Below are 72,089 nucleotides of genomic sequence, written 5' to 3' on the forward strand. Positions count from 1 at the left end.
GTCAGAGTCCAGGTGACATCCAGACCTAAATGCAAATGTTGATTGTGTGGTTGCTCATGTTCCTGGAGTCAGTTACTCACTACCAGAGTCATGGGTCAGAAGCAAACATCTCTTGGGGCATCCTAGCCATTAGCTTTGCCAACAGAGCAGGTACGAAATTTATCCAAAGGCTTTCTATGTGCTATTGCTTGATACATGCTAGGCTGCTTGGTCACTACATTTTATAATGTTCACAGTGGCCATTAGATATGCAAACTTTGTGTGTGTGTGTGTGTTTGTGACAGTCTTGCACTGTCGCCCGGGCTGGAGTGCAATGGCACGATCTCGGCTCATTGCAACCTCCGCCTCCCAGATTAACACGATTTTCCTGCCTCAGCCTCCCGAATAGTTGGGATTATAGGCGCACACCACTATACCCGGCTAATTATTTGTATTTTTAGTAGAGACAGGGTTTCACTATGTTGGCCAGACTGGTCTCAACCTCCTGACCTTGTGATCTGCCGGCCTTGGCCTCCCACAGTGTTGGGATTACAGGCGTTAGCCACCGCACCCAGCCCAGATATGCAAACTTAAATGCTGTTCTGAACTTATAAAGATGAGTTTCTAATAGGAATCTCCAGAGCAGCCTTCTAGTGTGAGTAGCTACAGATATATGTTGGCTATTTTATGGCTACTTTGGAGGAGGAAATCTGTGTTTGAGGCCAGAATGGGTGCACTATGCCTATTAAGAATCTGGAGAAATGAGAGATGATACAAGCATGATATTTATTGGAACGCTGCTTGACTGGAAACACTATTGATGCAAGTCAATTAAATAGATGTTATTTGGAGCAAAACCCATTCCAAAAATGAAAGTTGCATTGGCCTAGGAACTGGAGAGGGTCACATAAGTTTTGAGAGCCATGGGAACCTGAGCAGCCAGGTCTCTGGTGTTTTTTGGCAAGGGCAGAATTGCTCCAAAGCTCAATCACTTCTTTTCACAATATCATTTACACTTTTCTTTTTTTCTTTTTTTGTTTTGCCCTTATTATTTTTTGTTTTGCTCTTATTTCCAATTCATCCTTCTCTAGGTACAGAAGCAAGCTAAAATTATGGTTAATGACAAAAGGTAAATTCCAACAAGAACTGGAAGAACAAGAATAGACAGATCTTTTCAACTTGTTTCTTAGTTCTACATCTTGAAAAAGTATTTTTTTATTTATATTTTTTTAAGGGAAGGTTTTAGTGAGTCATGAATCTCAAAATTAAGAATAAACATAGTGACTGGGCGCGGTGGCTCACCCCTGTAATCCCAACACTTTGGGAAGACGAGGGCAGATCACCTGAGGTCAGGAGTTCTTCCAGACCAGCCTGACCAATATGGAGAAACTCCGTCTTTACTAAAAATACAAAATTAGCCAGGCATGGTGATGCATGCCTGTGATCCCAGCTACTCAAGAGGCTAAGGCGGGAGAATCACTTGAACCCAGGAGGTGGAGGTTGCGGTAAGCTGAGATCATGCCCCTACACTCCAGCCTAGCCAACAAGAGCGAAACTCCATCTCAAAAAAAAAAAAAAAAGAATGAACATAGCAACATACAGTTGTTCACATATTCATTAAACACCTCTACAATTCATTTTAGTAAGTAGTTATGAGGATGGTGAGCATAGTTTTATTTAATGAGTGATGCTAATTCTGTTGTAACTGTCTTAGCAAAAATTCTTGGGATATTTAAGATTAATCTGAAACCATTGCAAAGACATGGTGATCAAATCAACTAATGAGACTGCATCAATGTTTCCCTCAATTTCTGTACTTACAGCATTTTGCTTGTACTTCTGTTGTAAGTCCTATCTTGCATTAGAGTTGCTGCCACTTTCCTTTTGCATTAGATCAACTAGCCCTGTAATTTGTAAGCAGTAGGCATCCAAAAACTAAGTTGAAATGCCAAATTTATAGTTCGGTACCCAAATTTTCTTCCAAGACTTAATTTGACTTAATAATAATTAAGAATATTAGAATAAACATAGTGACTGGGTGCGGTGGTTCATAAAGTCAAATTATTTATTCTTCTCTGTGTATTAGCAACTGTTTTGAGAAGTAAATTCGTAAGTGATGCTGAAGCCTTACATGTCTCATCTAGCCAAGCCACAGGCCAAGGCTTCTTTCTAATCTCCTCTAATAGTTTATTTTAAAAAAAAAAAAAAAAAGTATGAGTTGCCAAATAAGATTGACTTTTAAAAATTATTTAAGTCACTCAAAATGCACTAATAAAAATGTAAAACATTTGCTAGGCATGGAAAAAAGTTTACATGTTAATTTGTTCCTCTTTTGCTATATTTCTATCTCCATTTTTTCTTTGATTGTAAATTAAATGAAAGTGTTAAGTTAAATTTTGACCAGAGATGCAGTATCATCAGTGGTATTCACATTTTGCCTCTCATTATTCACAGTTGTCTCTTGTGGTGAAAGGGGAATGGCAGTGTGGCATACAAATAAAATCTACAGTATAAGACATATACAATCTGACTCTTATCCTCTTGTGAATGGCCAAACCCATGATGAAATACTCCAGATGTATAGCTTGACTCTGATGATCAGTTTTAGGTCAAATCGGACAGGCCTTGTTAAAATTCTAATCTGGACTTCACTCAATGGAGACCCACCCTTAGTATGTCATAAAGAAGTGAAGCATTAGACCAAATTAAAATAGAAATTAACATGACTTTTGTCTTAACGGATATTGCAAACCAGAGACTGGATACTGATACAATAACAATAATGATGTGACTAGTTAATAACCTATTGTATGTTTTCTTTGTGAAAATAATGTAAAATATTCTCCATAAGTTGACAGACCTGTTTTTGATCTGTACAATTAAGCCCATTTTCAAAGTTGAAACTTCTGTGTTTTTACCTTGGTCCTTGTGCACATTTAGGAGAGGAAGACAAATGGCCAATTGTGGGTATGACTTCAAGTGAAACTCTAAAACCATTAAACCTTTGAAAATTTTGACCTAAATGCTTAAAAGTTAATAAATTACATCAAACCCATCAACTGCGTATCAAATACCTTGCAGCACTGTGCAAGAGCAAATTCATTTATCTGACATCATCAGTACCTTAACTTACATATCCTGGAGTCAAGTAGTCCTTGAGACAGAAGTATACCGAAGAAAGAAGTTATGCAAAAAGTTTGGTTGGGATTACTTGCCTGGGTTTTGGCTTTCTTCTCTCACAGACAATCCCCAGAGCAAGCTACAACATAGCAGAAGTTTGGCAGGGCCTTAAAATCTCCTCCTCAAAACACATAAATGAATGTTTTAAGTAACAACAATCAAGTTGTCATTCTTAAATGAATCTCAAATATAGAGCATCTACAGGTTTAAAAAAAAATTAAAAAGCAAGAAACCACAAAAATGTATTAAAATTCCCCTAAATGCTTAGCAGTTATGTTTGCATTATCATCATACTTCTACTCTATCACATCAAAATAATGGCCATTGGATTACAAATTTATCATGTTATAATTTTTCATGAACTTAAAATAGAGATTAAGAAATTGAGGTTATTCCTCCATATTTTTTCCCAAGTGAGATAATTTGCAACATTAAAAAAATTATTTTTGGCCAAATGTGATGGATCACCTGAGGTCAGGAGTTCGAGACCAGCTTGGTCAACGTGGCGAAACACAACCTCTAATAAACATACAAAAATTAGCTAGGTGTGGTGGCGCGTCCCTGTAGTCCCACTTACTTGGGAGGCTGAGGCAGAATGGCTTGAACTTGGGAGGCAGAGGTTGCAGTGAGCCAAGATCCCACCACTGCACTCCAGTCTGGGCGACACAGCGAAATTCCACCTCAAAAAATTATAATAACATAAAAAATAAAATTGCCGGGTGCGGTGGCTCACACCTGTAATCCCAGCACTTTGGGAGGCTGACGTGGGCAGATCACCTGAGGTCGGGTGTTCGAGACCAGCCTGACCAACATAGTGAAACCCTGTCTCTACAGAAAATACAAAAATTAGCGGGGCCTGGTGGTGCATGCCCGAATCCCAGCTACTCAGGAAGCTGAAATGAAGCAGGGGACTCTCTTGAACCCAGGACGCAGAGGTTGCAGTGAGTTGAGATTGCACCACTGCACTCCAGCCTGGGTGACAGAGCAAGACTTTGTCTCAAAAAATGAAAATAAAAAAAAGAGATTATTTTTAATGCAGTGAATGAGTGCGTGCCAGTTGTTTTTAATCTATTTAGATGTAAGTATTTAATCTTCCAAATTTTGAAAGTTAATTCTATGCTGGTATATAGATAAAGCCAACATTTAACAGGTTAGTTGGAAGCTTCTTGAGAAATCCAATTTCCTTTTTTTTTTTTTGGGAGACAGTCTTACTCTGTCCTCCAGGCTGGAGTACAGTGACACGATCTTGGCTCACTTCAACCTCCACCTCCCAAGTTCAAACAATTCTCCTGCCTCAGCCTCTCAAGTAGCTAGGATTATAGGTGCCTGCCACCACGCCCACTAATTTTTGTATTTTTAGAGACGGGGTTTCACCATGTTGGCCAGACTGGTCTCAAACTCCTGACTATTGGGGGCGGGTCCCACCGATATCCGTTCGGGGTCCCTGACTTCCCGCAACACCTGACCTCAAGTGATCCACTTGCCTCAGTCTCCCAAAGTGTTGGGATTACAGGCGTGAGCCACCATGCCTGGCCTCCCATTTTCTTATATATCTTTAAACAAATTATTTCATAGGACTTAATATACTTAATTCAAATCCTCTTCCAATTTCAGTTGACTATCACTTTATGCTCTATATTCGAACCAATGAGTTATACTTAAGATCAGAGCCCATTAAAAAACTGAATTAGAAAGCAATTGCTAGGTCAGTAGTTGCCATACTGCACATAATCACTTGTAGAATGATTAAAAATGCTAACTCCTAGGCCACACCATCAGATTCTGCCTCAGTAACTATGGGAAGAGGTTCTTACTTTTTCAATAAACACTCAATGGCATCTGATGCAATTTGCGTAAGAATACTTTCAAAGCCACTTATGCGGTGAAAAATATATATATATATTTAACTCACAATTTCTATACCAAAAAGAGCTCTGTCAATGCACATGGCAGTTTTTGATGAACAAAGCTAATCAGTCAAACTTTTTGTGCTTTACAAATCTTGAAAACTATATAATGAATAAGAAACCCTACCCTATTTTCCAGCAATCGAATTCTTCCTTAGATCACCAGGGTGAAGTTTTAAAAGTGTTAGAATCGAAACATTCAGTAACTCAAAGTTGAAGCTCAGATCATTTCTAAATTAACTTAATCCTATGTTTCTTAGAGGAAGTCAGAGGAAACTGAAGGTCCTTAGAGCAATGTCTTAGTGTAGGAGGCTATATAGTTCCTTGAAAGCCAATTTTAAAAAACAAAACAGAAGACAACCTGTACTAAGACTTAACCTAATAAGAAGGAGCCTCAGAACAGGAAACAAGAGATTAAACAATAATGACAGGTAAATTATTTTCTAGACTTCCGGTGACTCTTGGCAGAAAAAGTTTGCACTTTTGGGAAAAAAAAATCATCAGCCACAAAGTGACTAATCAAGTGACTTAAAACCTAGTATTTGTCAAGATGGGCTTGCAGCAGCTTGCTGTACCTTTGCTTCTAAAAGACAACTCCAAGTACACTGACTCTCATGCTGCATCTTTTTCCCAGAGCAAAATTTAACAATTTTCTGAATAATCTGATTGAATAAGTCAGGGCCCTAAACTGGCTTTCTTTGGCTTGAGTAAGACCAATATTAGATCAAATTTTATGATACCAAATACCAGAATCAAAGCAAGTTCTTTTTTTCATGTCTTTTCTAACATAAGGAATTTGGTAAAATGGTGATGTTTCAGAGTCAAAAATTACATAGACTGGAAAAAACACTGCCACGATCAGCTAAGTCAAGAAAATATTTTTGACCTTAATTGTAAGAACTGATCTGTGGATACTGCATGTCTGAGACACAGGTGACATTCAATAAATGTTTGTTGAGCTAAACTCATTTCACTAGTCTTGAATTATCCTCATGGAATTAATCCTTGATACTGTATATAAAGAAAACACCTAACTGTTAATTTTTAAGGAAAGTCTCCTGAATAAATCAGTTCAAAGATTAAAAAAAAAAAAAAAAAAAAAAAAACCTCTGCAAAATAAACACAAGTCAGATAATCTGCAAATATAAAAATAAAAAAAAGGGCGGGGGAGAGAAGAACAAGAACAATTACATAGCTAAAATAAGCTCTCTTATAAGTATAGATATTAAGTCAAATGTTGTTAGTTCTGTTGATTGCTACAATTGTCTCTGAAAGTCATCAAATCCAGCTTACTTTAAAGCAGCAATCACAAAATAATTCTACAGAAAAGTGGTTAACTATTTCATTAAAACGTTACCCTTAACATAAAATGCAGTTTCTCACACTTGAAAGAAACAAAAGATAAAAGAAGACAAAACAGCTCAGTTTAATTTCAAACGTTAATATATTTTCTATTTTATATTGGACATATGCATCTGTAACCCCTCATTTGCAGCAACTATCACATCCTCATAAAAGGGGCAAAATTTGTAAGATGCCTCTTAAAATAAATATTCTTTTTTATAAAATAATAAAACTTCAAATAAATATTCTTTACACTAAACAATATGTTGAAAAAATTAGAAAATAAAGGTTGAATTTTACTGTAACTGTACAATATACATGAAGTCCAAAGGGAAATCAGAGTCTTACAATAAAGGCTTTCTGTAAGGCAAAATACAATCTAAAAACATACTGATTGATTCACATTCTTCCGAATGTACAACATATTAGTATAATATTTTGTGACTGTGCCATGTAGTATAGCACAACTTGTTTTTCACAGTTGCAAATATTATTGTATATACAAAAATATAGCACATTCTCTCTGGAGAAAACAATGGAAAAAAGTCATCTGCTAATTTACAAGTTTTGCAAGTACTATTCACAAACAAAAACTTTGCCTAGGAGTGTCTGTGTTGCTTTAGCTTATGCAATACATGGGTCACCAAGTTCTGTATCTCATACTTTGAGCTCCATTAGCTGAGTTCTAACAAGCATATCAGTTAAAATGGCACATGGACAAAAAGCATTTCACTGCAAACAGCAAAGACTATCCCAACTCTCTATTAACAGTGCCAAGGTTATAACTGTTTAGTTGGTTGCATATGTGTGTTAAAAAAAGAAAGAAAAAATCCTCATTACTGTAATATTCCTGATTAATGATGCTATGTTGGTTTTTCAAAGTTCCTGGGGGGGACAGTGGGAACTTTGCAGCAAACTGTGTTTGAGTTTTTACAACGGCATCCAGGCCTGTTAACCCGGTCATAACACCCCTGGCACAATTTAAGGCAACCCTTGGCTGGAAGGTAACACCATAAACAAGGCAAAAAGAGGGACATGACACCCATGGCCGACCATCGTGTACAACAGTGAGACTGGCTGCAAGAACATGGGTTGTCAGCACAGTTGTCCTCATCATCATTAGAACAGTGATAGAAGAGACCTTTCACACAGCATACACAAGTCCCATAGTCAATCACGTTCTGGGCCGAGCAAAGGCACTGCTTGTCGCAGATCCAGTCTGATGGCAGAGGCCTTGGGTAGGTGCACTCCTTACATTTGCACTTGCCACAGTCCTCACACCTGTAGGCATGCAGGCCCAAATCTTCCTTGCTCAGTGGCTTAAGCTCACCTGGCTTGAGCTCAGATTTGGGTTGCACCCGGATTATCCCATCAGCAACAGGCCCGGAGGAAAAGGATGATCCTAGCAGTCTCTGTTCAGAGGAGCTGCTGCTGGTACTTGTCCTCGTACTGCTCCGCGACCCTGAGCTGACCGTGCTTATGGATCTGGACAGAGGGGCTCGTGCAGAAGAATGGACCTGCGAGTGCTGGAGCCTAGGAGGCTGGCGGTGCTCGGGCAGCCCGTGGAGTCTCTCGTGTTTGTGCTGAGTGGAGGGGCGAGGAGCAGGCTTGAGCCCAGGTCTTGGGACGACAGTAGGCCCCTCTGTGTACTCATTGGTGTTTCGGATGGCTCTGATCTGATCCAGAGACAAGACATGTACCTGCTGGGTGAGGGCGTCTCTGGGGTCGGGCTCCCCACGCTGTCTGCCACCGTCACGGGGCGTCTGCAGCAAGGGCTGTGACCCGTTGCCACTCTGAGCTCTGGCCTCCATCAGGTCTTGGAAGTGTGGTCACTCCAGCAGGCTTAGAACACATCTGAACTCCTGAGGAAGCCAAGAGGAAAGAACGGTTGATACTCTAAGATACTTCCCACTCTCCACCCACCTGAATTGACTCCTCACTTCCCACTTTCCCTAGAGAAACAGGATTTGAAATGGAATGGCAGTGGGGAGGTATTAGCCATATGATCAACAACGCCTGTACCCAAAAGTAAAAATTACGACTGGCTACTGACAATTCTGCAATCCCGTGATGTACAACAACACAAAGCTGATCTTTGAGTCACTTAAGTAAGAACTCCTTATTCAAAGAAACATACAATTTGTAAGGCTCAGGTTCAATGTAAAAACCACAAGAAAGTATCACTGGAATATAACACTGCTACCAACGTTTTCAAAAGTTGAAAATCTTTTCAAAATTTGAAATAGGTTTCCATTTGTCATGGCCATTTTTGCCTTAAGATTCTTTCTGGTTCTTAGTTTTTACTTTTACATCAAACACTTTAACTGTGACGTATCCAGTATTCTGTAACTTTTTCAAACCCGGTAGAATTAATGTGGCATGCAAAAAAGTAAATACCCAAAATAGTTAAAAATTTTATAACAATCATGCCATTTTTAGTTAATTGTATAGTAGCACAAAGTTATAGAACTAAAAGCAAATCAAATCCTATTAGGTGCCAGAAACACATTAAAGCAAACTTACACAACAAGAAGACAAGAATTTATTTTCAACTTCTCAACAACTTAAGAATTAAGTATTTTACAGTCTGATAGCCTAGAACACCACCTTAGATTCTGCTGCTAAAAGGTTGTTCTCCCTGTTTTAGAAATGAAGCATGTCAAAAGCTCAACTAATTTTCTGCTTTCAAAAAATTAATTGAGAACACAAACGAAATGATAACCAGAAAAGTGTTTTAAAAATTCAAATGTCACATTTCATATCTAGCATTCTGTCAAGGAATTCCTTAAACTATAGTCCTTCTTCAATTTCAAAACGATCACCCAATTTCCCAAGCCTATACGGCAATAAAAAGCATAAAACAGGCAAAGCGGACCTTTATCCAACCTCCGCTCTTTAGAATAGAGGCCACAGCGAACAAGGCAGGTGACAAACGTCTCCCAATTCGGAGCAAGGCAGCGCTGGAAACCGGGTCTCCTCACCTCCAAAAGAATGGCAGAAGACAACGCTGCCCTTTGCTTTCACTTAGTTCATCGCCTCTCTGTGCCCCAACACCGTCCCCAGCAGGTGGGACACAGCCGATCCCCAGGGTACGTTTCTCCAGGCGGACTGACGCTGTCCATGGGCCAGGCTGCCCCCCTGCTTACGATCCCAAGACTCACAGACAAGACTCACAGACAGGCGGGGGCCGCGGGCGCCTCCGAAGGGGACGTGTCACGAAATGCAGGAGCACACTTCCCCCGCCTCCCTCTCCCCAGTTAAGATCTCCCCCAACTCAAGGGAACTGCCTTGCAGCCCCAAGGAGCCACTCCGCCCCGAGGCACAGGTTACGCTGCCCACTTCTAGGCTTTCTGCAAAGCCCCTCGGACATCCGGCACAGGTTTGCCACCCTGACACGGAGAGCACGAAAGCCCTGCCTGAGACACGCAGCCAGGACGCACAAGTCCAACCCACGCACACACAGCGACTCCACGCTGCACTGACCGAAGGGGGCATAGCCTGTAATCTGCACACGCCTATCTCCTTTTGGGTCGAGAGAGACAAAAAAAAAAAAAAAAAGATATCATATTTCTTAAAGTGAAAGAAAAATTGCTTTTTTTTTTTTTTTTTTTTTTTAAAAGGGCATTTTCCAGGGCCCCACTGCTCACTCCGGGCGCGCAGAACCCAGCTCCCGGAGCTGTAAACTTTTGGTGCAGATTTGCTTGCAGTCAAAGTAGCATCTTTGAAAGAAAAGGGGGCTTTTTTATTTTATTTTTTAAGTGATTTCTGCCGATCCGATCCCTGGCCTCCTTCTTCGAAGCTGGACTCCCCACCTCCGCCCCTCTTCTCTTTCCCAGTCCCCCCTCCCCTTTGAAAGTGCTTTGAAACCCCCATTAAGAACAGTGTGTGATCAGACTGAGGATTAGGGGAAAAGAACTTCAGCTCTAGGGTGGGGCAAACGGACACAGAAACTGCTTTGTAAAAAACACACAAGAATCCAAATTAAAACACAGCAACAACAACAATAAAAGGAAAAAAAAAACTGCCTCTTTTGCCACCTACTTTCAGGTAATGGAAAATGATCGCGACCGCTTGATGACTTTCTTCCTGCGCTGGGTCAGCCTGAGCTTCCAAAAATAAAATAAGTGTGACCTAGGCTGACCACGAAGAACGGAAAAGAGAGAGAGCTGCACTTCCGAACCGCAGAGACCCGGCGCCAGGCAGGGCGACGCTCCCACCCGCTCCGGGCTAGACCGTCCACACTGAGCAGAGGCGGGGACTCCCTCCACCCGGCACTCTGCCTTTTTCTCACCCTGGGGGTCTCCTGCCCCCGAGGCGAGCAACCCGTGTACCCCAGCCCCACCAGCGCCCCACCTAGGGACAGCCTCTCTCCGGACTTTGCCTTCCACCAAGAGGAGGAACAGGTTAGAAATGCGGGCGCCTGCAAAGGCGACCTGGAAAATACAAAGTGTCTTTCTCTCCCTCTCTCGCTCTCAGCGCCGAATTCGCGGCCAGTGCACGGCTGTGAGCAGGCTGCGAGCTGTCCTCTGTCCCAACCCCCTAGAGCGCGGGCGCGCGGGGTCGCCTGCCGGGGACACTGCACCGGGTGCATACAGAAGTCCCCGCAGAGGCAGGCCGAGCCCGAGCCCCGGGCAAGGCAGGTTCGCGGGGAGCGCCCCGGATCCTCGCGAAGACCCTGCGGGATTTGAGAAGGGGAGGCTCGGGGAGAGACGGACCCAACTCCTGGTCCGGCTGCACCTACTCCATGTTGCCCACAACGCGCCGGCCACGGCGCCAGGAGGAGAAGAGCCAAACGTGCCTCACCGTGATCGCGGCTTTGCACCAACCCCTCTCCCTTGGATTCTCTTCTTTCTGCGATGTGCAAATAAATCCAATCTCGATGCAAACTTTTTTCCCTTTCTTTCCAACCTCTGCTTCAGTCCAACTTCCGAGCAATCGGCGGGAGAAAAAAGGAGGAGAATTCGGAGCCAAATTCCCCGCTGATGAACACTCTGGGGTGCGGGGCTGGAGACGACCCCCCTTCTAGAAGCGCACGCGGAGTATTTCCTCTTTTTTCTCAATGAACAAGAGGCCGAAGCGCCAACGGCAAGTCCCTTTTCCTGGCAGATGAGCGAATGGGAAAAGAAAACGGCCTTACGAAGAACCTAAAGCCAGATCGCCAAGTGGTGCGGCCGCAGCCGCGTCGTAGCCGAGGCTGCGCGGGGGCGCGGGCCGGGCCGGGCGGGCGCGGGGGCCTGGGCGCTGCGCGCTCCGCCGGCCCCTCTCCTCCGCTAGCGCTGCGGCGCGCAGCTCTCGGCGGTGCAGACTGGGCGTTGTGGAGGCGAGGCAGCGAGGCCCAGGCGGGGGCGGTGGGTGCGGAGGAGGAGGAGGAGGAGGAAGAGGAGGAGGAGGAGGAGGGTCTGGGGCCCGCCCGGGGGGGGCTCGCCGTTAGCCTGCGCCCTCGCCTTTCCGGAGGAGGCAGGGAGCTCTGCGGCGGCCGCGGCAGCAGTAAATGGCGTCATGTGGATCCGAGGCGGAACAGAGCAGTTGTTGTCCCAGAGGATATATCGCATCCGGTCCCAGCTCATTGGCTCCGCGGGGCTACATTCACTCACACTCCAGCGCCCGCCAGCGCTCCGAGCCGCAGGAGGCATTCAAAAGGGCAACCGCGCCGCCCCGCGCGTCCCCAGGCCGGTCCTGCAGCTCGGGCGCCGTCACGCGGGGCGCCCGCGGGGCCGGGCTGGGCACTGCAGGGTCAGTTTATCTAGTTTCAAGGAAACACTGACCTTAAGGTTTCCCCAGAGGCAATGAGGACGAGCCAGAGGCTCGAGCTGACTTAGGGAACTTTCTCCTTGCCACCAGGAAAGGGGAATGAACATTTAAGACTAATCCAGGCCACGCAGTGTTAGCATGAAAAACAAGTTGCAGGTTTTAAGACTTTATCCGGAATCCATTTCAAGTCTACCTCTCCCCTTTTCTGTTCCCCTTTGCGGAGGGGGTGACGGGGGCTGGGGCGGGGGGAGAAGAAGGGGGAGGGGAAGGGGAGCGGGAAGTGAGGTGGGAGGGCTATTGGTTTATTCTTTGTCTACTGGATTAACCCGATTATACACCAGGCACTAGCACAAACCGCCTCCCCCACCTCCGAGCCTTGTACGGGAGGAGCGGAATGCAGATTCGAGTTTCAAGTACCTTCTGCTCTTGCTGGGATTGGCTTTTGATTGTGTCGACTTGTAGTTTTTCCGTTTATTAGAATTTCATTTTTAAGGGGGGTTATCTATGAATGGAGGCTTTTTGAAGAGCTTCCTTACTGTTTTGCTTCATGCAATAGCTAAAGTCTACAGTCTAAGCCCTTTAACTTAATTCATTAATAGAAATATGATTACTCAGGGCGACAGCATGGGCTTCTGAAATGGGAGGGAGGGGGAGGGAAGGGTTGGCTCACTGTTTCCCTGCAGATTTCCTTCTTCCCTTAACTAAAAGTCATCCTTCATTTCCCACTTTTCTTGCCACCTAGAACGTTTCTTAAGATCCTGTTGTCCATGTTGAAGGTGTACTATTCTTTCCCATTAAAAAAAAATAAATAAACATAGAAAATGCATACATATGCCCTGTCCTAGCTGCCGTTCCATTACTAAGAAATGTGCCTTCACGTGGGAGCACCAGTGGAAAATTAAAACTCGCGCATACACACGCCTAATACTGCATTCTGTCGAGCGACTTACAGAATGCTTTTACTTCACAGGGAATTACCTGCTTGTACGGTCAAAACTCCCGAATAGCACCTGTGATCTTGCCCCATGCGGGGTGTTCTTGAAAGCAGTGTTAGGAAAACATGGTGCTTCATTCGTCCAGCTTTAACCCAATCCATTCGCAGCTACCCTGGAACTAGCTGCCTTCTTCTGAGCTCTCGCTCTAGAACGTCCCCAGCGCGCTCTCTGCCTCGCTGCGCTCTCACCCTGACTTCTCCATGTTTCTCTAAGGCTCTCCTCTTTCTCTAGGGATTTGGAACCAGAGGTGGCAAGGGACGTGGCATGCGTTATTTCCGGGCGCTGGCCTACGTCCCCCGACCCCTAAGATGAGGGTGGGCGAGGCTACAAGGGCCTGCTGCCGAGCGTCCCGGGGCTGTGGGCGCAAGACAGCTGGGCCTCTACGGCCACAGCAGGACGCCAGACGCCCGAATCCCTTGAGCCGCCAGTGAACGCAGGCGCCGCTGTGCTCGCAGCCCATCTGGCCACCAGGGGTCGCCCGCCCGGCGCGGGCCTGAGGCGACTTTCTTCTCCGGGACTCGACGCGGACAGGCTGGGTTACCTTCCAAAACGTGTGTGCACTAGGCAGGTTGGTTTAAAATGAATACAAAGCTATTAATATAAACGACACAGAAGATAGCTTTCCCTCCTGTCTGCTCGAGAGGGTCAAAGCCTGGTTGTGCAAGGCTAGGCGGGAACGTGCTGCTGGTGTGCGGCCAGCAAGTCTCGAGCAGAGCAGGTGAAAGCAACGCCATCTCTTCGCCTCTCCAAACTCCTGCACTCGATGGCGACTTTCTAGGAGACACTTGTGCCTTGCTCGTCTCCCAGCGCTACAGGAACTTTGCGAAGACACATTGTTAGGGATCAAAGCATGCAATGGAATTTAGATCGGGAATTTCCAGCTGTTTAGAGAACCTTATATTTTGGGGAAAATCTAGGAATTTATGTTATCTTCCATGAGCTATAAAGAATCTCAGGTCATCTAGCTCTTCCCCCTCACCCCCTTTCCTCACAATCTCCAGTTTGCTGGCTGGGAAAACGTTTAACCTGTAACTTAAGTTCAAGATAAACACAAGAATCCGTTTGATTCTTTCTAATTTACTCCTTAGTCTTTATATTAATTACTGCAATTGTTACTCTTTCTCAGAGAATGAAGTGTGTAAAGCTACCATGTTGTGCCTCCAAAGTTTACTTAGTGAATTATAATCCAAAAGAGGAACTATGTTTTTGTGTATGTGTGATGCATGCACAATGAAATGCCTACTGCAGCTACTGTAATGTGTCCCCAAACTGATTCTCATGTTACATTCCAAAATTATAACTGCGACTAATTTTGGAAGATACTTTAGAAGTATGATAAACCCAGCACTTTGGAAAGCTGAGGTGAGAGGATCACTTGAACCTAAGAGTGAGAGACCAGCCTGGGCAACATAGGGAGACCCCGTCTCTATAAAAAAAATAAAAAATTAGCCGAGTGTGGTATGGCACATGCCTGTGGTTCCAGCTTTCAGGACGCTGAGGTAGGAGGATCACTTGAGCCTGGGAGTTTGGGGCTACAGCGAGCTGTGGTTGCGCCACTGCACTCCAGCCTGGGCAACAGAGTGAGACCCTGTCTCAAAAAAAAAAAAAAAAAAGAAAAGAAAAATTCATTGTAACATTGTTTGTTAGAACAAAAGTTAGAGAATAACCTAACTGTCCATCAATAGGAGATTAATAATACAGTTTTTCTCTGTTAAAAAGAATGAACTAAAATTGCATCTGTCAACATAAGTCTCAAAAAGTAGATTGAGTAAAAAAAAAGTACAATCAGTGTATAGCTAATTACTATGTATGTGAAGGTTAAATACATCAAATCCTACTGTATATTATTTGTGTATAAACATGCACGTGGGAGTGATACACTCAGCTTTAGAACAGTGGTTGCCTCTGAGGTGGGAAGGAGGAGACAGGGATGAGGTATGAGGTAGATAGGCACTTCAGCTATATCTCAAACGCTTTACTTCTCTCTCTCTCTTTTTTTTTTTTTTTTTTTTTGAGACATGAGTCTCGCTCTGTTGCCCAGGCTGGAGTGCAGTGGCGCGCCTCGCTGCAAGCTCCGCCTCCTGGGTTCACGCCATTCTCCTGCCTCAGCTTCCTGAGTAGCTGGGACTACAGGCGCACGCCACCACGCCCAGCTAAAAAAAAAAAAAAAAAAAAAAAAAAAAAAAAGGTATGATAGAATGGAAGGCAAAACTTCACACACACACACACACAGCTTATTTTCAAATGTGTTGTGGAAAGTTCTAGAGAGGCAACCCTGACACATGAACAGGTGTTGCCATTTGCCTAATGCTGGAAAATACAGAATCCATGGAAATCCATGCTGCACCAATAATTCACTTCTAAATTTTTTTCTTTCTTTTTTGAGATGCAGTTTCCCTCTTATTACCCAGGGTGGAGTGCAATGGTGATATCTTGGCTCACTGCAGCCTCAGCCTCCCGGTTTCAAGTGATTCTCCTACCTCAGTCTCCCGAGTAGCGGGGATTACAGGTATCCACCACCACGCCGGACTGATTTTTTGTAATTTTTTCTTATTAGAGATGGGGTTTCACCATGTTGGCTAGGCTGGTCTCGAACTCCTGACCTCAGGCGACCCACCCACCTCAGCCTTCCAAAGTGTTGGGATTACAGGCATGAACCACCGCGCTTGGCCCCAAGTTTCTAATACTCACCAAGTAACATACCTTCCTAGTACTTGTTAAATAGGATTCTGGTCACACACTGGGATCTGTCATCTCTGGCTTCATTTTATATTCTGTATTCATTTATTTATAATTACTTCATCTTACAACTATAATCTCAACTTTTTCAGTGAGACAGTACATCAAATATGTGAATTTGTTTTTCCCAATCTTTGGTTGAAGACAGCAATAGACATGTTTCTTTTCTAGTAGGTGTGTTGCGTGAGTTGAAGTGAGATATTTGTAAGATTGCACTTGCTGGCTGGTGTAAGCTTTGGATTTATGTTGTAGTAATGGGAGAGTGCAGCTTTTAGCAACTGTAGCTTGTTTCTTTCTGGGATTGAGCAAGCCACTTGGCCTTAATAGGTTTAGTCCTAGTACTGATATCTTGAAATGATATCACACATTCGTGAGAAAAAGAAGAATGAATAGCTATTTGGTTAGTATGTTAGTTCTATTACCAAGGCAGTCTATTTGAAGATGGCACAGAACATAACAGTGCATGCTGCTTCCAGGACTAACAGTTTGGGGCTTTCAACCATTATTTCTCCTAACAGCCCAGTTGAAATAGTAAAATTAGTCTATGCATGGCCTCTTCAGGGACCTTCCTAAGACAAAGGGTTTTGTAATGATGGACCTTTTGTTTTGACAACCATGACTCTAGTCATTTCACTTTTGAATTCCCCAAATCCTGTTGATAATGCCTCTCGGAGGGAATTGCAGGGAGGTGAGGGGGGGGGGGTTTAACAAAAGATGCAAAGGAATTCAAAATAGACCACTTGAGTTCTTATCTAGATTGCTTGAAGGACTGGAAACAGTTATCTCTGGATCTAACCTTCTTTGGAGATATATTCTCCAAAGAAGTTGTTTTTTCCTCCACCTTCATAACTACGTTTCAAGTTATTACAAATCGTGATACTTTTTAAATCTAAGATAATATCAAATACCCTCCGTCAGCTTGCAGTACCTGAAGGGTAAGTACCTCTTCCATGTAGTCACTAGCATCATGGCTCAGCAGGTGTTATAAAAAGAACCAGCTGGGATCAGGAGGGATTTAGTATGCTTTCAGTAGTAGAGAATTTTAACAAAAATCTCTAGTATATTTTAATACCCATTTTTCATCAATTTATACGGAGTACTTTATGTTCCAGAATTATCCAGAAAAAAGTGCACATGTTCTTTTTTTCCTATAATTGCTCTCCAAATGGCAAATGGATTTATTTATTTATCTTCTGAATTATATACTCACTGTATGGAAAAAAAAAAAAGAAACTCAAACAGTTCCTAAACTTATAAAAGCAAAAATCCCAGAAAGAATTCTGTAAGTATATTTGAGACATCATAGTGGCATTTCTGGTTAATATTTGGTGAATATTTACTTTAAAATTCCATATTGCTAGTCATTAGATTCCAGACATCTGGAGGTTTGGGGACAGGTTGCTTTGCTAGAAGAAATAGTGTTGTAATAAGCATGCTCCTTTATATTTGCACATTTGTGTTTTCTTAGGATACATTCATGAAAATAGAATTTGAATCAAATGTGTGCATATTTAAAATTTCTAATAATACTGCTAATATGCTCTCCAAAACATTATTCCAGTTTACTTTTCTAACCCGTCTGTGAGAGTGACTATTTCCCCAAACCCTGACCAATAGCAAGCTTTGTCAGAATTTTAAATCATTGCTTACCTGGTATGTGATGCAGAATATCTAATTGTTCCATTTTTTCTTTGTTTACTTCAGAAGTTGAGCATATTTTCTTATAGTCATTGGACATTTGCTTTTTTTTTTCTTTTTGTGAATTCAAGTTCATATCCTTTTTCCATGTTCTAATTGAGAGGCTTGTCCTTCATTTATTTATTTTCTGATGTATCCTATTTAAAAATACAAATATTCTCCCATTTTCTATTTATCTTTCAAACCTACTTTCAGTATTTTTCCTTTTATTTTGTGTTTTGCCATACAAGACATTTTCAACTTGTGTGAAAACTCATGCCTATCAATTTTTTCATTTGTGGTTTCTGGCTGTGTTCAGTTGCTTAAAATAGCTTCTTGTAGCCAAATTATAAAAATATTGGCCCTTCTAGTACATTTATAATTTAACATTATCATTCATACCAACTGGATTCCCGATAATTTTAAATTAGTGCTTAGGTCGGGCGCAGTGGCTCACGCCTGTAATCACAGAACTTTGGGAGGCCAAGGTGGGCGGATCACCTGAGGTCAGGAGTTCAAGACCATCCTGGACAACATGGTAAAGTCCCGTCTCTCCAAAAGAAAAAAAAAAAAAAAAATACCTGGGCATGATGCCAGGTGCCTGTAATTCCAGCTACTTGGGAGGCTGAGGCGGGAGAATCTCTGGAACCCAGGAGGCAGAGGTGGCAGTGAGCCAAGATCACACCACTGCACCCCAGCCTGGGTGAAAGAGAGACTCTATCTCAAAAATAAATAAATAAATAAGTGCTTATCTGGTAGATGAAGCAGAATATCTCGTTGTTTCATGTTTTTCTTTGTTTACTTCAGAAGTTTAGCATATTTTCTTATATTCATTGGACATTTGCATTTTTTTTTTTTTTTGAGACAGAGTCTCGCTCTGTCCCCCTGGCTGGAGTGCAGTGGCGCGATCTCGGCTCACTGCAAGCTCCGTCTCCCGGGATCATGCCATTCTCCTGCCTCAGCCTCCTGAGTAGCTGGGACTACAGGCGCCCGCCACCGCGCCCGGCTAATTTTTTGTATTTTTAGTAGAGACGGGGTTTCACTGTGGTCTCTATCTCCTGACCTTGTGATCCGCCCGCCTCCGCCTCCCAAAGTGCTGGGATTACAGGCGTGAGCCACCGCGCCCAGCCTAACATTTGCATTTTTTTTTCTGTGAATCATCCAGAATTTATTTGGTATGAATGATAAAGCCAAGTTGCTTATTGGTATACTCTCAAGGCCAAGCGTGGTGGATGGACAAGTTTGGTTGATGAAAGATAATAAAGGAACATGATTTTATGTGACATTTTGATTCAAAGCATGACAATTCTCACCCCAAATTAATCTATAGTTGCCAGAGCTAACAAAAATGTAGAACAATCAGTTACATTTTTATTACAGCTAAACAACAGTTTCTTAGTATGTCTCATACTGTATTTTATCTGGTAACACAAAATTAAGTGGAATAAGTAAATAAAAATCAGTGGTATTTGAAATGACAGTCAGAAAGTCATTATAAAATTTACTGATACCTTATGAATTGAGATACTTAGGTTATTCAGAATTTTTTTTTTTTTTTAGAAAACTATATTATATCCTAAAGATAACCCACATTCTCACTTCATTATTTCTACAGAGCTATTGTTTTTCAATGTATGATATGTTTCTACACAACCAAATAGAACTTTGAATCAAGGTTTATCCAAGACCTAACATATAGTTAATCACATGCAATAGGGATGTTATTATATTTTTTTCAAATAGCAAGGATTCTTGTTTTGTTAACTATGTTAATGGTTCTCAACCCTGGCCATATATTAGAATTACATGGGGAGATTTAAAAAAATAAGATAACAAGAACCTTCACATAGAGTATGATTTATGTTGATCTAGAAGGGGGCCTTTTATACATTATTCAATCTCCCAGTGCATCAGTTTCTTTACCAGTAAAGTGGGGATAAAAGAATTTCCTATGTCAGAGCATCACTGTGAGGATTAAATGCTTAATGCGTGTGGTGTTTAGAAGATGTCTGACTTCTAATAACCCTTCAATAAATGAAAATCATTATATTATTATACTTTGAATTCATAATAGGGATTCATAGCTCACCGAAAACAAGAATAGAATGTAGACAAGACATGAAACAAAGTATGGATAGATGATGGTGGGTGCTAGAACAGGCTTATACTTGCTTGCAAGAGCTGAATATGTGCATCTCTTCCCATGTTTTTAGTAATGTCAGGTTCAAAAATTAGCCATGGTGGCCAGGCACAGTGGCTGATGCCTGGAATCCCCAAACTTTGAGAGGCTGAAGCTGGTGGATCATCTGTGGTCAGAAGTTTGAGACCAGCCTTACCAATGTGGTGAAACCTTATCTCTACTAAAAACACAAAAATTAGCCAGGCATGGTGGTGGGTGCCTGTAATCCCATCTACTTGGGAGGCTGAGACAGGAGAATTGCTTGAACCTGGGAGGCAGAGGTTGCAGTGAGCTGAGATCGTGCCATTGCACTCCACCCTGGGTGACAGAGCGAGACACCGTCTCAAAAAAAAAAAAAAAAAAAAAAAAAAAAGGAAAAGAAAAGAAAAGAGAATTAGCCGTGGTCAATGTGTTTACAACGTAGACATCCCCAGATGTTGAAATTTGTTTTTTTAATCCCAGGAAGCCAGTTATTAACATACACCACCAAAGAAGAGGATAGAGGTAGCTGATGGGGAAGTCTAAGAAGATACTAAAGGTTATTACCTTCACTTACTTCACGTTTTGACCTGAGCTTGGACTCAGCCAGTTGTGACATCTGTCATTCATGGAACAATTGCCTGAGCTTCAGGTTCCAGGTTCCAAGAGATAGTGGACGGAAGAGCATGGTGAGGCTTCACTTGGCTTTGAATATAGAATAACCAGGGTGTGCTTGAGCTTTCAATCTATCTTTATCCTAAGACTTGGGGTAAGTTATTTAATCCTTTTCTCAAAAACCTAAGGGTTTTTGTGAGGATATGCTCAGCTGGCACAGCAAGCCACAAGATGACATGGTCTATCTAACATTATTTCAATTTACATATACATATATTTATATATATATACACTTAAAATACAGATGAAATTAAATTAATAAATGATAATAATACAAGCCCACTAAAGGCCTACTTTAGGTTAGTGTTGGAACTCCTCAGCTATCTGTTCACTGGCCTTTGCTTTTGTTGCGTACTTAGATGGAAATGAATGGAAAGTACATGCCTCTGCTTCCCCACTGAACAGAACAGAATGGTTGTCAGAATGAAAGGAAATCATGGATGTGGGCCATGGAGTAGTGGCAATAGCTCCTCTGTTTTTAGGAAGGTTTGTTGGGTCTGCTCATGGCTTAGGAATTTAGTGATCAGTAAGCACCCAACCCAGGGTCTGAACTTTGACCAAGGCCTCAGTAGCCCTAAGTGCTCCCTGAGAACGCAAATCCTAATAGACTAAACATGGAAAGAGCCAGAGTCTCATTGCCTGAAAAATTATTTTTGCCAATCTCTACAAAAATCAGCATTTGTTATTGTTCAATTGTTGCCTTTATTTGACTTGCTTTAATGCAAGAAACATAGTAAAGATTTTCTACAAATGATTGAAAAATTCTTCACTTACGGAATTACATTTATTTATTTATTTTTTTGAGATGGAGTTTTGCTCTTGTTGCCCAGGCTAGAGTGCAGTGGTGCGATCTCGGCTCACTGCACCCTCTGCCTCCCGGGTTCAAGCGATTCTCTTGCCTCAGCCTCCCAAGTAGCTGGGATTACAGGTATGTGCCACCGTGCCTGGCTAATTTTGTATTTTTAGTAGAGATGGGGTTTCTCCATGTTGGTCAGGCTGGTCCTGAACTCCCAACCTCAGGTGATCCACCCGCCTCTGCCTCCCAAAGTGCTGGGATTACAGGTGTGAGCCACCACACCTGGCCAGAATTAAATTTTTTTAAAGCATCTTGTATCATTCTGCTAATTCACAATAGATTGCAAATATGCAATATTGCTATTTCAATTTTTTTCTATGAATCGTTGAACAAAATCATACATGAAAACTTCAATGTGACTTTTAATTGCTGAATTTAAAAAAAGAAAACACAATTTTACTATTTTTGCAAGAAAGATAAATCACATAAGACTTACCTATACAAATAATTCAACCATAAATTTACCTTTTTGCAAATTTTCTTCTTTGGAAGCAGCAGATATGTAAAATCATTACACATTATGTTCATGCTGTATGTACATAAAATGGACTAGAGACCCCAAAAGTAAATTCTTTGGAGATTTGGTTCCAAAGGGGGAAAACAAACTCTCTTTGTCTGAACAGGTGAAAAGTACCAAAAAAGAGTGAAAACCAGTTTTCCCCTTTTTTTGTTTTTTTATTTTATTTCTTTTGTTTTTGTAGGAGAACCAGCAGTGGAAGAAAAGATCACTTTCTTTGTAGACACTTTATAGGGTTTCGGATTCTGTAAACTCTGGCACGTAACTCGACCTCAAAGTTAATGAAATCCTGATAGACTTTCCCTGCCCTCCTTCCTGCTTCCATCCTTCAGATTATCTCACCTTTTAAAAACTCAATTTCTATGTATACATGTGATCTTCATGTCATTGGCTTTTTATGCGGGCACTTTTCACCTACATCCTTTCCTTCCCTCATCTGGCAGCCAGTTGGGCTTCTTCCTGCCTTGAATACCACATTCCCTAGTTTTTCAAGCTCAGTCATTAGCACCCTGTCCCCCTACTAAAATTATGAATGAAAAGCCTTGTTGTTCTTTACAAATAACTCAGGCTGCCTCAGTCAGTCAAATTCGAATGGAAGTGACTGCCAGACAAAGGGCCAGGATGATGGACAGTGCTCACAGCAAGTCATCAATGCCCACAGGAAGTTTTTTAAGCCACAATATAGGTAGAGAGGCTTGGGCGTTCCCGGAGGACAAGCTTACAGAAGGAGGCTGGGAGGTGGGGGGAGGGAGACTTTCTGTGTCTGTTGGGAACTTAGAAAAAACTTCCATGAAGCTCAGAGATAACAATGTACAGAGTCAGTTTTGCCCTAGCAAGAACTTAAAATTCCGGCCATGGAGACATCTACACCTTGCAGTAATTCTGGTTTGCACCGACACACACAGACAAAAGTGAAGGCACCAACCATTTACTTGGTTTTGAATGCTGAACGATGCAAGAGTGGGTTACATTCTTGGAGCTGCACAACTCCCTGCTGAGAAGTTGCATTGTCTTGGGCCCCTCTTTCACAACAGGGGAAAAGGTAATTGACAGCCCGATTGTTTGGCTGGGACCCCTGCTGTTATAAAATCCTAGAAGGCCCCAGTCACACGTTGTCAATAATAGCCGTCGGAGGTGAGGAGTGAAGAAGGGCTGTTCAGGAAACAGTTTGAGCCCTTCAAGTGGACAGGCCTCAGTGACTTCTGCACTCTGGCTGCCACAAGCAGCTCATTCAAAAATAACCTTAAAGTAATAAATCAAACTTGTTTCCTGAACTATACAAGGAACAGCTGGTTATTTTTCCTCACTTTTTTTTTTTTTTTTCAAAAGCCAAAAAAAAAAAAAAAAAAAAAAGAGGGAGATTTTACTACAGGAAACCAAGCATGTCAAAATTTGGCAAAGCAATTTGGATGATTTAACAGTTAAACACTTCTCTTTTTAATGTTATGCTTTCATCAGTCTTTTTTATTTAAGCTTTTCAGTTTTGCATTCTGTTTGCCGCAATTAGTGTCCCTTATCTGTTCACCCCCTACTTTTGAAAGGAAAATGAGTCTAGGATCCTGTCTTTAGAGTATTTTGCTGTGTAATTTCTAATGTACTGGTCAAGTAGCTCAACTTATTTTACAGGCAAAATTTGTTTTCTTCCACAGAGTTGAGCTTGGATTTAGATCTACAGCTCCACGTATTTGTTTCTCCTGAGACCCATATATTTTGGAGTTCTGACGACAAGGCAGTTTTTCTTCAGTCTATTGATTTAGGAACCCTGACCTAGGAGTGCATATGCTGTAACTGAAGTAGTCTGGTGTCTTAAGTAAGAACATTTTGCAATTTTTCTGTCTCTTTGGATCTCTGTCTGTGTCTTACTTTGTGTGCCTCTTTCTCTCTTTAAATATGTTGCACTCTAGATTCTGGAAAAAACTATCTTCTCATTGACTTTACAAATAATTAAAATACAGGCATAAATAAATAATATAAAATGATCTCCTTCACTAATGATTCCCTATGTATCTTTATTTTTATAGATGACTAATGTTTTGAACAGAAACCATTTTAAATGAAATTTTTTTTTATCAAAGTGTGCATCTTAGAGATGAATTTTTCACAACTTTTGGACATCTAAAATTAAGAATGAATGTGTCAGATTTTAATGCACTGTGTCTATTTCCATCAATTTAAATATGATTGAACTGGTAATATTAAAATGAAGTATAAGGTTATGTAAAACATCTCTTTTCACAGGATAGTTTGATCACTATAGAAGTGCTGGTCAGTTTAACAGTAAATGGAAAATTACAAGTTATACTTTGAGATATTGTTGTACATGTATGATTAATTTATTTTTCTCCTTTGATCATCCTTTCATAATAAAATGTTTGTAATGAAATGTATGCTTACAGGAAGATAATAAAATCCAATTTACAGTGGAATTAGGTCATAGTAGGCTTCATTTTCTTTTGTATTTGCAGTAAACAACCATGCCATAATAGCACAAGTAAATCTATCTTTATGCTATATGGTTAGACTAACACACTTGGTATACTTACAGTATCTTGGCTGATACAACTGTGAATCCATATGGGTGTGGCTTCCATATAAATGTTTCTTCCATATATGGTTGATATTCATACTGAACCTGTTTTGATACAATTTTTCTTCACTTTCAGCATTTTCAGCTTCAAACATGTGTTACGTGACTAGATGGAATTCCTTGAGAACTGTATTAACATGTTTCAAAGAGTTGAATTAACAGGTTAGTACCATGTCAGAAAAGAGTGTTGCTTGAAAAGCTGCACGGTAGTTATACAGACAGTTCACAATTATAAAATTCATAATTTATAAGTGAATTACACACAGAAAATATCATCTTTAAAGTAAATATTCAGTTCTATAGATGATTCATTTCTTTCTCATTAAGTCTCAGCCTTTTGTGGTGCTAAAGGATACTCAGGAATTGATGAACTAAGTGGACCCTCCCGCAGCCTCCCCTACTCCCTCCCTTGCCTTCTGTGGACTCTGGGCATTAGTAGGGACGAGATAGTGAGTGTAGACTGAAAGTGCTCTGTACAGACTTGCTTTCTGGCCTCCTGTTCAGCTGCCAGTCTCACAGCTTGCCCTGAGAATGGACTTCCTGTGCTGTCATTTACACTCAGTATCACACTAAGGGCTCTTTGTCACTCAGCCTTTGAGACAGAAGGGGGCGAGATAACAAATCTAGACTGCTTGTGTTGACTTTGTGGATAAAGTAAAGGGCTGGAGTCAAGAACTCTGGGTCTTATCCTAACTCTGCAACTGCCTTTCCTGTGACATTAAGTCAGCTTTTGACCTCTCCATTCCTCAGTTTTCCTCATCTATGAAATGAGGATCCCTATACTGTGTTCTCTTATTTTATCACAAATATGTGGTTTTGGAAAGAGTTTCTAAATGCTTAAAGCCCTTAGTAAAAGTTTTTTTTTTTTTTTTTTTTTTTTTTTACAAGCAGATAAAATGACCTTTTTCTGCTTTGGAGAGATGGGATGGATACTGCAGTTGATTAATTACTCCCTACTCCCAGAAATACTTCTCTTTAGAACCCTGTAAGTAGGGCCTTTCCCTTCTACCCTTGTAAGTTTTTTCTCATTATTTCCTTTTGCGTCCTGTCTCTTCCCTCTGCAATATTTCCTTCCTTTCTGTGTGGGAAACGATAGCCCCATGCTATGGGATCAGGGTACGTAGAAGTTGGTAAAGATGAAGTATACTTCTAAAAGGCTGTGTTCTGAAAGTGCATCTGCAGAGACGTGGAGGAAAATAAGGAGAGCATGCTGAGTGACAGGAATGGATGGGGATACACAGTAAAGGCCATGGAAGCCTCGGCGAATTTATTGGCTTCAGAAACGTAAATCCACAAAAACAGCTACCACCTGGCTAGATGGGTCTCTGGGTCCTGGGCTCACTAATTTAGAAGGATCTTTTTGTAAAGAATGATGTTGGACAGGGTCAGAACCTATAGTGAAATTCAGGGATTCTGTCTATGGAGTGGGATGAAGTGTCCCTTCCACTGGTATCTGTGGTTATATTCTTTTGCTTATTTAATTCAATTACGTGAATAAATGGAATGGAAAGGGATTTGCTCTACTTCAGTTAGAATTTGTAAAACATTGTGAGGGTTTTTTGTTTGTTTGTTTGTTTTTCTGAGACGGAGTTTCGCTCTTGTTGTCCAGGCTGGAGTGCAAAGGCACGATCTCAGCTCACCTGCAACCTCCGCTTCCTGGGTTTAAATGATTCTCCTGCCTCAGCCTCCCGAGTAGCTGGGATTACAGGTGTGAGCCACCGTGCCCAGCCAGTATTGTGAGTTTTGAAGAATGCATTTTAATATATTTCACTTTTTAAAGCTCCTAAGTGGTTTTGTTGCTAATTTTTTTGTTTTATTTTGTGAGGAGATTGGTAACATAAATTGCAAACAGAAATTAATTCACCTAGTTTTCCTCATCACAGTTTAAGACGGATATTTGTATTCTGGTTTGCTTATTTGTTTTTCCAGGTCCACACATTCACTCGTACGTGTTTAGATTTTTCATTTGGAAGGCAGTGATATAATTTCAGGCCTATATGTTTTGACACTCTGTTCACACATGGTTGTTATATGGCCTGACATTGTGTTTACTTCACATTTCCTAATTTTCCACTGTATATCTGAGGATATTTCATGCTATTTTGTTACCTAAAGAGAGGCTACTCCTACATGGGGAGACATATATACATATATGTAGGAGTACACATATGTGTGCATGTGTGTATATTTATGTGTCTCTCCATGTAGCAGTACACATATATATGTGTATATATAATTTGTTTTTATGAGAAGGATGTGAAAAGATACACAAGTCTGTTTATAATACAGATCTGAAGGAAAGATAGGAAAATATTGATTAAAAAAAATTTTCCCCTGATTTGTTTCACTTCGTACAGCAAACAGGTATTACTTTCTTAATTAAAAGCATCAATAAATAAAATGTTTCAATACTGATTAATTAAAATCAGTTAAAGGGGAAATTTAACAGTGGCAAATAATATTTGTATTTTATAAGGGTTTTACCAGTCTTAACAAAGTATCTAGATATCCACTAAAAGACAATTCCTTTTGTTTTTCAGAGCTCACATTTAAAAAAAAAAAAAAAAAAAAAAAAACACCACAATGATTGGTGCTCCCTCTGCTGGTTTCCCTGCAACAGTTAGTTGGCTGGTTTGGGAGGATGAAAAGACAGTGAGGAAAATTCTGTTACTTTTGGTCTTTAAACACCATTTGTATAAACAAGTTTTATCCTTGATTGGTAGCAAATGTCAATGTTGTTTCTGAAAATTTATTCTTTTTGAAAATTTAATACTGATTCTGAAGTTGGGCTAGATAATTATAATCCTTTTAAAATTAATTCCTCCTTTCTTGTATCATGAAGTAGGACGCAAAACATAACGATTCTTATTTATTGGGATTTTCTTGGGTGAGAGTTAACCTTATATAACTAACTGTCAGTAACTTGACCTAGCAGTAGTAAAGTTGGCTGTTTGAACACCAAGCTGACACTCTAGTAAGCAAAAGAGAGGTTTGGCATGACATTATCACTGGAGAATTACATTTTGTAATTAAACACTTTGCTGTATCATTATTTTAGCCTACCATATTTTTAGCCTATCATATTTTTATCCTGTATGAAAGATATTTGGAAATTGCATAGTTGATTCAATTTATCTTGATATCCAAACTATAATTAAAGATTCTTAGAATTATTTGGATTCATCAATTTGCTCTCTGGGAATTTGTACTTTCATTAATCAGAGTATGTTGATCCATATACAGTGTTCATTTAACTAATACTTGTATTAAATCACTTCTAAATCCTTATTATACCCTGTATTATAGTATTATATTCTGAGTCTTAAAGGTGCTTAATGTGAAGATTCTCTCTCTACATATTCAACTCTTACTAACTTTTGGCTTTAGGTAGAAATTAGTTAATGTATTATATGATAAAATAGGAAACTATTTCACTATGGATATTGGTATTCAGTAGGGAGCTTTGGAGACTCTATGAGCTTTTTCAGGAAGCGTTTTTAATAGTAGGTTTTAGGGAGAGTTTTTGTAGTAAGATAAAGTAGATGAGAAAGTGTTGCCTCTAAAAAATCAACAAGCTGGGAATGGGGTGCAGAATGAGGAGAACCCTAAGCAATAGGCAACAAGGAGTAAAATGAAGGAGGTGTCATTCATTGGGAAAGAAAAGGAACCGTATGTCCTCTACTGAGAGCTGCTATCTTCTTAAAAGCCATTTTTGTGAAGGCTGCTGCTTGAATGGTAAAACAGAAAGCAAAGTAGATGGTCAGATCTCCTAAATCAGCCTTACTCATCACTGGTGTGCAAGATACCATCATCAGATCATTTTAACGCTCTGGAAAATACCACAGAGAGGTTTAGTAAGTGACAATTAATATCAGGGAGAAGCAGTTTCTTTTCCTTTTTTTTTTTTTTTTTTTTTGAGACGGAGTCTCACTGTGTCGCCCAGGCTGGAGTGCAGCTCCACCTCCCGGGTTCACGCCACTCTCCCGCCTCAGCCTCCGAGTAGCTGGGACTACAGGCGCCCGCCACCACGCCCGGCTAGTTTTTTGTATTTTTAGTAGAGACGGGGTTTCACCATGTTAGCCAGGATGGTCTCGATCTCCTGACCTCGTGATCCACCTGCCTCGGCCTCCCAAAGTGCTGGGATTACAGGCTTGAGCCACCGCACCCGGCCGAAGCAGTTTCTAATAAGGAGATCCAGCCATTGCTGCTGGAGTTTAGATGTGGAATTTCTAAGCTCTGGAAAGTGTAGAGGCAGAAATGAGGTGATTATTTTCCTCTCCATCATATGGATTATGGCTAACACCCCTGTAACAAAGACAGGTTATCAAGAGAAAGGAATAATAAATTTATTGAAGCATAGTTTCATATGATATGGGAGGCTTCAGAATGAAGACCCAAAGATGCAGGGAAAACTTCCATTTTATGCTTATGTTCAATGAAGTATGGATAGCCATATAAAATATGATTGGACAAAAAGGATAAAATCTAATGCTCTAATGCTAATAGGCAGAGTCAGGAAACTCAGCAAAGCCTGTCCAGATTTTTCTTGGCCTTTCTATGTAGCATTATTTTGTTGACAAAAAAAAGCCAAACTCTGTAAGATATTTGAAGAGGTTTATTCTGAGCCAAATATGAGTGGCAGGGCCTGTGAAACAGCCTCAGGAGGCCCTGAGAACATGCGCCTAAGAGGATTGTGTTACAGCTTGGTTTAATACATTTTAGGGAGACAGAAGTTATAGGTATGTAAGGTATACACTGGTTTGGGCCAGAAAGGTGGGACATCTCAAAGTGAGGGGGCAAGATGGGGAAGGGGAGCTTCTGGGTCATAGATGGATTCAAAGATTTTCTGATTGACAATTGATTGAAATAATTAAGCTTGGTTTGGTGTGGTGGTTCACACCTGTAATCCCAGCACTTCAGGAGGTCAAGGAAGGTGGATTGCTTGAGCTCATGAGTTCAAGGCCAGCCTGGGCAACATGGCAAAAACCTGTCTCTACTAAAAATACAAACATTAGCTGGGTGTGGTGGCACATGCCTGTAATCCCAGCTACTTGGGAGGCTGAGATGGGAGTATTGCTGGAGCCTGGGAAGTCAAGGCTGCAGTGAGTTGTGATTGCACCACTGCACTCCAGCCTGGGTGACAGGGTGAGACCCTATCTCAAAAACAAAACAAAACAAAAATACTGATAATAATTAAGCTTTGCCTGATGACTTGAAGTCAGCATAAAGAAATGCTTGAGTTAAGATAAGGAGGGTTGTAGAAATCAAGGTTCTTATTTTGTAGGTGAAGCATCTAAATAATAGGCTTCAGAGAGAATAGATGTAAATGTCTCTTATGGGACATAAAAGATGCCAGACTCTTAGTTAAATCTCTCCTGGGTCAGGAAAAGACATGGAAAGGGAAGGGGATTATTTACTGAATGTAGATTTTCTCTACAAGAGACAACTTTGCAGGGCCATCTGAAAATATTTCAAAGACATATATTTTGGGGTAAAATACTTTGATTTTTCGGGGGGCCTGTTATTTGTCATGTGATACTATAAGAGGGTCAGGTTGAATTTGCTGTCTTACTGCTACAAAGAATCTGTTTTTTCAGCCTTATGATCTTCCCTCCCTCCCTCCCTCCCTCCCTCCCTCCCTTCCTTCCTTCCTTCCTTCCTTCCTTCCTTCCTTCCTTCCTTCCTTCCTTCCTTCCTTCCTTTCTTCTTTTCTTTCTTTCTTTTTTTTTTAGATGGAGTCTTGCTTTGTTGCCCAGGCTGGAGTGCAGTGGTGTGATCTCAGCTCACTGCAAACTCTGTCTCCTGGGTTCAAGCGATTCTCCTACCTCAGCCTTCTGAGTAGCTGGGATTACAGGTATCCGCCATCATTCTCAGTTAATTTTTGTATTTTTGTAGAGACGGGGTTTTACCATGTTGGCCAGGCCGGTCTTGAACTCCTGACCTCATGTGATCTGCCTGCCTCGGCCTCCCAAAGTGCTGAGATTACAGGCATGAGCCACCACGCCATCATGCCTGGTGAATTTTTGTATTTTTGTAGAGACCGGGTTTTATCATGTTGGCCAGGCTGGTCTTGAACTCCTGACCTCAGGTGATCTGCCTACCTCGGCCTCCCACAGTGCTGAGATTACAGGCATAAGCCACCATGCCTGGCCTATGATCTCTATTTCAGTGTTAATGCTGGTCAGTGGTGTCTTAACTCCAAAGAGAACACAGTATAACAAGGCAGGTCAGACCCCACTTCTTGTCATGGCCTGAACTAGTTCTTCAGGTTTCTTTCATCTCACCTTGGCATAGAGCGGGGTCTATTCTGCCAGTTGAGAGGCTTAGGATTTTAATTTTTGCTAACACATTCCTTTGGGATATGGAGCAGGACCCCTCTGGAATGAGGGTCTAATTTCTTTATGGCCAGGTATTACACACAAAGATGGGGGAAGAATAGAGTTGTATTTTTATTTTTATTTATTTATTTATTTATTTTTTGAGACGGAGTCTCGCTCTGTCGCCGGGGCTGGAGTGCAGTGGCCGAATCTCAGCTCACTGCAAGCTCCGCCTCCCGGGTTTACGCCATTCTCCTGCCTCAGCCTCCGGAGTAGCTGGGACTACAGGCGCCCGCCACCTCGCCCAGCTAGTTTTTTGTATGTTTTAGTAGAGACAGGGTTTCACCGTGTTAGCCAGGATGGTCTTGATCCCCCTGACCTCGTGATCCGCCCGTCTCGGCCTCCCAAAGTGCTGGGATTGCAGGCTTGAGCCACCGCGCCCGGCTAGAGTTGTATTTTTAGTCTTTAGGACTGGCTTTAGAGAAAAAGGTTCTAATTTCTATGGCTTGTCTCAGCGAGAATGAGGGGCAAGAGACAGGAGAGCAGAAGGTTGGAGAGAAACTTTGCTTTGCAAGCCTTCACTTTGGAGTTTCATTTCCTGAACCCCAACATTTCTCATTCTGAAACTTCCTCAAGAAGTTTCACAGTCCAAAAATCGATTGATGGATTGTCTCATAAGCCATTGAATCAGTCTCTCAGTCCTGAGAATAGGCCAGTCTAGCTAAACAGTTAACAGTTGTGTCTCATTTCAGGCAATGGTGTTGCAGATGGGCTTCCATGAAAGTCGAGTATCAATTCCTGAGCCCCAACAAAGGACTTTAGAGAGTGCTGGGTGTGGATGTTGTGGAGGGGTTGGACTGAGGGGGCACAAATTCTTGGATTCCAGTGCTAGAGGACCTGGAGTCAACAGGGAGTGAATCACAGCGAAAACAAGACTCAATTTCTATGGCTGGGCTCTGAGGTCAGGAGGACTAATGGTAGGATCCCTGCTCTGGAAAGTAGGATGTGAGTGGCTATGGATAAGGCTGATTTGATACTAGCCCCAATATACTGCTACATTCTTTCATCTTGAGACTGAAGGGGGGTTGCACACATGAATGCATGTTCAGTTTAGGACCTAGAAGCACACAGATAACTGCACCAAAGGGAGGAATTTTAGGAGATATTATTGGATCAGAGGTCATGCCCCTTGCTTCACAAAGCATGATGTATGGGCTAATGCTTACTTAGCCTGCTCATAAAGTCATTCTGCATTAGAGGTTAGAGACTAAAGGTACCAGAACACGCATTCTTCAAACAACTTTTATATTTGCTATAAGGACCACATAATTGTTCTCTAACTTTTCATATATTTTCAGTTTTTTCTCTTCAGATGATATATTTCAAGTTTGTTCAATGCAGAAACGTTTTTTTCAGAGCTTTTGCATTTCCCCAAGTGCCTAACTTAAATTTTTACCTAGATTATTCTAAATGACAGAGCTGTTGAAGTTTTTGTTTTGTTTGTTTGTTTTCAATGATGTTTCATAGAGCTGCAGGGAATCCACTGAGTTGCTGCAGGAGGATGGGAGAGGGGAAAGATCTTTGATTTTACATATTTGGCCTTTGTATAGTTTTTCCCTTGAAGAAAGAATTGTCCTAAAAATTTCAGAAAACTGTAAGTGGATTTTGCTCATAATCCAGCTGATACTTGAAAACAATTGAACATAGGGAACTTTTCGTTTAAGGTGTATATATATATATATTTTTAAGGCAGAGTCTTACTCTGTCACCCAGGCTGCAGTGCAGTGGTGTGATCTCAGTTCACTGCAACCTATGCCTCCTGGGTTCAAGAGATTCTCCTGCCTCAGCCTCCCGAGTAGCTGGGATTACAGGCTTGTGCCACCACACCTGGCTAATTTTTGTATTTTTTGTAGAGATGGGGTTTCACCCTGTTGGCCAGGTCTCGAACTCCTGACCTCAAGTGATCTGCCCGCCTCGGACTCCCAAAGTGTTGAGATTCCAGGCGTGAGCCACCGTGCCTGGCCTGAAGGCCTGTATTTCTAAGATAGCTTTGTTATGAGCTGATTTCTTCTTTTTCTGAATTGGTTTCTTTATGAATAAATTCTTTTTCCCCTCAAAGTAATAGAGGCCTTTTATTGCATCATTAAAATATCACAAATATTTCTTAGGAATCATCTGGCATCTTGTTTCTATAGCTGGACAACTCTTAGCTCTTATTGCTCAACCTGCTGTACAACTGTTCCTTTTTCAGAGACATAGATACCGTCCCCAAATTTTCTCATATCGGTTTTTTTTTTTTTTTTGAGACAGAGTCTCGCTCTGTTGCCCAAGGACATGACCTCTGCTTACTGCTACCTCCGCCTACCGGGTGCAAGTGATTCTCCTGCCTCAGCCTCCCAAGTAGATGGGTCTACAGGTGTACACCACCATGACTGGCTGATGTTTGTATTTTTAGTAGAGACGGGGTTTCACCTTGTTGGCCAGGCTGGTCTCTAACTCCTGACCTCAGGTGATCCGCCCACCTTGGCCTTCCAAAGTGTTGGGATTACAGGTGTGAACCACTACGCTCGGCCTCATATTGTTGTTTTTAATTGTTGTGGTTTGCTAAATCAAAGCAACTGAATTTGAAATAAGCTCAATGTCATTACCTTCAAGGATTAATGTATCTTTCTGGGCTTGAGATTCTAATCAAGTAACACTTGGCTTCATCCAAACCCTGAATCTGTATTTCTCACTCCAGGAATTTCAGATTTCAACAAGAGACCCATTCTCCTGGATAATGACACTGATAGGGAAGTGAGCATACACAGACTTTATCTTAGAATAAAAGCCAGTGCAACACCCTGGATCATGTTCTGTACATGACCTCAAATAGTGTAAACAATAGCCAGTTCCTCTCCATTTCTCCAGCATTTGTTAACCCCTCCCCTCCTCTTTTTCTTTCCAACGAGACTGAGTTGTACATTGATGTGGTTGAAGTCCCTCCACAGGTTTTTCTGACACCCTTCACAATGGCTGTGTGTGTCCCTTCAGAGTGACGTCGGGAATGTTGACAGCCTGGCTGCAGAGAATGGTCTTGATTCTTGCAATAGATGCAGCAAAGAATTATGAATAAATTCTTTATGAATTTATAGTCATGTATGAAACAACTAAAAATTAATTGTTTTTTTTTTTCTTATTTTGTTGATGATACTTATTTATTTATTTATTTTTTTGAGATCGAGTTTTACTCCTTTTGCCCAGGCTGGAATGCAGTGGCACGATCTCAGCTCACTGCAACCTCCGCCTCCTGGGTTCAAGCAATTCTCCTGCCTCAACCTCCCGAGTATCTGGGATTACAGGCATGCGCCACCACGTCTGGCTAATTTTGTATTTTTTAGTAGAGACAGGGTTTCTCCATGTTGGCCAGGCTGGTCTCAAACTCCTGACCTCAGGTGATCCACCTGCCTCAACCTCCCAAAGTGTTGGAATTACAGGCCTGAGCCACCATGCCTGGCCTTTCTTTTTCTTTCTTTTTTTTTTTTTGAGACACAGTCTTGCTCTGTTGCCAAGGCTGAAGTGTAGTGGCCTGCTATCAGCTCACTATGAGCTCCGCCTCCCGGATTCAAGGAATTCTGTCTCAGCCTCCTGAGTAGCTATGACTACAGCTGCACGCCACCATACCTGGCTAGATTTTTTTTTTTTTTTTTTTGTACAAAAAACAGAGTTTCACCACGTTGGCCAGGATGGTGTCGATCCCCTGACCTTGTGATCCACCCGCCTTGGCCTCCCAAAATGCTAGGATTACAGGAGTGAGCCACTGGGCCCGGTCACTGATAGCTATTTTTAAAACTACTCTTTACATTGTTAGAAGAACTATTCTTTGAAAGAGTACTCATATGTTCTTAAGACTCTAGGAAATGCAGTTTGGAAAGGGAAAACTTTTATCCACATTCCCTAGGAGATCCACATGGAATAAGTTATGTGTTTAGATGGATGCGTGTGTCCCTCACCCTTGTACCACATGAAATCTGACACTAAGCAATGCATTCATCTAAATAAGGACAGGAAGCATATAAGATCTGTTGGAATTACTTCAAGCCTCACAGCTATCTTTTAGTTTTATTCATATTACTTGAGAAAAAAATGTGGACATTCTTTCTTGACCTCCATACCCTTCTGGTCAGAAGGATAGAGATCCTCCAGATCTACACTATTAATATAGTAGCGACCAGGCGCAGTGGCTCACGCCTGTAATTCCAGCATTTTGGGAGACTGAAGTGGGAGGACTGTTTGGAGCCAAGAGTTTGAGACCAGCCTGGGCAACATAGCAATACTCCAACTCTACAAAAAAATGAAAAAATAAGCCGTGTGTGGTGGTGCGTGCCTGTAGTTCCAGCTCCTCAGGAGGCTGAAGTGGGAGGACTATTTGAGCCCACGGTGGTTGAGGCTGCAGTGAGCTGTGATTGCGCCACTGCCCTCCAACCTGGGTAGTAGAGCCAGACTCTATCTAAAATAAAACCAAAACCAAAACCAAGATATAGTAGCTATTATGCACATGGGGCTAGTAAGCACTTGAAATGTGCTGAAATATATACTGTGTTTCAAAGACTTAGTGCAAGGCCAGATGTGATGTCATACCTGTAATCTCAGCATTTTGGGAGGCTGAGGTGGGAGGATCACTTGAGCTCAGGAGTTCAAGGCTGCAGTAAGCTGTGATTCTGCCATTGCACTCTAGCCTGGGCAACAGAGCAAGACTCTGTCTCAAAAACAAAAACAAAAACAAAAAAAAGAAAAAGTCAAAGCCTTGGTACAAAGAAAAAGAAAAAAAAAGAATGTGAAATATCTAATTAACTCTTAAAATACTGATGATACGCTGAAATGATATTGTTTGGATTAAATAAAATGCTAGTAAAGTTATTTTCACCTGTTTCTTTTTATTTTTTCACTATTCATAAATTTTTAGTTACTCACATGGCTTATGTTATATTTCTGTTGGACAGAGCTTCCCTAGGCCAACAGTTCTTAATCTTTCTTGATTAAATTTCTTTGAGTATAGGATAAAAGCTCTATAAATCATAAATACTGATAGATACTGTCAGTTCTGCTATACCCAGTATGTGTTCTTAAGATGTGTACTGTGCAATATCGTACAATAGAAACCACAGGACTGGAATTAGGGGAAAACATTAAAAATTTTGTAATTGATACATAAAGGGATAGGAACTTAATAAAAACAGTAGCACGGTAAATGGTGAAGATCCATATCAATGCTGTAATAAATGTAGCCCTTGAAAAGTATTTCATTTGTTTGTGGAATGGACATTTGCTACAACTGCTCTCAGACAGACACATGCCTTCCCTGTTTCCACACCCGCAGCCGTGTGTACAAGAGGAGATAGAAAAAGAATGAGGAAAAGGAGCAAAACAATGGAGAACACAGAGGAAAATGCAAAATAGGCTGAGAGGAAAGAAGGGAAAATTAAGGAGAGGGCAGGTGGCCACATGGCTGGTGTGCAGGATTGCAGCTTGCGAGTTATTGGAAAGTAAGGTGTACCTGCAGACATAGGAGGGTGTAGCTGCTCATTGTCCTTGTGCGGTGTGCGCATGTGAGGATTCCTGCATAGTTCAATTGGGCGCAGTTTTCCGTGTTGGCCTAGTGATGAGATTGGCAGATAAAACTGGCATAAGCAAATGTGAAGTAGCATTGTGCTAAAAGCTTTCCTAATATATCAGTCACATTGGACGAGATTTTCCAAACAAGCATTATAGCAGAACTGACTGTAGATACGTACACATATCACAGTAGATTCATGCACAGCCCACACTGGCAACCTCCAGACTAGGGTGTCCGAGAAGGCCAAGCATTAGGCATCGATACTGGAATGCCAGCCTTAGATATGTTCAAGGCCTTGTAGCAATTTGTGGAGGCCATGTTGCTATATGTGATGGGGGTGGGATTTATGGCACTGGAAAGATTTGTTGATTTTGGGGGCAGAGAAGGTGAATTCATGTAGTGACCAACTGGGAATGACCCAGCTACACGCTCTTTCTAATCTGTGCCAAAGCTGTACAGAAAAAACTTATTTGTGAAGAGGACTGCCAAATTTGTTCCCAGTGACAGTAAATGAATACTTGGTGAGTAGGGAAATTCCAGTAGGTAACAGAGAAAATGGGCAGGTTCTGTCCTAATTTCCTGCTCCTACTTGTTCTGGGATTTAGTTGCAGTTCATAGCATCTGGTTCCTGTGCATTCACAGAAATAGGCCCAAGTACCTGTCAAAAGGAAATGAATTGAGAGAATCTTCAAGTCATTCAGAACAGTGAAGTAACTGAAAATTAAACCATTGAAGTTGATTGCCTATTAAACATGATAATGATAAGCTAACATTTATTAGACTTTTGGGATACACTAGGAACTACACTATGAGATTTTTGTGAACTATTTTATGTAAAGTTCCTGATATTTTGAGGTAGATTTTATTATTATCTCTTTTTATACATATAAGTAACTCAGCCAACATCACATAGGTATCAAGGAGCAGAGCTGGGACTTGAACTCGGGAAGTCTAACTCAGGGTTTGCATGGGAACCACGGAACTCTTCGGTTTTATGAGTAGTATTACTGAGGCCTTTCATAGTCTACTGTGTACATATTCCCACTCTGGTTAAGTGTGTATAATGAAATTCTGTTACTTATTTTTTTAAACAGGAGAAAAACACCAAAAATAAATAAATAAATAAATAAATAAATAAATAAATAAATAAATGGATTTAAACAATGAAGGCTACCAAAAATGTTTTTATTGTTGTTTTTGAGATAGGATCTCACTCTCTTGCCCAGAGTGAAGTGAAGGCTGGAGTGAAGTGGCTCGATCACGGCTCTCTGCATTTTTGACCTCCCAGGCACAAGCAGTCCTCCTGCCTTAGCCTCCCAAGTAGCTGGGACACTACAGGCCTATACCACCAGGCCTGACTAATATTTTAATCTTCCTGGAGACAGGGTCTCACTATGTTACTTAGATTGGTTTCAAACTTCTGGACTCAAGCAATTCTCCCGCCTCAGCCTCCCAAAGTTCTGGGGTTAGAGGCATGAGCCACCATACCCAGCCCCCAAAATGATTTTAAAGAATGGAAATCAACTTTGAAAGTCTACATCCAGTATTTTATAATGGATGTATTTCCACAGCATGACTTGAAAATGTACCTACTTTATACATGTGTGAAAGTTGCTTTCTACTCGTGTGTAGACTCTTAAGGGAGCTCCCTTTACTATCAAATGTGTGTATTATTACCACCCTTAAATTTCAGTAACTGCTGGTCATATAATCAATTTTAAGTTGATGTTCAGTTTTATAGAATAAATGTTTAATATTAGACTACTAAAATATTAACAAGTGCCATTCATTATTTTTCAGGAATGAGTATAATACTAATTGTTTCACATGTCCAGTTAAATCTGTTTGTGTGATGAAAGAGAATGCTATGCTGCACCAAATGTAACACATTGTTCTAAAACCCTGTGGTATATTTGTCAAAACTATTTTCCAGTTTATTATCTTTGCTCTAGAGTCTAATTTATAACTAGTATATGTAGTAAGGTATCTTACATTTAAGATATATCTATTATTAAATGAAAATATTTTTCATCAAGTGGTTATAGGTCATAGCTCATTTTATTTCCTTTGTTTTATAAATCTATTATTTTTTCAGTTACTTTTCCAGTTACTTGGTTCTCATGAGTAGATTTGAAATGGGAGATCTTGGCCGGGTGCAGTGGCTCACGCCTGTAATCCCAGCACTTTGGGAGGCCGAGGCGGGCGGATCAGGAAGTCAGGAGTATGAGACCACCCTAACTAACACAGTGAAACCCCATCTCTACTAAAAATACAAAAATTAGCTGGGCATGGTGGCCTGAGCCTGTAATCCCAGCTACTTAGGAGGCTGAGGCAGGAGAATTGCTTGAACCTGGGAGGCGGAGGTTGCAATGAGCCGAGATTGCACCACTGCACCCTAGCCTGGGCGACAGAATAAGACTCCATCTCAACAACAACAAAAAAAATCTTCTCCCCTTTTTAAAACCCCAGTTTCAGATATTACAAGGTTCTAGCATGTTTTGTCACACTGTCTGTTGTGTGAAAGAAAATAAGAATACACATTTCCAAATGAGATTTCCCTAAAGAACTGTCTGCCTCTCTTTTTTTAAAAAAGAATCCTAGTAGGAGTACATTTCTCTTACTTTTGGATAATAAATACCACATGAGGCACTCTTTCTCTTCCTTGGATGCTTCTTCAGATTTTGATGGAGAAGAAACATGAACTGGGTTTGCTCTCTGCATTCCTTTGTCTGATTTCCCAAACGTTCTTGGTTGCACTTCCCAGAAAGATGGAATGTCTGGGACTACCCAGGGGAAAGTGTTAGGTGCAGCTGCTCTCCCCTCCAGTGCTGGCCATCGCTCAGTTCCCCTGAAGGGAATATTCCTACATGGCTTCTCCAGTGGTGTAACACAGCTCTTCTGCCAGCAGCCTCGGCCAGGGGCCAAAGGACCAGAAAGACAAGACAGGGAGGAGGTAGAGTCTCCTTAGCCATCCCAGAGGTATCTTCCTGCCCCGAGGACGTGAAGCAAACTTAGTGCATACCATAGTGTTTTAGACAAAAAGTAAGAGTGGCTTGTGAGAGCTAATCTTTAATAAAGAGCATGTTGTTCTGAAAAAAATGTGATACTAATAGTTTGTGCCAAAGTTTTAAGTTCTAGTGAAATAAAGTTAATGGCCATGTATTTGTGACCTCAAGCAATAGGTGGGCTATTTCCCTTTGAGTCTGGGAGAGTGCTAGCATTTTTCTTAGAGGCTGAGTCAACTTTCCAGTCTTGATCATGAATTGAGGCATTTCTTGGCTTCCCTGGCATTACCATTTAGCTTGTCCAGAGTACTGGGAAAATGGCGCATTACCAAACTCTTTCCTTGATGAGGGAAAACAAAAGTTGGTCACTGAATTGGAGGGATGATTTTCATTGCTCTCTCTTCATCCCTTCCTGCCATTTCTGCCTCTCTCACAGGTAAATATGTTCATGCTCACATTTAGGGTGGATGCCCTGGGACGCAGGCAGACATGGAGCAACATACTCGTGTCTGGCAGGGTTAAGCCTTACAAATCCCAGCACGTGTCCTTACAACTCATCTCGTCCCCATGACAACTGGGTGAGGAAAGGATTTGGGCTTATAGTTTCTTCAATATCTAAATAATGATTGGCTCTACCTCATCCTTTGGACACAAAATTTTATTTTATTTTTTGGAGCAGGGTCTTACTCTCTTGCCCAGGCTGGTGTACAGTGGCACAGTCATGGCTCACTGCAGCCTTGACTTTCCAGACTCAAGCAATCCTCCTGCCTCAAGCTCCCTAGTAGCTGGGACTACAGGCAAGGACTACAATGCCCTTTAATTAAAAAAAAATTTTTTTTGTGGAGATGGGGTCTCACTATGTTGCCCAGGTTGGTCTCCAACTCCTGGGCTCAAGGGATACTCCCACCTTGGCCTCCCAAAGTGTTGTGATTACACATGTGAGCCACCACCCCTGGCCTGGACACAAATTTTGAAACACAATAATAACTCTAGCACTATCTTCCCCTCACTCTAGTGGGTTTCAATGGATGGGTCGGGGGTGGTCGTTTTCCAGATCAACTTCTGTGTGCCCTAGAGAAAATAAGCTGTCATGCTTACAAAGTTATTAGGCATATCAAACATATCAATATATGTAATGAAGGAGGCAATAAGTCCTTGAGTATTTAGGAAATATTTTATCCTACACATTAATCATTAAACAAATAAACAAAGCTCCCACATGAAGTAGAATGTGAGTTTCTGAGGCCAACCTGAAGTTTAGTGCTATTTTAGGGTAGGCAGGTCATGGGCTTCATTTGCTTCTGAGATTTTTCCATTAAAGAAATGTCTGTTCCTCTGAGGAAACCTGCAGCCATGGGTACCTCTGCAAGGTACAACTAAATGGAATACTGTAAAAAGCATAGTCCTCTGTGAAAAAATAATTATGAGGCAATCTCGAATTTTGAACACTGCGTATTAGTGATAATAAGAATTACTGTTAATTTTTTAGGTTATATAAATGTATTGCAGTTGTTTCAAAAAAGTGCTTATCAGCTGGGTGCAGTGGCTTACGCCTGTAATCTCTGTACTTTGGGAGGCAGAGGCAGGTGGATCACTTGAGCCCAGGGAGTTCAACACCAGCCTGGATAACATGGTGAAACCCCCATCCCTACAAAAAATACAAAAAACTAGCTGAGCGTGGTGGTGCCTGTCTGTTGTCCCAACTTCTCAGGAGGCTGAGGTGGGAGGATTGCCTGAGCTTGGGAGGTGGAGGCTCCAGTGAGACCGCACTACTGCTCTCTAGCCTGGGTGACACAGCCAGATCCTGTCTCAAAAAAAAAAAAAAAAAAAAAAAAAAAAGTCTTTATCATAATATACCTTAAAATATGTTAAAACTATGAACTTATCTCTATATAATTGTATATATTTAATGTATAATATAATTATACCACATGATTATAATTGACATTGTCATTTAACATATTTTACATTATATTATAAATATATTTATTATGTGTTTAATATATGTACATTTAATGAGTGAAATACTGTGATATCCAAGTTTACTTCAGAGCTATCCTGGTGTATGTGTGTGTGAGGTGGGGGTGGCAGTTAGGTGGTTCTTTTTTTTTTTTTTTTAATTATTTTTTATTATTATTATACTTTAAGTTCTAGGGTACATGTGCATAACGTGCAGGTTTGTTACATATGTATACTTGTGCCATGTTGCTGTGCTGCACCCATCAACTCGTCAGCACCCATCAACTTGATTAACAGTGAATAGACAGATGGTGAAGTTGGGTGACAAACAGGACAGTTCAGGATAGCATTTTCTCCATTTTCCTATGTATATTAAAATTTTTTTATAATAAAGTGTCTTTATTTTTATTTTTATTTTTGTTTGTTTTGGCTGGGCACCGTGGCTCACACCTTTAAATCCTAGCACTTTGCGAGGCTGAGGTAGGCAGATTGCCTGAGCTCAAGAGTTCGAGACTGGCCTGGGCAGCGTGGTGAAACCCTGTCTGTACTGAAAATACAGAAAATTAGCTGGGCATGGTGGTGTGCACCTGTAATCCCAGCTACTCAGGAGGCTGAGGCACAAGAATTGTTTGAACTTGGGAGGCGGAGGTTGCGGTGAGCCGAGATTGTGCCACTGCACTCTAGCATGGTTGACAGAGTGAGACTGTCTCAAAAAAAAAAAAAAAAAAAGTTTTTTTTTGAGAATAGACAAAGATAATTTTAATGTGTAAATTTGAAATGATTTCTCCAAAAAATGTAGACAATAAATCTACAGTAAAAATCACTGTGATCGTGGCATAATAAATCTACAGTAAAAATTACTGTGATCGTGGCATAGTGAAAACTTCCGTGTAGATGACAACAATTCCAAAAGGCCAACAATCGACAATAAAAACAAAAAGCTTAATCTTATGGGTAAACAGGAAAATGCAAATTAAAACAAAATTCATTTGACTGGGAAACTCAATAAGGCTAACATTTCCTTTTTTTTTTTTTTTTTCTTTTTTTAGAGACAGGGTCTCACTCTGTTGCTAGGCTGGAGTGCAGTGGCACAATTATGGGTCATTGCAGCTTTCACCTCCTGGTCTCAGGGGATCTTGCCACCTCAGACTCCTGAGTAGCTGGAATTACAAGCACATGCCACCATATCCGACTAATTTTTGAACTTTTCGTAGACCCAGGGTTTTGCCATGTTGCCCAGGCTGGTCTCAAACTCCCGGGCTTAAGCAATCCACCTGCCTTGGCCTCCCAAGGTGTGTAATCACCACTGCTGGGATCACAGGTATGAGCCACCAGGTCAGGCAACATTTCCAAATTTTGATAACAATTCAGAAATTACTAAATAGCATAAGCTGCTGCTGTGTGCATAGACTGGTAGAATCATTTTGGAGAAATATTTGGCAGTATACATTACATTTAAACTTAAGTCTTCTCAAGAAAATGAATTCTTATCCTTGGTATACATGCCAGAGAAACGTGTGTTTATGTATGTATACCAAAAACCATGTAGCCATGTTTATAATTGCGAAAGTCATTGGGAATGAAACAAAAAGCCTTTAATAGGCAAAATATGTTTTTCTTCAAACCATCATAATGTGCTGTATACAAAAAAAACCCTTTTTTCTCCCTATTGTACTGCTTTTACTCACAACACTTTACTGCTGACAATAGATTATGTGGATTTTATTTCCTCACACCAAACAATTCTCCAGGACCAAGTGGGTGTCTAACAATTCAGTTCAATTCAGCTCAATTCTGTCACTAACCAGAGTCAGCACTGACCTCACTGATTAAAGGCTGAATCCCACTAGACTGCCTCCCACTTCACTTGCCAACTACAAGTAGTAGGTTCCCAGGTTACCCACAACTTCTGTCTGACTTGATTACAAATCAGAGGTTCTGATGACCCCCTCCCTTGGGTTCAGGAATTTGCTAGAGCGCCTCACAGAAATCAGAAAGACAGTTTACTTAGGTGAAAGTGGTGAGAAGCAAAATGGAGTCACTACTGTTGAGAAAATCCTGATAAATAGAGCTAGGGAAGGCCTCCAAGAGGGGGTTCTCATGCTTGTTTGCTTGATAACAAAAAAGACTCTGCAAAAACCACAACCTTGCACAAAGGCTATCACAATCTTACACAAAAAAAAATACTTCTGCAGGGGCTTCTGCCCAGCGACTGCTTGTCCAGCTTCAGACTGTTGTCATCCTTGTTATTGATTTTTGTAGCCAAGAATAGATATTTCAAAACAATTATATAATCTTTGTGGGTTTTTTTTTTTTGAAGACCTTTGTCTTCCTTTACCTTCCTGAATATGCACATAGTTTACTAAGGCATGAGTGTTCCCATTGCAGTGTTTTATTCCCAGTTAAGTATCTTTCCCTCTAGCGAGGATCTCTCTGTTTGTTATTTAGGTTGACAATTACTATTGTGGATTTATAACACAGGATATTGTAAATAATACAAATGAGCAGCCAGATGAAGCAGGACATTGGACAAGGTCTGGAAGGATTTCAAGCACACGAGCTTCTGTCCCCGTGAAGCTGGGGTTAGTCACCCTCCTAACATGGGAATGTGTTCATCAAACTGAAAGCTCTCCAAATCCCTTACTCTTGGAATTTTTATGGAGGCTACATCATGTAGGCATGACTGATTGTTAACTACATGTCTAGCCCTTCTCCATTCTCCAGAGAATAGGGGATGGGGCTAAAAGTTCTAGGCTTTTATTCATGGCTTGCTCTTTCTGGTGATCAGCCCCATCCAGGAGATGAACAAGAGATGCCTCAGTAAAACAAAAGACACTCATATCACCCAGGAAATTCCAAAGTGTTTAAGAACTCTGTGTCAGATATTCCTATCACTAAGGAAATTTCAAAGGTCTTAGGAGCCATATGTCAGAAGCTGCATCAAAGTTTAACTATTAGAACAAAAGATTCTCCTAGAACCCCTATTTACAAGGTTTTTAGGAGCTCTGTGTTGGGAATCAGGGACAGAGACCAATGTATATATTTCCTGTTATTTCAGTGTTTACGCCTGGTCTCTGATCACAGACCCTCACCACAAAATGATCATATCTACCAGAACATTTACATTTAGTGTAGCATTTATAGAACAGATAGAAAGTAGTACCAATACATGCCTAACATTTGGAAGCCAGTATGGAGAAAGGATAGATTTAAATAAACAATTAAATTGTCCCATAAGGCTATTTCATATGTTTTCGTATTCTTTTTTTTTTTCTTTAAGAGACAGGGTTTGCTCTGTTGCCCAGACTTTAGTACAGTAGTACAATCTTGGCTCACTGCAGCCTCAAACTCCTGAGTTCAAGCAATCCTCCTACCTCAGCCTCCAGAGTTTCTGGGACTACAGTTGTGCACCACCATGCTTGGCTCATTTTTTAAAATTTTTTTGTAGACACAGGGTCTCAGTATGTTGCCCATTCTGGGGTCTGAAGTTCTTGGCCTCAAGTGATCCTCCTGCCTCAGCCTCTCAAAGTGCATTTGGATGTTCTTATAATAATATAATTATTCTTACCCCCTCCTCATCTACACCTGTTTTTGCCTTATGATAAGATTTTATAGATTTATTTAGCACAAGAATGAGCTGATGGTTAACTAGATAAAGTTATTCGACAAATCATTTTCCCTAGGTATTTCATCCTGAGGAGGCTTTAACCCAATCTTCCAATACACTTGATCATCAATATCAGATCATGAAACTTATTTACATGAGGTAGTTTAATCTTACCAACAATGCCAGTATTACATCTTTTTGTATTGTGACGATAGTCTAATTCAATTTCAAAAAACAGCAAGAATTTCAAAGGTATTTGCTCTTCCTTCCCAACACAATCTACTCTTGCTCACACAAGGGCAAGTGTCAGCACAATTAGACAGGACAGTTATTTCTGTAAATTAATTGGGAACAAAGCCAATCACCCCATCTTATCTCACAGGCTTGTACTGAGGTTGATTTCCATTGTGTGTTATTACACAGCAGGGCCCACCTCACACCTATGGGGAGGACACAGTAATATTTACAAGACCTCGTATCCTTATTAACTGTCTCATGGGATGTATTTTAATATCAACCAGTTATGGATGTGAGAACAGTCCTGTTACATCTATGTAAATTACAAGTGTCCCCAGAGAACTTCCACATGTTTGGGGAGCCATAAGACTCACACAGGTGTGCCCTGGAGCCTCAGCAGCTAGAATAGAAGGCCATTGCCTCATGCCCACTTCAGTTTTCATTTGAATTAGTCATGAGGCTATGTTGGGTCCCAGCAGAGACCCATTTCCAACATTGGGTTTTAGCAGTGTCCAGCATTGTTTATTGAGTCTGCCTAACCCACTTTGCTAAAGCCTCATTATCTTCCCAGGCTGATACCCTTTGCCTTCTTCCCAAAAGAGCATTCTTTCTCTTCTAGTTAATACATCTTTTTCCTTTGAATGCTACTCCTCGTTAAAGAGCAAACACAACTCATCTTAGTATACCTAGCTTGGCATCTATCTACCCTGTAGCCTGTTTCTGTCTTGTGGGCCAGTGTTGTTTAAGCCACCACTAAACTATCAGTTACTATTGTGCACTAACGACACCAGTGCGATTACAATACATGTTTTGCATCCAGAAAGGCTGGGTCCCTCATACTAGGTGTAGTTGAGCAATCACACGCAGAAGTAATTTAGTTTGAGTGTGTCATGAGGCCTCCCAGGATTTCCTTGTCTCAGTTTGGGGCCATTCTTTAGGGGTAATTTAGATCTACCAAGTGATGCCCCCTACTTTAATTCCATCAGAAAACACATCGTTTTCCCCCTTTTTTTCTTTTCTTTTTCTTTTCTTTTTTTGAGACGGAGTCTCGCTCTGTCATCCAGGCTGGAGTGCAGTGGCGCAATCTCAGCTCACTGCAACCTCCGCCTCCCGGGTTCAAGCAATTTTCCTGCCTCAGTCTCCCGAGTAGCTGGGATTACAGGCACCCACCACCATGCCTAGCTAATTTTTGTATTTTTAGTAGAAAAAAAGAATATGAAAACACATGAAATAGCCTTATGGAACAATTTAATCGTGTATTTAGTTTCACCATGTTGGCCAGGCTGGTCTTGAACTCCTGACCTCAGATGATCCGCCTGCCTCAGCCTCCCAAAGTGCTGGGATTTCCTCATACCTATGGGGAGGACACAGTAATATTTACAAGACCTCCTATCTTATTAACTGTCTCACGGGATATATTTTAATATCAACCAGTTATGGATGTGAGAACAGTCCGTGCCCAGCCTCCCCTTATTTTCTCTAATAGGTTTCCATCCACAGAAACAAGGTTGATACATAATTGTGCATGGAACATTGTGGGATATTGGCCATGCTGCATTATATTTCAAAGCCCAGTATAATAACCAGGGCATTTCTAACCAATCGATCATCAAGATTTATAGTTACACAGTGATTACTATGTTTGGAGCTGCATATTACATGGTTTGAAGTCCTAGCAGAAAGCAGTTCTAAGAAATTTCTTCCCAAATGGTATCTTTTGTAGTAGATGCCATATTGGCTTTCATCCACAGGCCTTAATGCAGCAGCTGTCCAAACAGGATGCCATCCATTCATCTTGGATCCGCCATACTTAAACCAAGTGACTCTGTTGAATTGACAGCTGTTCATAGGGCACTGTCTATGTGGCAATAGATTCTGGCAGCTCCTCAGGTAGTTCCAAGGTCAGTCCTGAGCTGAATCCAGCAGCTCACCAGCCACCATAGGACACTGTGGGCAAAGGGGAGACCTGGGCATGGTGGTCCCTATCCTGGTTGTAGTGCTGGTCACCCTGTGTATTGCTGAGCCTCAGAACCACCTCAGTATGACAAAGGGCAGCAAGTCTGGTGATAAAGACGATGCAGAGCTAAAACAAAGAGTTTTTCTAAAATGTTGACATATCCATCAAATATATGTTGAGGGCAGAGACAAGCAGATTCTACTACATCACTGAATTTAAAAATATATATATTAAAGAATTGAATTTTTTTCATTTGTTCAGAATGTTTCCAATGAGGAATTAATTCTTTTGTAAAGATTTCCTCTTTCTGCATGTTGAAATTGCTAATTTAGTCGGTACAGTGGCTCATGCCTGTAATCCCAGTACTCTGGGAGGACGAGGTGGGAGGATCACTTGAGCTCAGGAGTTGGAAACCAGCCTGGGCAACATAGTGAGACCCCATCTCCATGAAAACTAAAAATAAAAAATTAGCCAGGAATGTTGGTATATGCCTGCAGTTCCAGCTACTTGGTAGGCTGAGGTGGGAGGATCCCTTAAGTCTGGGAAGTCAAGGATGTAGTGAGTTGTGATCATGCTACTGCACTCTGGCCTAAGTGGCAGAGCAAGACCTTGTCTCAAAAAAGAAAAAAGAAACTTCTTATTTAATAGTACTTTTTAATGGATACACTTTAAGATTAATTCAAATATTACATTCTCTGTGAAGTGTTGTTTAATTCTTTAGGCTGAGTTATTTGCTGCCTCTAAATTTTTCTTTTCCTCTGTTGATTTTTTTTTCTCCCATTTTATAACTTTATCCAAGCACTCATTCATTCATTCAGTAAATACTGAAAATCTACTAAGTGTTCATTAAATGTGTTAGATGCATATTTATAGTTATTTGTTTTCATATCTATTTTTTCCATTAGACTATGGAATTCAAACTCCAAGGACAGGATTTGTATTATCCTCTCTTGTGTTTACATTGCCTATAGCATTGCCTAGCACGTAGTAAATGCATAATGAATGACTGTTAAATGAATGACAGATTGACAATATATTGGAAAGCTAAACAGTTAGTTTCTCAATAAAACAATCACCATTTATAGAAACTTTTTGAATCTACCAAATCTTTTGATAGCAGAAATAGCTCCATATCTATATTCATATAATGGAATCGGATGTCACAAAAATATGAATTCTGCTCTGTTCATATAGGTGGGTATGTAATAAAAAAAGGAAGGAAACTTGCAAATGTTGTACCTCTGTACCAAAGCAATAATATTAACATATATTGAGCCTTTACTATGTGCTAGAGGTATTGAAACTCTTTAAATGCATTAACTCAGTTAATCCTCATAACAACCCTTCTTATTTAAGACATTAAAAATTGAGAGGCAGAGAATTTAAATAACTTGCTGAATGTCCCACTTAGTAAGTGAAGGATCCCAGATTTGAGCCCAGGCAGTGTATCTCCTGTTTGCTTTCTTAACTACTATGCTGTAACTATAAAGTATTAGAATGATTAATTATGCTCAACTCTTTCACATGCTTATGAACTCAGCTCCAATGCCTGTCGTTAGTGTAGCACCCCAAGCATTAGTTTAGCACTAAGCCTTGGGGTGTGCTAAGCTAAGCTCTGTGATGCTTGGCTCACAAACCAAGAGGGTGCCAGACTCATCGGGTATGCTGTAGACATCTCTCTCCTGTTTATTTTGTATCCCTATTTCCAGTCCCATACATTAATATGGTCTCCTGTGCCTAAAGAAAACACTTGAAGATTTAATATAAGTTATCCTGATTTGGTTAATATAATAAGCTCTAAAGAAGTCATACCTCAAGCCTAGGGAAAAAAAAGAATTGCATTAATGAGCCTTGAGCCTGACAATGGCCTCAAGATAACTAATCCCAAATAAATAGGTAGGAGATCCAACAGTCTTTACCATGAGAACTGTGGTTAGTTTGCTAGGGCTGTCATGGCAAAATGCCACAGATTGGGTGACTTAAATAACAGAAATTTATTTCTTACAGTTCTGGAGCCTGGAAGTCCAAGATCAAGGTGGTTTTTTTCCTAAGGTCTCTCTCCTGATGACCTCAATTTTTTTTTTTTTTTTTTTGAGATGGAGTCTCGCTCTGTGGCCCAGGCTGGAGTGCAGTGGCTGGATCTCAGCTCACTGCAAGCTCCGCCTCCTGGGTTCACGCCATTCTCCTGGCTCAGCCTCCCGAGTAGCTGGGACTACAGGCACCTGCCACCTCCCCCGGCTAGTTTTTTATAATTTTTTTAGTAGAGACGGGGTTTCACCGTGTTAGCCAGGATGGTCTCGATCTCCTGACCTCGTGATCCACCCGTTTCGGCCTCCCAAAGTGCTGGGATTACAGGCTTGAGTCACCGCGCCTGGCCCCCTGATGGCCTCATTTTAACTTAATTACCCCTTTGAAGACCTTATCACCAAATGCAGTCATATTCTGAGGTCTTTTTTAAAATGTAACATTAAGTGTAAAACTCCAACATACTGTATACTGAGGTACAAGAGGTTAGGGCTTCAATGTGTGAATTTTGGGGAATAGGATTCTTTCTCTAAGATGACTAATTTTTCTTTGTTCTTCACTTAGAACACCCAAGCAATAATAGACTTGTACCCCAGGATTTTCTTTTGAAAGGCAGGATGGAGCACAAACTCTGAAGTTAGACTGCTAATGGTGTAAATCCCGACTTGATCACTTACTCCATTTTTTGTTTTGTGTTCTCTGGCACTCAATTTCCCCATTTGTAAAATCTGTGTAATATCTTCAAGAAAATGAGATAATCTGTGTAAAATTAGGTGACATATCTGTGTAAAATGACTGTGGCAACGATGTAGGCGGTAAGGTTAGTTCCATTTCTCTCCGTTCAAGGAGTAGGTTAAGGTTTCTGTTAGAATCTTTGGAAGATGTCCTTTACTTGCTCCTCTAGTGGGAATTCAATATTTTCCCAAGGGAAGGAAAACGCTGAGTATACTTGAGAGTAGTTGAAATACAACTTTTAGGTATACCATGGATTACTTAGGCTTTTGTGGGTTGGACTGGGGACTAATAATTATGTATAGCCCTTTATATTGGGGAATGATACTCAGTTTGGGAATAAGAAATAAGGTGTCAGGAGCTAAAGAAGGGCACAAAAAGATGTTTGGATGGGAAATTAAGGACCCAACTATATGGTTGCTGAATAAACTAATAGAGAAAAACTATCACTAAGATGAAGCAAACATAGAGGTGTTTCAGGGGCAGCTATAGCTCAGTGGGTTTCAAAGGAAACCACGTTTGGGGCCACAAGACATGTCTCAGCTTGAACCTATTGGTGGAGCTCAGGCTTATGATATATTGTTAAGATGAACTGAGCAATATTCACTTGCAGTTAGAATCCTATAGAATTTGTTAGAGTAAGACCAGGAAGAGTAAGATTGGATAGTGGTCTGCCATTTGAGGCATTTCTAATAAGCATTTCCTGTGCATAATTACTGCTCACACACTTTGCCCTTTTATCTCATCAGAGAAATAGACTGAATAAGGTATAATTTATAGTTTATCACCATATTTCTTTGGCTTTCAGATCACTTCTAGAAAACATTTCTGATTATATGTATTTGTATGTGTGCATATATATTATAATAATTATCATAATGGTTTACAGTGGAGCTGCATGAAAAAAAATAAAGGAATAAAGTTAGGTAGAAAATGCCAACATAGTGTGTACTGGTAATTTTCCACTACTTAGGAGAAAATGTAACTTTCCTCCCAAGCAATCAACTTCTTACTCTTATCACCAATGTACATAACATGATTGATATTGCATATCTGCTATGTAAACATTGCTTTAATATTTTTCATTACTTTTGTCCAAATGACCTTGAGTAAATGTAGTATCTGGCACAAGGTGCTGGAGTTGTGGCACTGTTTGAAAGCCAGTGGCTTTGTTGCACAACATGAAACCCTCAGAACTTTGGCACAGCTAGAGTTTTTAAAAATTTTTTATTGGAAATTGCATTTTTATTATCCATGAAGCTCTATTGTCTAGTAATCAGACACTAAAGGCTAAAGGAAACCAAACAATTGATATAATTTTAACTCTCTCATGGGGTAATAATTTTAAAGATGCTATACACATGAATTGTACCCAGTAGTTGGCAAAGTGTTACCATACACACACACACACACACACACACCTTTTCAGTAGAAATAAGACTTTATTTTGACAAGAAACTTACTTTCCAGAAAAGAGGGAATGTTATCTCCTCATTATCTTTCAGTGAATGTCTTCATATTGACTAATGTTAACATTTGCAGATAATTTTTTAAATCTCGAAGTCACAGTTGTATTATTGTTCAATGCAGACAATCTATCCACTATCTTCCTACTAAATCAGGTATCTTTCAAGAGTGTTTAGATTTCTATGTTATACCACTTAGAGTCAAAGTAAACAGTATTTTTTTCATTATAGTGAGAAATTAAGTAGAAACTGTTCTGACACAATATTTAACAATCCATTTAAAAATAACTTTTATTTAATCTCCATGTCAAAAATGAAATGAGTGTATACACATTGAATGATCCTTTCTATGCTTACAAAGTATTTTATTATAATTTTTTTCTGAATAATTTTTAAAAATAAAAACTTAATGGATTGTTAAAAGAAACCTCTCAAATGTTAATCCATAGTGCTCACAATAAAATCATTAATTCTCTTAAAAATTAAAAAAATACACTAACATTATAAACAAGGTGGATATAAATTTTCATGATTGAAAAGCTAAAGCTGAATTAACAAACACATTGGAAATAATTGACACTTATTTTTCATCATCATCATCATCATCATCATCACCACCACAGCCACAATCCCTGCAGAATTTTTCTGGATTTTGTCAAATACAGTTCTTCAACAGAAGCTTTTTCCCTATAAAAATATTCTGAAATCCTCATAAAACCCAAAGTAGTTCAGTTTTCTTGCCTCATGGAGGAAAATCTGTTTATCAAAAATTTAATCAGATAAAATGAGAAAGAATTTGAATGAAAAACAATGAATAAGCTATTGTTGTAGAGCTAGGCAATGATGTGAGTGCAGAGTTCTAGTTCCTGGCTTCTAGATTTCACTTTGCCACTTGAAAGCTGTGTGATCTTAGGTAAATCATTTAACCCTCCCACCCTCATTGCTTAGGGTCTTGGTTTCCACATCTGTAAAATGGAGCCTCAATACCTTATCCTGCTTACTTCACACTTACTACACTTTAAGATCAAATGAGATCATGCAAGTGAACTGCTATTGGTATTTCCAAGTGTTATGCAAATATAGTGGTCGTTATTATTTTTTTGAGTAAAGGTGGAAAGCTTGGTGGACTTGCTCAGAAAACCTGAATCCAAGTTTCTGTTCTTTCACTTACTAGCTAGGTGGACTTGAAAATATTGGTGGAGCTTTCTCTAAACTGCTAAAAAGGACATAAAAATGCCAACTGCACATATAGAATATATACAATTTTTATGAAATTCAAGGTAGTCCAGCTTCTTCCTGGATAGAGGCAAAATTGTCTGTCATAATTTTATTGAAATGAGGTTTTTCTATAAAGCAAAAAAGAATTCAAGTAAGAGGTAATAATGCATACGCTCTTTAAACTGTAAAAACAGTAAAAAGAATGTGTTTTCAAAACTGTTAAACTCATTGCAATGCTTAAATCCACCTGCTGACAGCCTCTGAATTTTTTTTATAGGATGAACTAGTGGAACGATCAGGCTTAAAACAGCAGCTGAATAGCCCATTACCTGAGAGTCAGCAAATATCCATGGTCCTCATCAAACAGTGCCAGAGAGAAGGCCCAGTAAGAGGTTAACTGGAAGGTACCAACTAACTCCCTCGTGTTGCTACTTTAACCCTTTGTTGAAAGTCAGGCAGAATGGTCTAGAATTTTTTTGAATGAAATAATAGAATCTAGCCCATTAAGAGATGACTTAGAAAACAATGAACATGTACATGAAAATCTTGAACTTTTTTTTTTGTTAACTAGAGCAGACTTTAAGAACTCAAATAGAAATGACTTCTGTGAAATAGAATAGGCAGTTGTTAATATAACCATATAGCAGCTTCAAACTCTAATGATTAGTAAGTTCTTGCTAATATCTCTCATATAGATTTTTATATTAGTAAGTCATCGCTAATGCTGCTTTTTATATGGCACAATTCAAAAGGACTAAGTGCCAGAAATATTTAATAAGCCCCATTCATTTGCATGGCTTTAAGCAGAGTTACGAAACTTCCACTATTTTCCTGGTTGTTTAGTTTTCCTCAGAAAGTGGCTCTCATTGCTCTCCAGTTCTGTAATCTTTCTACTTGAGCTCTTTAAATTAACTTGGTGCCAGCAATCAGTCTATTTGGCTTTTGGGATGTTTTAATAAATGTTATGCAGTTTAGCAATAGAAAGCAGGCAAAGAGTCAGACGACCTTCCACCAGATAGCCTTTTATGGTTATGAAAATACTACAGCTTTCCACACTCTTGCCTATTTCTGATAAAAAATTACTAAAGTGAGGGAAGAATTGCAAAGGACCCAAAAGATTCAAAAGAAGCCCTGTCCCTGAAGGTCAGTGCAACAGAGAAGGAGAGATGTCTGGGTTGGTAGTCATGGAAAACTTCCCTACTTGCTTTTCATAATTAAGTCAATGCAGTGTGCTTGGTGCACTTGCAAGATGTCTATGGAAGGGGCATCCATCTGAAGCTCTGAATAACTTGTTTTGACAGATAAAAAAAAAAAGGTAACATGAACACAGATTGACAGTTGTAGTGGCCAGAGAATAACAAATACTTTTCATTTTTTAGGGTATTGAGCTCTCCCAAGAAGAGTGAGTAGAACAAACTATCAATGCCCAATGCCAGATAGCATTGATACATACGTCTGACTAGAAAAGACATTTCCCAATCAGTTACCGGTTGAGAAAATTTTGTTCAGTAATTAATGTTGCACAACAACCATTGCCCCATCTTATGATAATAGCACTTTAACTTTGAGGGAACTTTTTTCTATCACCTGAGTCAGTTCATGTGGATTGAGTGGAATGATGCTTCTTTGGAATGTGGAGGTATATTTAACTGAATCCTAGTGAATCAGGGCTTTTTATTCCCCTGGCTAAGGAATTTGTATTCCCCTGGCTAAGAAATGTGTGTACAAAGTAAGCCAAACTAATGAGACCAATTCCAGGATATTCTCTAGAACCACTGGAAAAGAGAAGCTCTTTTTGCTGGAGTTGCTAAGCTGGTAGAATGTAAACCAAGCACTTCTGGAATTCATCATGTAGAGAGAAACTGTGTAGGAAAACAAAGCAAGAGATAGAAAAAGTAACTTGAGTCCCGAGCACCTGGATTCAGAACTGCCTGAAGTGTAATTAATCTGGATTTTGCAATTATGTGGGAGAATAAATTCTCTTCCATTTTTTCTTGTCAGTTTTTAAGACAGCTCTAGTGTATGATTTACATTTAAGAGACAGTCCAACTGATTTTCAAAGTGATGTATAATTTTATATTCCCACTAGCCTTGTATGAGAGTTTCAATTGTTCCACATCCTTGTCAACACTTAGTATTGTCTGTCTACTTAATTTTAGTCAATTGAATAGGTGTACGGTGATGCCTCTTTGTGGTTTGAATTTTCATTTCTCTAATGACTATGGATGTCTTTTCATGTGCTTATTGGTCATCTGTATATCTTTGTGGGTGAGAAGTGTGTTCAAATATTTTGTTCATTTCTTTATTGGGTTGCTTTCTTATTATTGAGTTTTGAGAGTTTTTTTTTTTAATATTCTAGATTCAAGTTCTTTAATAGAAATATACCTTGCCAATATTTTCTTCTAGCCTGTGAATTGTTATTTATTCTTTTAACAGTATCTTTTAAAAAGTAGAAGATTTTAAATTTGATGAAGTTCATCAATTTTTTCCTTAATAAATTGTGCTTTTTGTGTCATAGCTAAACCTTTGCCTAATCCAAGGTCACAAAGATTTTTATTATATATTTTTATAAAAGTTTCATAGTTTCAGATTTCATATTTAGGTAAATTATCCACTTTGAGTTAATTTCATATATATTGCAAGTGAAATTCATATTTTTGCATATGAATATCCAATTCTAGCACTATTTATTAAAAAGACTATCTTTTCTATATTAAATTATCTTTGCACTTCCGATTGTCAAAAACCAGTTGTCAATATAAGGGTGGATCTATTTCTGAATTTCCTACTCTGTTCTTTTGATATACTTGTTTATCTTTATACTAACACATTAGCAGCTTCATATTGTAGGTTTTGTTTGTTTGTTTGTTTGTTTATTTATTTATTTATTTATTTATTTTTTGAGATGGAGTCTCGCTCTGTTGCCAGGCTGGAGTGCAGTGGCGCAATCTTGACTCACTGCAACCTCCGCCTACCAGGTACAAGCGATTCTCCTGTCTCAGCCTCCCGAGTAGCTAGGACTACAGGCACATGCCACCAGGCCTAGCTAGTTTTTATATTTTTAGTAGAGACGGGGTTTCACCATGTTGGCCAGGATGGTCTCAATTTCTTGACCTCATGATCTGTCCTCCTCGGCCTCCCAAAGTGCTGGGATTACAGGCCTGAGCCACTGTGCCCAGCCCATATTGTAGTTTTTAAATAAATCTTGAAATTTGATAGTATTAGCCATCCAACTGTATTCTTCTTTTTCAAATTTGTTTTGACTATAAAATGTCTTTTTAATTTTCATGTAAGTTTTATAATCAGTATGTCAATTTCTCCAAAAAAAGCCTTCTGAAATCTTGAGAAGATTTATGTGTAACCTATTGATGAATTTGGAGAAATGAACATCTTAATACTGAGTCTCTGACTCATGAAGAGGATGTATCTCTTCATTTCTTTAGGTCATTACTTTCTTTTATCAGTTTTTTAGAATTTTCAGTGTATGGGTCTTACAAATTGTTGAATCAGATTTATGCCTAAGTACTTTGTATTTTTTTATGCTATTTCAAATAATACTGTTTAAAGTTTAAATTTCTGGCCAGGTGCGGTGGCTCATGCTTGTAATCCCAGCACTTTGGGAGCCTGAGGTGGGCAGATTGCTTGAGGTCAGCAGTTCAAGACTAGCCTGGCTGATATGGCGAAACACCATTTCTACTAAAAATACAAAAATTAGCTGGGCGTGGTGGCACACACTTATAATCCTAGCTACTCTGGAGGCTGAGCAGGAGAATCACTTGAAACCGAAAGGCAGAGGTTGCAGTGAGCCGAGATTGCACCACTGTACTCCAGCGTGTGAGACAGAGCGAGATTCCATCTCAAAAAAAAAAAAATAATTAATTTAAAAAAAGTTTAAATTTCTAATTGTTTAAGCAACTATATAAACATATAGTTGATCTGTATTTATTGATCTTGTATCATGCAACTGTGCTAAATTAATTAGTTTCAACACCTTTTTGTATATTTCATTTTTTCATAATCAAATCACTTGTGAATAAAGATAGTTTCCCTTCATTTCCAACTCCCTCCCTCCCTTCCTTCCTTCCTTCCTTCCCTCCCTCCCTCCTTCCTTCCTTCCTTCCTTCCTTCCTTCCTTCCTTCCTTCCTTCCTTCCTCCCTCCCTCCTTCCCTCCCTCCCTCCTTCCCTCCCTCCCTGCTTTCCCTTCTCTTCCCTTCCTTTCCCTTCTCTTCCCTTCCCTCCCTTTCCCCCCTTTCCCTCTTTCTCTTTCTTTTCTTTTCTTCTTTTTCTTTTCTCCTTCCTTCCTTCCTTCCTTCCTTCCTTCCTTCCTTCCTTCCTTCCTTCCTTCCTTCCTTCCTTCCTTCCTTCCCTCTCTCTCTTCTTTCTCTCTCTCTCTTTCTTTCTTTCTTTCTTTCTTTCTTTCTTTCTTTCTTTCTTTCTTTCTTTCTTTCTTTCTTTCTTTCTTTCTCTCTCTCTCTCTCTCTCTCTTTCTTTCTTTCTTTCTTTCACTTTCTTTCTTTCCTTTTGGCACTGGCCAGAGCCCTCAGAAAATATTGAATAAAACTGATGAGAATAAAAATCTTTGTTTGTTTCTCATCTTAGGTTGAAAATATGCATTTTTAACTCAATAATGTTATCTATATTTTTGGTAGATGGTTTTTGTCATGCTGAGGAAGTTATCTTCTATTCCTAGTTTGCTGAGATTTTCTTAAAAATCAAATGGATATTGATATTGTCACCTTTTTTCCTGCATCTGTTGAGGCAATCATATGCCATTTTTTTGTTGTTGTTGTTAATGTAGTGAATTATATTTGTTTGTATTTGAATGTTAAAAATAAATTTGCATGTCTAGGATAAACATTACTTAGGCATGATATATTATCCTCTTAATATACTATGGTAGGCTGAATAGTAGAACTCCAAAATAACAAAGTCCAAAATCCCAGAACCTATCTATGTTACTAACATGGCAAAAGGGACTTTGTAGATGTGCACAGATTAAGGATACTGGGATGGGGAGATTATTCTGGATTGTCTGTGTGGGCCATACAGTTTCTCTTCAGTGTTTTCATAACAGGAAGGCAGAGAAGATATTCTACAGAGAAAAGGTGATGTGATACTGGAAGCAGAGATAAGAGAGTTATGTTTTGAAGATGGAGGAAGGGACCACAAGTCAAGGAATATAGGTAGTCTCTAGAAACTGAAAAAAGCATAAATAAATAAATAAATAAATAAATAAATAAATAAATAAAAATAAATAAATAAATAAAAATGGAGTTTCCCCTTGAGCCTCCAGAAGGAATCAGCACTGCTGACACTTTGACTTTAATTCAGTTAAACCGATTTCAGACTTCTGACCTCCAAAAGTGTAAGAGAATACATTGGTATTGTTTCAAGTCCCTAAGTTTGTGGTGATTTATTATAATAGCAATAGGAAACTCATACATATTTTGGGCATGTAGAAGTGAGATACGACTGTAACAAATCACCGAAAATGTAGATGTGGCATTGGAGTTGGATAATGGGTAGAGTCTGGAAGAATTCTAAGGCACATAATAGAAAAAGCCTACATTGCTTTGAACAGACTGTAAGTGGAAATGTAAATGTTAAAGACTCTTGGTGAGAGCTCATAAGGAAATAAGGAACATGTTTTGGAAACTGGATAAATATCTTTATTATATAATGACAGAAAGCTTAGCTGAATTATGTCTTGATGTTATGTGTAAAAATCTTGTAAATGATTAACATGGATATTTAGCTGAGGAAATTTCAAAGCAAAGTATTAAGATATTGTGTGTTTTCTTTTCTTTTTGCTGCTTATAGTCAAATGGGAGAGGAAAGAGATAAATTGAGGAGAGAATTATTAAGGCAAAAAGCAGCTAAGACTTGATAATTTGAAAAATTTTCAGTCTATCCAGATTGCAAAAGATGCCAAAATGAAAAGATTCACTGTCAGAAAAGAGTGCTCTTGAGAGCAATCCAAGAGAGTAAGTGGACAACTTTTTGCAAGTGCTTCAGAAGTATTGCAAGATTAAAGTATTCAGTCACACAGAAGTCTCTTTGAAAAGATGAGTCAAGTGACATATGGGTTCTAATACATACATAGGAGAACCACAAAGTTTTTAAGAATGATATATCAGCAGAAACTCTGTAAGCTTTTACTGAAAGGGACAGAGGGAAGAGGAAATAAAAGAAGGCTGTTGTAGTTCCAAAATTTTACAGGTAGGAAACAGGCTGATAAAGTTATTCAGCTGCAATCACATACTATAATTTATGAAGAAAAAGAAGGATTCAGAGGATGGAAGCTTGAGATACAAAAAGATAGCCTTGAAGTCTAATAGAGTTTGCTCAGTTGGATTTCAAATTTGCTTGGGATTGTGGACCCCTTTATTTCTTCTGTTTTTTTTTTTTTCCTCCCAATTAGAATAGAAATGCCAGTAACTGTTATCCCATACCTGTTTCAAGTATTTTGACTTTAGCACAGTGAAACAGATCTCAGAATTCTGATCTCCAGGAATATAAGATAAATTTGGGTTTTTTTAAGTCTATAAATTTTTGGTAACTTGTTGCAAAAGCAATAGAAAGTTTATACAAATCTTGTTGTATTCGATCTTATACTTTGTTTTGCAGTGTTATGGGTACACAGATGGAGGGGGATTATGCTTTAGCACGGAGCATATCTAAAGACTGATTTATACCTAATTTATATAACTTAGATGATGAGATTTGGGATATCTGAGCTGATAATATTATTTACTTATTTGTTTTTTATTGATATATAATGTTTGTACATATGTAAGCAATACATGTGATATTTTGATGCATGCATGGAATGTGTAGTCATAAAATCATGGTATTTGGGTATCTATTACTTTGAATATGTATCATTTTGTTTGTGTTGGGAATATTTCAAATGTTTTCCATTTATTTTGAAATATATAATGTACTGTTGTGTATCATATATTGTATAGTTACCCTACTATGCTATTGAACACTAGAACTTATTCTTTCTATCTAACTGTACATCTATATCTGCTAACCAACCTTTCTTCATGCCCTCCCATCCCATACCATTCTCAACCTCTGGTAACTCTCATTCTTTCTCTACCTCCTTGAATTGATAATATTTAGATGAGACTTTGGTCTTGAACTGATGTTGTAATAGGTTGAGACACTTGGGGAGGTTGGGATGCATTAAATGCATTTTGCATGTAGGGTGGATGTGAATCTTTGGCAGCCAGAGGGCAGACTGATAGGTTGAAAAATGGTCCGCCAAAATATCTACTTCTTTATCTCCAGAAACTGCAAACATTGTATGGCAAAAAGTATTTTGCAAAAGTGATTATGCTAAGAATCTTGAGATGACAGTAGGGAAGATATCCAGATAAACAACAAAAGTAACCACAAGTGCCTTTATAAGAAAAGAGCAGAAGGAGATTTGATTACACGGAGAAGAGGGTGATGTGATTATGGAAGCAGAGTCTTGGAATGATGCACTTTGAAGATGGAGGAAGATGCCACAAGTTAAAGAATACTGGCAGCCACTAGAAGCAAAAAAGACAGGTGAATGGATTCTCCCCTCAGAACCTTCAAGAAAAATTAACTCTGCGAATATTTTGAATTTAGCACAGTGAAAGAGATCTCAGAATTCTTACCTCCAGGAATATAAGACAAATTTGTGTTTTTTAAGTCTATAATATTTTGGTAATTTGTTGCAAAAGCAATAGAAAGTTTGTACAAATATTATTGTATTCGATCTTCTAAAATTTTGATTGGAATTTGTGCTTCTGTGTTCATTAAAGATATTAGTCTATAGTTTTTTTTTTCTTAAATGTTTATTTATTTATTTATTTATTTTTAAAATTATAACAATGGGCCGGGCATGGTGGCTCACGTGGGTAATCCCAGCACTTTGGGAGGCTGAGGCGGGCAGATCACAAGGTTAGGAGATCGAGACTATCCTAGCTAACATAGTGAAACCCCGTCTCTACTAAAAATACAAAAAATTAGCCAGGCGTGGTGGCGGGCACCTATAGTCCCAGCTACTTGGGAGGCTGAGGCAGGAGAAGGGCATGAACCCAGGAGGCGAAGCTTGCAGTGAGCCAAGATTGTGCCACAGCACTCAGCCTGGGTGACAGAATGAGACTTCGTCTCAAAAGAAAAAAAAAAAGAAAAAATTATAACAATGTATTATTCCTTCAGTTTCAAGGGTATAATGCCAGAGATTTTTTCCACTTTAATAATTTTATTTTATTGTGGCAAGAACACTTAACATAACATATACTCTTTTAACAAATTTCAAAGTGTACAATGCAGTAGTTTCGACTATAGAAGAATACCTTGGCGATACTTCTGGTTTTGATTCTACACTATATCAAAAACATTAATATCACAATAAAATATCCTACTGATTTTTTTAAAAAAACTATAGACTAATATCTTTAATAAAAGTATGCAAATAAAAGTATGTTTACATTATACTGTAGTCTATTGTGTGCAGTGGTATTATGCCTAAAAATGTACATACCTTAACTTAAAAATACTTTATTGCTAAAAAATGTTAAATATCATCTGAGCTGCAGTAAGGTGTAACCTTTGTGCTTGTGGCGGGTCTTGCCTCAATGTTGATGACTGCTGACTGATCAGGGTGGTGGTGTTGAAGGTTGGGGTGGCTGTGGTAATTTCTTAAAATAAGACAACAGTGAGGTCTGCCACATCGATTCACTCTTCCTTTCATGGAAGAATTCTCTGAAGCAATGCTGTTTGATAGTGTTTTATTCACAGTAGAACTTCTTTCAAAACTGGAGATAGTCCTCTCAAATCCTGATACTGCTTTATCAGCTAAGTTTATGAAATAGTCTAAATCCTTTGTTGTTATTTCAACAATGTGCACAGTATGTTCATCGGGAGTGGATTCCATCTCAAAAAACCTATTTCTAGGTCAGGCACAGTGTAATCCCAGTGCTTTGAGTAGCCGAGGTGGGAGAACTGCTTGAGGCCAGGAGTTCGAGATTAGCATAGGCAACATAGTGAGACCCCTGTCTCTACTGAAAAGGAGAACAAGAAAAAGGAGAAGAAGAAGAAAGAAGGAGAAGGAGAAGAAGAAGGAGAAATCACTTTCTTTGAAGATTGCAGCAATTCTATCAAGCCTTCAGGCTGCACTTCTAATTCTAGTTCTCTTGCTATTTCCACCACATTTGCAGTTCCTTCCTCCACTAAAGTCATGAGCCTCTCAAAGTCATCCATGAAGACTGGAATAAATTTATTTCAAACTTCTGTTAATGCTGATATTTGGACCTCCTCCCATGAATCACCAATGTTCTTGATGGCATCTAGAATGGTGAATCCTTTCTATCAGGGTTTCGATTTACTTTGCCCAAATCTATCAGAAGAATCGCTATCTATGGCAGCTATGGCCTTACAAAATATATCTCTTAAATAATAAGATTTGACTGTCAAAATGACTTTTTGATCCATGGGCTTCAGAATGGATGTTTGTTGGAGACTGAAAGAACGAGAGTCATGACCAACTCAGTATACCACTGGAGGCTATATGAGTAAATAGCAAACTGTTCTCATGAAAGCAGGTTGTTGGCAAACTGACAAACTGCATCTGCTACCCAGAAGGCAGGCTGAGGGCCAGTCACACCTCAAACACAAGTGTTTCTTGTGATTAGGCACATCTGAAGCCTGTTAGCCATAATGTGAACCTGTGATCAATTAAGCAGCTGATCAATTGTTAACTCGTCCTCCCTGCTCTTTCTACCCAATAAATACGAAGGGATGTAGAAGCTCAGGGAGGCTGCCTTTGCTCACTAGGAGTAGCGAGCCGTTTTCTTCCCCTGGTCCTTTTCTTTAAAAACAGTTTCTTTTAAGTTTTCATTTCTGTGTTCGTCCTTCGTTCAGTCCCATGGCAAACCGTGGCAAACTGTGGTAAGTGGCACCTGAACAGAGACTATGGGGACAGATAAGGACAGATGAAGATTAGTAGAGACTAGCAGAGAATTGCAGGGGCAGATAGGGACAAACAGGGACAGATAGGGTCTTATAGGGACGTGAACGAAGAAGGTCTGCTGGAGCAGAAGTAAAACCAGATGAACCAGAAACCCTGTGACAAGTCTGTCGGCAGCAATATAAGGTCAGTGCCCTAAAGAGGTACAGAGAACAGGAAGTTTTATGAATCAGGGTAACATGGGGAATAATTTGGCTATTTCTTTTCTCTTGTTTGTTTGGAGTTTGGTTTGTACTGTCTTTTTGTCATTATTTCGGGGTTTGAGATAATTTTTTGCCGCACCTACAGCACCTGTCAAGGGTGGTGAACAGGAGAGGGAGGATGAAAATTGGCTTGTACTGTCTTATTTTGTGGCTACAGAAAGGTTAACTTGACTTTTGAGAGTGCAAACATGGATTGTAAACATGCACTGGTACCTGTGAGATGTACAAAAAACCTGTGAGGTTTTCTCAGAGCTTGTCAAGATGTGAGAAGTGAGCTTCATTACTCTACAATGTTGGCTCAAACAATGGCTAATTTGGTAGTTGATAGATCTAAAAGGGGCCAAGGGTCAAGCATTAAAGTGGGAAAATGTTAAAAGTATAGCAAAATTGGACATTTTTAAGAGTGCCATCAGACCTCTGGGCAGAAGGGATCTTATAACACAGTTCCCCTCCAAACAGAAAAAAATGCCAGGACTTTGCCCTCGTTGCAATAAAGGAAATCACTGGGCTAATCAATGCCACTCAAAATTTCGTCAAAATGGCACCCCCCTGTCGGTAAACAAGAAGGCAGCCTGGACCGGGGCACCTCAAACAATGAGGGCACTCCTCGTCCAGGCCACAGCTCCGTTTCAGGGGTGGGTTTCTGCAGGCACATCGATTCTCCCTCTCCCCAGGAACACCTGGAAGCACAGGATCGCATCTCCCAGTCAGAGAACGGGTTACGTTAATTGGAGGAAACAAACTCACTCAGATTCCCGCTGGTGTTTGGGAACCTTTGCCAACAGGATACATGGGATTAATTTTGGGTAAAAGTCATCTTACAGGGCATTACTGCAGTCCCAGGAGTTGTTGATTTTGATTGTGAAGGAGAAAGGTGGTCGTGGTGTCACAAGATCTTTAGGTTTTTGAACCAGGGAGAATATATTGCTCCACCGTTGCTTATTTCCTGTAAATTGCACCCTTCTCCACAAAAGGAGAAACAAGAGAATCAGGGATTTGGAAGTACAACTACACAGGAAATTTATCTATCACAACCCATAGCATCTAGTAGACCCACTTGTGCAGTGCAAATTGAAGAAAAGTTTTGTGGGCTTATGGATACAGAAGCAAGAGGCTGATCTCTCATGTTAATAGATCTTGAGGGGTTTTTTTTTGTTTTTTGTTTGTGGTTTTTTTTTTTTTTTTTGGCCATACTGTTGCACGAGAAAGATAAGCCTAGATTTGTTTTGTTTTCTCTGTGCCTTCTGTTAATCAGAAAGAGCCTGCCTCTCGTTATCAATGGAAAGTTTTACCCCGCGGTAGTTAACCAAAGAGGAAGAAGCTGAGTTGCAGCTTGTGGAGCAGATGCATTAGCAACAGCATGCCTCCGCCTACAGCCACAAAAGCCTTTGCCTTTGTTTCAATTAATTTGTTAACACGGGGACGAGGGTACGCTTGTGTTTTTGCAGGAGATGAACAAACTCTGTGGGTGCCCTCAGGGTATGCACTACCATGGAATGGGAGACTGGAGGGACCCATGAATCCTAACTGTGGGCCTGATTCCCCCAGTACGAGCTGAATGCAAAGACAGAAAGAACCAGCAATTGAAGGCTGCACATTTTGCAATTGCCTTTCTCAATTAATTCAAAAACACAAAGGGAGAGATGTTGGAGACCGAAAGAATGAGGGTTGTGACCAACTCAGTATACCACTGGAAGCTGTATGAGTAAACAGCAAACTGTTCTCAGAGGTTGGCAAACCGACAGTGTCTGCCACCCAGAAGGAATGCTAAGGGTGGTCACGCCCCAAGCACAAGTGTTTCTTGTGATTAGGGACATTTGAAGCCTGTTAGCAATAATGTGAACCTGTGATCAATTAAGCAGCTGACCAATCGTTACCTCCTCCTCCCTGGTCTTTCTACCCAATACAAAGGGCTGTAGAAGCTCAAGGGGGCTGCCTTTGCTCCCTGGAAGCAGGGAGCCTTCTTCCCCTGTTCCCTTTCTTTAAAACCGGTTAAGTTTTCATTTCTGCTTTTGTCCGCCTTTGCTCAGTCCCGAGGTAACCGTGGCAAACCGCAGCAGATGTTGTGTTAGGTATGAAAATAACTATCTCCTTGTACATATTCATCGGAATTCTTGGGCGACCAGATACACTGTTCATGAGCTGTAATATTTCGAAAAGAATCTTTTTTTTTTTTGAGCAGTAAGTGTCAATATTTGGCCCACACTATTCACTAAACCATGCTGTAAACACATGTTCTGTCATCCAGGCTTTATTATCTCATTTATAGAGCATAGGTGGAATAGATTCAGCATAGTTCTAAAGCGCTATGAAAGTTTCAGAATGGTAAACAAGCATTGGCTTCAGTTTAGTCACCAGCTGCATTAGTCCCTAACAAGGGAATCAGCCTGTGCTTTGAAACTTTGAAGCCAGACATTGACTTCCCCTCTCTAGTGATATAAATCCTAGATGGCATCATCTTCCACTGTAAGGCTGTTTAACCTACATATAAATTCTGTTTTTTAATGTAGTTACCTTCATCAATTACCTTAGCTCCATCTTCTGGATAACTTGCTGTAGCTTCTACATCAACGTTTGCTGCTCCACCTAGCACTTTTATGTTACGGAGATGGTTTCTTTTCTTAAACCTCATGAACCAACCTCTGCTAGCTTCCAACTTTTCTTCTGCAGCATTCTCACACTTCTGACCTTTAAGAAATTGAAGTGAGTTAGGGCCTTGCTCTGGATTAGGCTTTGGCATAAGGGAATGTTGTGGCTGCTTTGATCTTCCATCCAGATCACTAAAGCTTTCTTCATATCAACGATATGGCTGTTTCACTTTCTTATTCATGTGTTCACTGGAGTAGTAGTTTTAGTTTCCTTCAATAACTTTTCCTTTGCATTCACAACTTGGCTAAGTGGTTGTTGCAAAGGTTTAGTTTTTGGCCTATTCCTGCTTTTGACATACCTTCCTCAATAAGCTTAATTACTAGTAGCTTTTAACTTTAAATGAGAGATGTGAAACTCTTTTTTTCACTTGAACACTTAAAGGGCATTGCCAGCTTATTAATTGGCCTAATTTTAATATGACTGTTTCTTAGGGAGCAATGAGGCTAGTCAGCACAGCAGCCAGAACACACATCATATTTATGGTAAGTTTGCTGTCTTCTCTTAATTTTCCAAAAATTTTTTTGAAATTTAAGTTTCTATAAAACTTTTATTTTAGGTTTAGGGTACATGTGAAGGTTTGTTACACAGGTGAACTCATGTCACAGGGATTTGTTGTATAGATTATTTCATCACCCAGGTATTATGCCCAGCACCCAATAGTTATCTTTTCTGTTCTTCTCCCTCCTCCCACCCTCCACTCTCAAGTAGACCCCGGTATCTGTTGTTCTCTTCTTTGTATTCATGAGTTCTCATCATTTAGCTCCCACTTATAAGTGAGAACATGCGATATTTGATTTTCTGCTCCTTTATTAGTTTGCTAAGGATAATAGCTTCCAGCTCCATTCATGTTTGTGCAAAAGACATGATCTCGTCCTTTTCTGTGGCTGCATAATATTCTGTGGTGCATATGTACCACATTTTGTTTATCCAATCTGCCATTGATGGGCATTTAGATTGCTTCCATGTCTTTGCTGTTGCAAATAGTGCTGCAATGAACACACACATGCAAATGCCTTTATGGTAGAATGATTTATATTCCTCTGGGTATATACCCTGTAATGGGATTGCTGGGTTGAATGATAGTTCTGCTTTTAGTTTTTTGAGGAATCACCATACTGCTTTCCACAATGGTTGAACTAATTTACACTCCCATCAACAGCGTATAAGTGTTCTCTTTTCTTTGCCACCTCACCAGCATCTTTTTTTTTTTTTTTTTGACTTTTTAATAATAGCCATTCTGACTGGTGTGAGATGGTATCTTATTGTGGTTTTGATTTGCATTTCTCTAATGATCAGTGATATTGAGCTTTTTTTTCATATGCTTGTCAGCTGCATGTATGCCTTCTTTTGAAAAGTGTTCATGTTCTTGACCCACTTTTTAATGGGGTTTTTTTTCTCTTGTAAATTTGTTTACATTCATTAGAGGTGCTGGATATTAGACCTTTGTCAGATGCATAGTTTGCAAAAATTTTCTCCCATTCTGTAGGTTGCTATTTACTCTGTTGATAATTTCTTTTGCTGTGCAGAAGCTAAGTTTAATTAGATCCCATTTGTCAATTTTTGTTCTTATTGCTTTTGGTGTCTTTGTCATGAAATCTTTGCCTGTTGCTATGTTCAGAATGGTATTGCCTAGATTGTCTTCCAGGGTTTTTGTACATTTGGGTTTTACATTTAAGTCTTTATCGTTGAGTTGATTTTTCTATATAGTGTAAGGTGGGGTCCAGCTTCAAACTTCTGCATATGGCTAGCCAGTTATCCCAGCACCATTGGTTAAATAGGGAGTCTTTTCCTTGTTGCTTGTTTTTGTTAACTTTGTTGAAGATCAAATGGTCGTAGGCATGTGGCTTTATTTCTGGGCTCTCTCTTCTGTTCCATTGGTCTGTTTTTGTAATAACAGTATGCTGTTTTGATTACTATAGTACTGTAGTTTAGTTTGAAGTTAAGCAATGTGGTGCCTCCTCTTTTGTTCTTTTTGCATAGGATTGCCTTGGCTATCTGGGCTCTTTTTTGTTCCAGATGAATTTTAAAATAGTTTTTTCTAGTTCCATGAAGAATGTCATTGGTAATTTGATAGGAATAGCATTGAAAATACGTTCATTACTTCGGGCAGGATGGCTGTTTTAATGATACTGATTTTTCCTATCCATGAGCATGGGATGATTTTTTCCTTTGTTTCTTTGATTTCTTTAAGGAGTGTTTAATTCTTATTATAGAGCTCTTTCACCTCCCTGTTTAGTGGTAGCCTTAGGTATTTTATTCTTTTTGTGGCAGTTGTGAATGGAATTGCCTTCCTGATTTGAGTCTTGGTTTGGCTGTAGTAGGAATACCAGTGATTTTTGTATATTAATTTTGTGTCCTGAAACTTTGTTGAAGTTGTTTACCAGCTAGCTGAAGGAGCTTTTGGGCCAAGAGTATGGGGTTTTCTAGATACAGAATCATGTCGTCTGCAAACAGAGATAGTTTGACTTCTCTCCCTATTTGGATGCCTTTTCTTTCTGTTGCATGATGGCTCTGGCTAGAATTTCTAATACTATGCTAAATAGAAGAGTAAGAGAGGGCATCCTTTTCTTGTGTCGGTTTTCAAGGAAAATGTTTCTAGCTTTTGCCCTTTCAGTATAAAGCTGGCTGTGGGTTTGTTATAGATGGCTGTTCTTATTTTGATGTATACTCCTTCAATACTTAGTTTGTTGAGAATTTTTAACATAAAGAGTGTTCAATTTTATTGAAAACCTTCTCTGTGTCTTTTGAGATAATCATATGATTTTTGTCTTTAGTTTTGCTTATGTGATGAATCACATGTGTTGATTTGCATATATTAAACCAATATTGCATCCCAGGGATGAAGTCTACTTGATCATGGTGGATTAACTTTTTGATGTGCTGTTGGATTTTGGTTGCGGGCATTTTTTTTTTTTTTTTTTTTTTTTGAGGAGTTTTGCATTGATGTTCACCAAAGATATTGGCCTAAAGTTTTCTTTTTTTGTTGTCTCTTCTAGGTTTCAGTACTAGGATGATGCTGGGCACTTAGAATGAGTTGGGGAGAAGTCCCTTCTCAATTATTCAGAATAGTTTTAGCAGGAATTATACCATCTCTTTGTGCATCCAGTAGAATTTGGCTATGAATTTATCAGGTCCTGGGCTTTTTTTTTTTTTTTTTTTGGTTGGTAGGCTATTTATTACTAATTCCATTTTGGAGCTTGTTATTGGTCTGTTTAGGGAATCAATTTCTTTCTGGTTCCCTGAGAGGGTGTATGTGTCTAGGAATTTATCCATCTCTTCTAGGGTTTCTAGTTTATGTGCATAGAGGTGTTTGTAGTAGTTTCTGATGGTTATTTTTATTTCTGTGGGGTCAGTGGTAACATTCCCTTTATCATTTCTAATTGTTTATTTGAATCTTTTCTTTATTAATCTAGTTAGTGGCCTATCTTAATTTTTTCAAAAAACCAACTGATGGATTTGTTCTTTCAAATGGTTTTTAGCATCCCAATTTCCTTCAGTTCAGCTCTGATTTTGGTTATTTCTTGTCTTCTGCTAGTTTTGGGGTTGATTTGCTCTTGCTTCTCGAATTCTTTGTTTTGATGTTAGGTTGTTAATTTGTGGTCTTTCTAACTTTTAGTACTATGAATTTCCCTCTTAACACTGCCTTAGCTGTGTCCCAGAGATTCTGGTATGTTGTATCTTTGTTCTCATTCATTTCAAATAACTTCTTGAATTCTGCCTTAATTTCATCATTTACCTAAAAGTCATTCAGGAGCATGTTGTTTAATTTCCATGTAATTGCATGGTTTTGAGCAATTTTCATAGTCTCTTACATTTTTATTGTGCTGTGGTCTGAGAGTGCATTTGATATGATTTTGGTTATTTTACATTTGTTGAGAATTGTTTTATGTACAATTATGTGGTTGGTTTTAGGGCATGTGGCAATGAGAAGAATGTATATTCTGTTGTTTTGAGGTGGGGAATTCTGTAGAAATCTATTGGATCCATTTGGTCTAATGTTGAGTTCAAATCCTGAATATCTTTATTAATTTTCTGCCTTGATCTAATACTGTCAGTGGAGTGTTGAGGTCTTCCACTATTATTGTGTGGTAGTCTGTCTCTTTGTAGGTCTCTAGGAACTTGCTTTATGAATCTGGGCACTCCTGTGTTTCATGCATAGATATTTAGGACAGTTAGGTCTTCTTGTTGAATCCATAATCATTATGTAATGTCTTTTTTTGTCTTTTTTGACCTTTGCTAGTTTAAAGTCTGTTTTGTCTGAAATTAGGATTGCATCCCCTGCTTATTTTCTGTTTTCCATTTGCTCGATAGATTTTCTTCCATTTTTTTGAGCCTATGGGTGTCATTACATGTTATATGGGCCTCTTGAAGACAGCATACCATTGAGTCTTGCTTTTTAATTTTTATTTTTTTGAGATGGAGTTTTGTTCTTTTCGCCCAGGCAGGAGTGCAATGGTGCATTCTCAGCTCACTGCAACCTCCACCTCCCAGGTTCAAGCAGTTCTCCTGCCTCAGCCTCCTGAGTAGCTGGGATTACAGGCACCTGTCACCATGCCTGGCTACTTTTGTACTTTTAATAGAGACAGGGTTTCACCATATTGACCAGACTGGTCTTGAACTCCTGACCTCAGGCAATCCACCCACCTTGGTCTCCCAAAGTGCTGGGATTACGGATGTGAGCCACCATGCCCAGCCGGGTCTTGCCTTTTTACAGAGCTTGCCATTCTATGCCTCTTAAGTGGAGCCTTTAGCCCGTTTACATTCAAGGTTAGTCTTAATATGTGTGGATTTGATCCTGTCATTGTGTTATTAGCTGGTTATTATTCTGGCTTGTTTGTGTGGTTGCTTTATAGTATCACTAGTCTGTGTATTTAAGTGTGTTTTTTTATTAGCTGGTAGCAGTTTTTCCTTTCTATACATAGTGCTTCTTTCAAGATCTCCTGTAAGGCAGGTCTGGTAGTAACAAACTCCCTCAACATTTACTAATCTGAAAAGAATCTTATTTCTCCTTTAAAAAGGTTTTTGGCTGAATATGAAAATCTTGGGTAAAGGTTTTTTTTTAAGAATGTTGAATATAGATCACTAATCTCTTCTGGCTTGTAGGGTTTCAGCTGAGAGGTCAGCGGTGAGCTTGATTGGAGTTCCCTTTGTAGGTCACCTGCCTGTTCTCTCTAGCTGCCTTTAACATTCTTTCATTTCAACCTCGGAAAATCTGATGATTATATGTCTTGGGGATAATCTTCTTATATAGAATTTTGTAGGAGTCCTCTGTCTCCAGAATTTGACTGCTGTCCTCTAGCAAGTTTCGGGAAGTTTTCTTGGACCATATCCTGAAATAAGTTTTTCAATTTGTTTGCTTTCTCCCCCTCCCTTTCAGGGATTTCAATGCTTCATAGATTTGGCCTCTTTATATAATCCTATATTTCTTAGGTTTTATTCATTCTCTTTTATTTTTTCTTTATTTTTCTTCTTTTTTATTTTGACTCTCTTACTTCACAAAGCCAGTCTTCAAGTTCTGAGATTCGTTCCTCAGTTTGGTTTATTGTTAATACTTGTGATTGCATGGAAATTCTTGTGTTATTCAGCTCTGCCAGATTCATTGGGTTCTTTATTATGCTGGCTATTTTATCCTTTAGCTCCTGTATTTTATTGTGGTTCTTAGTTTCCCTGGATTGGATTTTGCCATTCTCCTGAATCTCAATGATCTTCCTTCCTATCTACATTCTGAATTTTATTTTTGTCTTTCCAGCCAGCTCAGCCTGGTTAAGAACTCTTGTTGGAGAACTGGTGTGGTCATTTTGAGGAGATACAACACTCTGGCCATTTGAGCTTCCAAAGTTCTTGCATTGGTTCTTTCTTATCTCTACATGTGGGTGTTCCTTTAACTGTAGGGTAGATTGAGTACAGTCCATAGACTTGTTTTCTAGATATTTTCACTGGGCCAAGGTTTTGTGTAGGGTGTTTATTTGAAGCTGACTTCTCGTCTCTGGTTTCAGAGAGGGGCATGTTAGTGAGGTGTTTTTGGTGCTGACACTTTGGGGTGTGATCTAGTAGGTGTTTTTTAGGTGTATTTGTCAGTTGTAGACTGTTGCCCCAGTTGTGTGGCCCCTCTCTGTTTCCTCAGAGTTGCAGCCATGTTCCCTCCAAATGCTCTGAAAGTATAGGTTCCCCTCCTCTTTGAGTGCTGGCTGTAGATAATGGCTGGGCACTCCTGGGCTGCCCACTGCAGCTCAGGGGTGATCTTAGTGTTGCTTTTTTTTTTTTTTTCTCTTTTTCTCTTTCCTCAACTTGGAGGCAGCAGAAGGGACCTTAATAGTGGTTTGTGGCCAAGGCTGCTTTGTTTGTCTCCCGCGGGCTCCACCTGGGAGAGATGCAGATCAGCAATCACTCAATGCAATCAGCTCAGAATGGGCCCACATTTGGGGTTCCCTGTCTGGTGACAAGCAGCAGGGGTGGGTGAGATCTGTGGGAGACAAGCTGGCCTCCTGTCCTTGGGTCGACTGCAGCTTGTTAGAGGTGTGGATAAGGCACTTAGGGTCTTTGCTCCTTCATTAGTCCAAGGGTAGCAAGTGCAATTCCACTGCAGAGACAGTGACAGAGCCATTTAGTTTCCCCTGGGAGATCTGCCCAGGGAGTTGCAGAGCTGCTGCTGGCTCAGTAGCCCTGACAGGGAGTGGTTAGAGGGCCTGCCCAGTGAGGAGATATGAGAACAGACACCCATGTAACAGTCTGGCCACTTTTCT

The 72,089-nt window shown here is 39.9% G+C and overlaps 1 protein-coding gene and 1 long non-coding RNA gene across 8 annotated transcripts; one reads left to right on the forward strand and one right to left on the reverse strand.

The window, feature by feature from the left end:
* Positions 1-6,491: 6,491 nt before the first annotated feature.
* On the reverse strand, positions 6,492-11,717 carry SPRY2 (sprouty RTK signaling antagonist 2). 6 transcript variants are annotated; one of them, XM_045377600.1, is made up of 2 exons: positions 11,214-11,717; positions 6,492-8,272 (listed from the first exon to the last, which is right to left on the reverse strand). In XM_045377600.1, exon 2 carries the CDS (start codon positions 8,219-8,221, stop codon positions 7,274-7,276), a length of 948 nt encoding a protein of 315 aa, XP_045233535.1. In that variant the 5' UTR covers positions 8,222-8,272; positions 11,214-11,717; the 3' UTR covers positions 6,492-7,273. The 6 variants fall into 6 exon arrangements, with proteins under 6 accessions (XP_045233535.1, XP_073877718.1, XP_005586131.1 ...); XM_074021617.1 differs by having other exon boundaries at positions 11,209-11,717; XM_005586074.5 differs by lacking the exon at positions 11,214-11,717 and adding an exon at positions 10,452-10,951.
* Positions 11,718-23,274: 11,557 nt separating this feature from the next.
* Positions 23,275-55,018, forward strand: LOC107127971 (uncharacterized). Of its 2 annotated transcripts, XR_012426690.1 has the most exons (5): positions 23,275-23,588; positions 24,442-24,527; positions 25,257-25,350; positions 25,975-26,101; positions 52,762-55,018. It is a non-coding gene; the product is annotated as an uncharacterized lncRNA (long non-coding RNA). The 2 variants fall into 2 exon arrangements; XR_006693601.2 differs by lacking the exon at positions 25,257-25,350.
* The last annotated feature ends 17,071 nt before the right edge of the window (positions 55,019-72,089 follow it).

This window comes from Macaca fascicularis, chromosome 17 (genome assembly GCF_037993035.2).
Source record: "Macaca fascicularis isolate 582-1 chromosome 17, T2T-MFA8v1.1".
NCBI lineage: Eukaryota > Metazoa > Chordata > Mammalia > Primates > Cercopithecidae > Macaca > Macaca fascicularis.

Excerpts from the sequence above, each read along its gene's own strand:
- SPRY2 (XM_045377600.1), bottom strand. The coding sequence starts at position 8,221 with ATGGAGGCCAGAGCTCAGAGTGGCAACGGGTCACAGCCCTTGCTGCAG.